Here is a 72,089-nt window from a genome sequence, read left to right as displayed (position 1 = left end):
TTTTCATGGGACAGAGTATTGATTTAGCCCCATTTAGAAATGTGTGATTTTTAAACCTCCAATAATCTGAGCCCAAATTTGGCCTGAGGATGTTCTGTGAGCATGTCCCAGCACCTCGCTACCCTCTTCTGCCAACTGCTGTTCTCTGGGAGATTTGTAACAAGGATTGATGGAGTTTGAATGAATGTGGGGTTCAAGGTCAAGCAATGCTCGCTCACAGTTCATGGAGCTGTTAAAAAAAAAAATGTCTAGGGTCTGAGCTAACCCGAGACTGAACCTCCGAAAGGTTCCATTAAAGGTGTTGAAGCAGGCTGGAGCGAGTAAAGCATGCAAAAGGGACTCTGACTGGGGAGAGAGCCAAATGTTTCCACACATGATGCACCAGGTCTTGTGTGAATACATGAGGGAAAATAAAGAGTTCTTCCAGCTGCTCCCTGCTAATCATCTAGAAAAGAAATGGAACTCATAAATGCACAGACAGGATGACGTAACACTGACATATGCTTGGTATTAAATGTTTTTCAAAACTGGAATTGCCATCAAAAGCTGTTGATGCACGGTGTAATCACCAGTGTTTGTGATCATACTGTTACACTATAATTGCACGTCTTTTGGCGGTAACTAGAAACGTAATTAATTACTTTTTCAAATCAAAAAAGCAATTATAATTATTGAAATCAAAATGGCCTGTTAACCCGTCGCTTTTCACCCTGAGAGCAAACCAAGTGTAAACCTACTGTGAAAAAGCCCAGGCTCAAACATTGCCTTATTTTATTTGCAGCAATAGCTCAAAAATGTTTTCTTTTAATCTTCTTATATTTTATAGATTCATATTTTAAATTTTGTGAACTATTTCAAAATTCACAAAAAAGGTGAAAAGCAGAAAAATAATCAAATATGAGTAAGTTCCTTTTATTTGTTCAGTACATAATTCAAAATGTAAAATACTTAATCTGCCTTCCCATGTGGTCATTTTGTATAAGCTGTTTATTGATTGAATCGAAGGAAAATGTGCTATATCGTAATATGTAGCCTGTCATCTGGATAAAAGGCTCCGTATCAGAATATAAGAATTTGGTCATATTGCCGTATTACCAATGGCAAATTTCAAACCAGACATTTGAAAAAGTAACAAAAATTACAATATAAGTACAAGGAAAGCCATTTTGCATACACCTTGTCCATGATCTGAGCAAACAGCAAACATTTTAACACATCATAGCAGGAAGAGCATGTGAATTACACAACACAAATAACGACTATAATCCAATGAGGTGTGTCTGTTCTGGTGGCCTGGTATTATGCATACTGGCACACTGGAATGGCTTACTGGGAAACTTGGATGGAGTTAAGTTATTGTTAGTGCTGTCAATCGATTAAAATATTTAGTCGCGATTAATCTCATGAATGTCATAGTTAACTCGCGATTAATCGCAAATTAATCACACATTCTATTCTAAATGTCTCAATTTTCATTTTAATACTGTTATCAACATGGAAAAGTGGATAGGCTTGCTTTGTGCAAATGTTTTTTATTGAAAACAACAACGTGTAGTGTTATATTTCACACTAACATTCTGACTTTAAGCAGTCATTCACATTTGAAGCAAAATCTCACACATTTTAACACTGTCAATAAACAGATGACAAACAAAATAAATACATTGTTACAAAAAACCCCTTCAGCGACCCTTTCTAAGGGATCAAAACAGGGTGATACAAGATAAAGTTACAAAGTGCACATCATTGTAAACTAGGAAACAGCCTATAGTGCAGTTAAACCATGGCTTAAACTTTCCTTTCTTAAGTTTCCTTTGAACATACAAGCAGTCAGACTATGATGCTCTTCTATTTATTCACCAGAGGCTAATCAACGCAGCCTCTTATTTCTCTCCAGAAAGAATGAATATTACTTGGCTATGGCTGCTGTAAGCTTGTTCTTAGTTGCGGTATCCATATGCCTCTGTCGAAAGCCATACATTGTCTCCTGGTTTTGACAAGGAGGCGGCAGAGAATTCGCATTCGCCGTGTGTTTGGCCATAAAGCGTTATTTCAGACTGGATGTGCTGCGGTGATAATTCACACCGACAATACACACAGATAACTTTGGTCTTGTCAGTCGACCCATCTGGCAACTTTTTGAAACTAAACTTTCCATTCAGAATTTTGTTTGCAACCATTTCAACGTTTCGCGCTTCACATCCACACAAACCTGTAGCCTACTCTTTTACAGCGAGTGAGCAGGCAAGACCAAACACGTGCGTGCCTATTGTTTTGTTTCTGGTTTACAATCGGATCCTGTAGTTTTTGTAACACTACTAGCAGTGGCCACAGCTTATAAAAAACTACAAGTTCACTAGGTCACAAAGAGCGTTAATCTGGCGATAAAAAAAATGACACTGGTAAAATTGATTTGTGGTAACGCGTGAGCTTGATGTTTTTGACAATTATTGTTAATGTTTATTAAATACTGCTGTGCTTTTCCTGCTGTAACACATTAAAATGCCTCTTGTGAAAGAGGTCTATGGACACACACGACAACCGATCAAACAATCAGCACAAAGATTTCGACTGCTTCAGGAAGTGAGTTGCGCACTCTGTGTTCACAGCAGTCAATGCAACATTTCGTTTTGGTTACACAAAAGCATTTTGCCATCTGTGATGTACGTAGTTTGGCCATGTTGTGCACAGACTTTGAAAGCATCTGCAGTAAGATTGTTTGCCCCTTCCACTATTGACTTTTAAAGTTTAACTGAATTCATCTGTCATTCCATTTTTGACCAAATAGATGCAGGAAGTGTGAGAGGGGAAAAATGAAAGATTTGCCTTGAGAAAACAACACTTTTGGATTGGCGTTGACTGCGAGCAGAAGCACCTGATGCCTACTGCTTCAACAGACACGAGACTGACATGTTTAGTTGCATCCTTTGCCCTGACCGTGGTTTCAAAACATTCCAGCTGTAGCCTGAGCTGCAAGTATAGCAGATGGCCCTGAGGTACGAAAATACAACAGTAGAAACTGTCTATAACCATCTTTCTCACAATATCAATCCTCACTGGCTGCACTGTGGTTGAAACACCTGCAGGTGCAGCTGATGAAGTCTAGCTCCTGTTGTGCATCATGGACAGCTTATCATGGACATTTTTTTTCTTTTTCCTTTTTTGTTGCTGTGACTTGAATTCTTTTTGATGGATGAGGAACCACAGAAAGGGACGACCCAGACAGCATTTGGCCATTCTGAAATTGGCATTCAGTAAAAATGACCTCCAGACCTTATGAAAGTGAGGTCGAGTATGAAACGGCACACTGTCGAAATGCAGCAATTACTTCTACCTGAAATGACACAGTCACACTTTCTCGCACTATGCATACTAACTGGCTCAATCATCCTAAATACATTGAAATGCTATGAACATCCCCTCATCGCATCATCTCTCATTACTTTTACTCACTGAAGCTTACCTGATAACGGCCCGTGAGCAGAAACATTTATTAAACTGAATCTGACCTCATATAGTCATAATGTAAAGGCATAATGTCATCTCAGCCATTTGAAACATAACCTGGTGTTGTGTGAATGATTAAATATTTTGAACAGTTGTACTATGTGTCCCAGAGGCTATAATAGTCCTTTTTTAGACACGCAGAAATGATTAATTTCCCCCCTTGCCATTCCGTTGTAAGTTAGGCTATTTCTTGTGAGAAAGATATGATAGTGGCTGACGTTTGACTATTTTTACAGTACATTTTCCTTAGCCATGATGCTACCAAAACCAGCTCTAAATTCACTGCAGAAAGGCGTAGAAATTTCACAGAGCAAAGATTACTACATATTATGGAGTAATATATCAGTTAATGCATGGACATTTAGGTAGGCAGGCAAAATTATTGGATCTTTTGAGAGAACAAGGCTTGTCATTTCTCTCTTTTTACACTCTTTATGCTGAAATAAGCCAACGATCTGTTTGCTGGTTACCTTAACAGATAGTGAACAAGCGTACGAGTGGTTTTGATCTTCTCTGTTGTGCTGTTGTCAGGGTGGACCTAAGCACAAGACAGACACAGGGGTAAGGGTGTTAATGGGGGAATGGAGGAAGAGGTGCATGGAGAAGTTGGCTGGCAGAAACAGTGGGCAGAGGGGTGATGGTGGAAGGCCAGGCTGGATGATATACATGAGAGTGATTGGCTTGGACGGGCTGGAATTACCTTAAGGGTTAGCAGGAAAGCAAGCAGACAAGCAGGGAGGCAGGCAAGCATGAGATGAGAGATGAAGCAAAACGGGAATACAGTGAGTGACAGGCTAGGAAAGAACATGAAATACAGTATAAATCACCAAAAAATGACACCTGAAGTGTATAACTGCAATGGGAATGAAACAATGTTCTGGCCACAAGTGGGAAAATAGCCAGGGTTGATCTACAGAAGAGGTGATGAATGGCAGGTGTGTGGGTACACAGAGATGTGATGAGTAGCAGCTGTGCAGGACTGTGCCGCTGAACAAAATCTCCTCACGTAAGCAAAGGACATAATGGCGCACACTACATACACAACACAGTCCAAGCCAAAAACACAATGCTGGGGCGCAGCTGTGGCCATGACAACTCACATCTAACTCTCAACAGGAATGTAAATAATCACATTTCCTAAAACAATTCCATGAACTCTCCCATCCAGGAGAATAAAAACAGCAGAAATTGAAGATATACTAAAATCAAATTTGGCCTATAAATGAGAACGCAGCCATTACTCCAAAAAAACTCTCTACAGATCAGGTATTACAATTGCAAATAAAAAAGAATAGTTTCACATTTTGGGAAATAATTTCACTTTCTGGCGCAGAAGTTTAGTGACAAAACCGATGTGGTACACTCATCTTTGTATGCTAAATATGTAGCTGGAGCCAGCAGCTGGTTAGCTCAGCTTAGAACAAAGGCACGAAACATTGAAGGATTTGTTTTACCTTTGGACAGAGCCATTTGGGGTCCTCTGTCTTTATGTTAATCTAAGCTGAATTAAGCTGGTTAAGCTGTGAGTATTCATTCATAAGTCACTTGTCTTGAAGTTACTGGTGTAATTGTAGGCTGCTGTTTTAACCGTAGAAATAACTGCTGTGTTTAAGCTGGTTGGCCTGTAATGACTGTTTGCATTTTGAAAGTCACTTTTCATTTTGTACCAGTAGCAATGTAATCATGCCTTGCCACAGGGGAAATGACTGGTGATTGCAAATTGGTAGATAAATACATCTACTTACAGATTTAATAGACTTTTTTTCTGCTGGGTAAAAAAGTGAAAAGAGTCACTGTTGAAAATGGGAGACTGGGAGTGACATCATACAATACCCAAATAAAAACATCTTATCTAGGCATCTAGAGGGCATGAATATTCCTGTCTCGTATTTTTGGGACATTTTAATAACCAACATATCTGGAATGTTCAATTTGTGACGCCAATTGGACAAAATGGCTAAACAAGATGGGGTTTTGTTTATTTTGGCCTGCAAGGGACCATGACCCAGCCCAGATCACAGGATGCAAGTCCTTTTGCCATCTGTGATGTAGTTGTTGATCCAGTTTTAGAACAAAGGACAATGTCCCACTTGTGTGGCATTCAGTGTAATGAATGAGGAGACAAACACTTGAGGAAGCTTCACATCTACAAACAGCCCATTGGCAGGAAAGCTGCCTCTGTCAGGTTGTGCGTCACTCACCTCCTTTATTCTTTCCATTGACTTTTCCTTGATCTCAATTGTTTATTTTTTCTCAGTCACTCCTCATAAAACACCCTCAGTCTCACTACTGCAGCATCAAAAATACCCACTTCACTTTGTTTTGCAGTATTACACTACATAGAATATCCTGTCATAATCACGATATGAGCTCTTATTTGTAGTCCCTTTTTGCTAAAACAAACAAAAAAACAACAACACAGAAATAGTCTTAAAAATAAAACATTTTTTTGTGGTGGAGTGCAGAGGATGGCTTACACTTCAGAACTGTCCTGTCCTGTCCTGTCCTGTCCTGTCCTGTCCTGTCCTGTCCTGTCCTGTCCTGTCCTGGGTTGTGTACAAATCATGTTTCCTTGCCTGCTTTCTATTGCTTCTCTGTTAAAGTTAACAAGAACTCTGTATGGGAATTTTGCCTTCTTAGGTTTCCTTAAGAAAAGCAGCTGTTTCTGAGCTTTCTTTACCACTGATATATGTGATGTCCTTGACTGGTTCTCTGTGATGTTGATTCCCAGCAACCAAAAACTGTTCGCCAGCTCCACCTCAGCTCCAATGATGTCGACAGGAGTGTGTGTCTTTGTCTCCTTTTTTCTTAAATAAAGAAGCAGGTCTTTGGTTTTGGTAACATTGAATAGTAGATTGTTCTGTGCATCCGCTTGACAGATTGTTGATTTCTCCTTGATATGAATTCTCATCATTGTTTGAAATCTGACTGATGATGGTGGGATTGTGGTCGTGAGTGTACAGTGTTAACAAGAGGGGGCTGAGCACACAGCGCTGGTGGGCTCAGAACTGTCAACTGGCTTCATCAGCACTACATGAGCCACAGAGGAAAAACAAACAGCTTATCAGGTTTGAAGATATATGGTACTTCACTGTGCCTTATGCGGTGGGGATGTCCTGATCAAGTGTTATTTGGCTACAATCCCAGTCCCACTTGAATATCTGATGATACCAAGGCTAATCTGGCATTATATTTACCTAAATGCTAGCTGTCGAGTGCAAATGTTTGTGCCAAAGATGTCAAGATCCTTATACCTAGCAAAAGGAACATACATGAAGCATAACATCTGCAATTTTAATTTCTGAAATTGACGTGACACGGATACTAACAGTTTTGTTTGCATTGGAATTGAGTGATTCTGTCTACTTTGCCTCTGTGGGTGTCAAAAGTGAAAATCACTGGCACCAGCCCACCAAGATCATTTTTTTCACTTATAAACAATTTTCAATTGCAGTGAACTGCTCGTACTGTAGAGCCAGGCTGTAATAAAGGACAGCAGCTTTGCAAGGATTAGGTGGACAAAACACAGCAGACTACATTCAGAAAGGTGGGTATTTGACTTGGTCTATACCAACTGATATCCATCCATTAAAATATGCTATATGTTATTTATCTACACTGGTGGTAACAAAGAGCTGCGTGCTTACAAGAGTCAAGACTCCAACTGGATCTTACATTTCAGAACGCAGATGGGACAAAATTAGGATGAAATAAATAAGTTGTAGCAGAGTGCAGTGGTCATGTTCTCTCACTTTTGAATGGGAAATTGCCAAAAGAAATGGAGTAGAACACACTTTTCACATTCTGATGTACAAGGGAAACTGTTATGTGTTCCCATGATACCAAATAATCTTGCAAAATAGTCAGATATTGCTTCCTTAATAGTTTCTGTCATGGAAATTTGTTAACCCTGCAATAGCTCAATTTTTGATCACTAATACACATTTTCAGTTATATGTTTTTACACTTGGCTAAGGTTGAAAAGTAGGTGTAAAATGTGATCAAAAGGCCACAAAGTGCAGTGGAAACAGATTTAGAGAATTATGAAGCATGTGACCTCACAACCAAGCTTCTGCTCCACTGAAGAGATGAACGATTGTGTCAGATTAAAACATCGGATCAGATCATCTGTGTGGAGTGATGAGGAGGCTGTTATCTTCTTCACATTAATACATTAAACAACATAAATGCCATCCATCCATCATTTTCATTCGACCTTTTTTTATTTACATAATCTCAACTAATATTCACATACATTAACAGTAGTGGATGAAAATGGACTTTAATTTTCATTTTAGATGGAAACTTGGGTTTAATGTTAAGTCCGTGCCAGAGCTTGAGTGATTGTTCACAACAATGTAAAGAAACTGAACCTCATTACGCAGGTTACGTGTGAGAGTCTCCCTAGAGGACATCTGGAGAAGTCACGAGCAACACCTCAAACCACACCACCACCTGTCCTTGAAATTATCTCCTTTCATAATCATAATTGCAGGACAGCCTGTCTGCCTATGCATTCCGGCACAATAGTGATTACGTTCATAAGCCAGAATTATATGATCCAGCCTGGTAACATGGATGTCTGGAGCATTTTCTCAGAGTCTGCATCTAATATCTGTCAGAATACAATAGAAGTTAGTTAAGTAGCATCGCAGATTCAAACTATTCTTTGAAGATTTACAGTTAGCAATAAAAATAGCAAGAAAAAACTCAAAATTTAACTCAACATAGTGGAACTCAAAAGCACTGGAACAAATGGTTAAAAAAACATAAGGCAACAAAAACATAAAGTACACCAAGTCCCTCAAAAACCCCGGGAATTTGGGCAAGTGTTCGATTACTTATATGTTTCCACCCACCAGTGCTGCCTATGAGAGAAGAAAGTGGGCATAGAAATGCAGGGAAGCAGATAAAATCTGTTAGCATAGCTTTCTGTCATCATTGGAGCATCAAATGGGATATTCTGATGGGCTGAGAAACATACGGTTCTTTCACACCTGCGTCTCACCTGCGATGTTTAACTGACATTCGGTCTTTTCGGTTGTTTTCCAAGAGGATGAGAGGGAGGGAAGGATTGAATTGAATTGACAACACATGTTGCAGATGTATGTGTCTACAAACCAATTAACTGCCACTATAGGGAGATGCAAGTGATAACATATACAGTAATTACAGTGTGAAACCAAAACTAAATAACAATAACAAAAAAGCAAACCTTGCCTCAGACCTTGGAGAGGCTGATTTACATGTGTGTATTATGTATCTGTCATGTTTCGGGTGTACGGTAAGTGAGACCAGGCATGGTTGTAACACCTCTCAAATTCTTTCCTGACTTCTTTGTTGTGTTTTCAGTTCATAAAATGTCAGGGAACTAATTGTAAGAACAAACACTTCTGTTTCATCTAAAGGTCCAACAGATGTAGCGTGATACCATTGAAGTGCTATTGTATGGTTTTGGTCATTTGACCGAACACTGACCCCAAGAAATTACATTAACTTAAATTTAGTTAAACTTTAGTGAATTGTAAAATGCTTGCTCTGTTACCAACACTACGGGTTATTATGACTATACTACTATGGCTATCAAGTCAGGTCATCTAGTTTATCTGTAACACACATTCAAAAAACCCACATTGACTAAAATGCTGTACAGACCAGAGCAGGTGGTTAAAGCCACAAATACAAGAAAATTGACATGAACATTATTGCAATAGCTCATGAACAATGCACAAATAAACAATACATAGGCACAAGTCAATAAAATCAGCCACATCAGTCTTAATGGTTGTTTGTTGAAGTGTTAATATCAGTTTGGTATCTCGATGTTCAGTTAACAGACTGGTGTGATTAATTTGGCACAGATGTAAGCGGAGGCAGTTAGCCTCTACCCAAAAAAAAGAAAAAAGAAAAAAAAAAAGGTCTCCCTGTAACTTAAAGCTTGTCCTATTCACATGCTGTGTCTTTTTTGTGTGTAAACTACCACTAAAAAATATTGGTTAGTAAGACTACATACTGGAGGTATGCCCTCCATACCTTCATGTTAAAGCTAACATTAAGCTTGCTGCTACAGTTAGATTGATTGGCTATGGACTGGGCCCAGGTGGAAGGAAAAAGAAGGGCAGCTTGGGACTTCCGTGGTACAGATGGAGCTGGACAGAGGTAACTGCAGCCTTGGCTTCCTTTTATGGGAACAAGGGAGGTTGGTAACCAAGAGCACAAAAAGGTAACAAAAGGTAACATATCCAAAGAAGTGTTGATGATGGTATTGTGGGTATACCACAGACTACACTGGTGAACATCCAGGGCTTGGACATGAGATCATGGGGGGTTAAAAATACTTGGGTGTTCACCTCAACAACAAACTGGACTGGACAAACAACACAGATGCCCTGTGCAGGAGGGCCCAAAGTCATCTGCACCTGCTAAGAAGACTGAGGTCCTTTGGAGTATGAAAGACACTGTTAAAAACATTTTACAACTCTGTGGTGGCATGTGAAGTTTTCTGTGCAGTGGTCTGCTGGGGCTGTGGGAGCTCAGAGAGGGACAGGAAAAGACTTAACAAACTGGTCAGGAGAGCTGGCTCTACTCTGAACTGCCCTCTGGACACCATCGAGGAGGCGGGTGAGAGGAGAATGTTAGCCAAGTCGACATCGATCATGGACAACCCATCCCACCCCCTGCATGAGACAGTAAGCTTAAGCTTAAGCAGCTCCTTCAGTAACAGACTGCTGCATCTAGTGTGCAAGAAAGAACGCTATTGCCGGTCCTTCATCCCAACAGCTGCCAGCATCATGTAATGTAGCACTGTATTGATGCTATCTTTCTCAATTCTACATCATAAAACCCACTTTGTTTGCACTACATTGATATCAAGGGAAGAACAGAACAATTTTTGTACTTGGGCTGTATAATGGGGTTAATCATAAGGACTGTGGTTTCCTTGGAGGATGGAGTTTAGGAAGAGTAAATAACAGAGCTGTTTTAGAAAACCTATCAATAATGGTGAAGATGACTATTACTGTTATATGGGGGATACTGATGATAAAGTCAGGAGCTATGTGTAACCGGTATTGGCTGGGTATGGGCAAAGGATGAACCAGACTGGAAGTGGGTTTAACTGAGATCTCTTTCCAGGTACAGACCGAGCAAGTTGAGAAAAACTCCCAGACATCTTCTCCATCCTGAGACACCAATTCATACTTAATGGATTCAGATCATTCTGGAAAGCTCCTTGAAGAGCTTCCTTATTTCAGCCACCGATAGTGTGAAATTCAATCTCTATTGCGACAACACTGTGGAACCCTTGATGGAGGGATAACAACCTTTTTGTAACATCCTTACCATGGATGAGGTGGTCAAAGGGCTTCCAAATTTCTTCCATGAAAAAGGCATATGAAAAACACGGGGCATACTGCTTTTCCCACACTGCCGAAACCCAGGAAAGCACAGTTCTACAGGGGCAGCCCATCAGGCAGGAGATTTTGACTCATTCACTGAGATGCATAAGGGGTAGCTGCTGGAAAACTAGCGAGTAAGGTTAGCATCATGAGGCACTGGTGTAGGGCTCATGGGGTAGAGGAGAGGGGATGCAAGATGGCAGTGGTGGGCTTGGTGCTGGTTGTGGCATCTGGAATGTGAGTTGGTTCTGCAGGTTTAACAGGGTCCATGACATTTCTGTTACCTGAACCAACAAGGTATGAAGGGCAAGCAACTACATCACACGCAGACACCCACACACACACAAAGAGAGAGAGACAGTGAGACAGGGCCGCTCCAACAGTGACATCAGGTCAATGAGATACTGAAGATGACATCCCAGGGGCAGATGTAACACACTTGATAATATGCCTATCCAATACAATCAAATTCTATATACTGTATGAAAACATTCAAGCATCCACCAGACCAACAAGGCAAGGTGACAGATAAGTAGGTCCTAAGTCAGTGCATGGCAGCTGATACATATTTTCGTGGGTGGGGCACAGCCACCGAGGGCTTCTGCTTGCACAGGAACAAAACTGTTGTCCAGCTTGGTTTGCTTTGCATCAGGAAAGCTTTGCTGCTTCATCTGTTTCTCTTGTCACCGAGCAGAAAGACCCTCTGCAAAACACAAGAAACGTTTGAGTTCATTACACGTAAACATTTCACAACGCTGTGTGTAGGTGCACATTCACTTCGTGAAACGCTAGGAATGAAGATAGAAAATACATTTCTGTAGTTAATTTCATAGTTTAGAACTTAAATATCAAAATGCTCATTGAAACTGTATTCATTTATTCACTGTAAATATTTAGCAATAGTCTTTTCAGCTTGCTGGCTCTGCCTTGTGGCTAGTGCGGCGCTGCTGAAGTCACCATGTGCAAGAACATGGACATGAATGTGAATATCAGCGAGTCAGCAGAGCAAGACAGTGTTGATACAGAGGAAATTGGTCTTCGAGAAAAATGAACAGGTAAAGCATGACGGATTCTGATGTTTTCCAGTCACAGGCCAGTGTTCAGGCTTTGTCCTCTCAATCGACATTAGACTGTCAGTTCTTTTCCAGCTCCACAACACCTGTGTGGAGGAGTGAAGGGCATTTCCTTGCATCGGCCATATTGAAATGGTTGTTTTTAGTTTATTTTCCTGATGGAGTCATCAAAACTACATCATTGTTGTCCACTGGGATTCATTCAGTCAGCCTCTGCTTTGCCACTGCAAAGCTTCAGCAGAAAGCAGCTGATCCTGCACCGACAGCTGGTGGTCAAGTCAGGTACACACAGACACAACCCCAACAGGAAACGGGAGAGTTTCCCTCCAAAGTAAAGTTTACCACAAGCCCATCTGGAACCAGGTAATATTCCAGCTCAGAAAAAAAAAAAAAAAAAAAAACTGCAGGGAGTGGGAGGAGCAGGTGGTTAAAAAGAGCCCAGGAACTCATTCTGGCTTTCAGGGCCCCTGGCAGGTTAATCCAGCCCTGCTGTGGACCAGTTGTAGATCTATAACATACATCACCGGTCGAAAAAATCTCTACCTACAGACTTAATGTCACAGCAATCGAAAACTGTTGAGCAATGAATATAGTTATGATTATCTTTATGTCCTTTTCTTTATCAATCAAAATGTCTATGATTGTTATGATAATCAGTGAATCATTTAGTCAGACAATAGTGAAAATGCCCATCACAAGGTCTCAGAGCCGAATGTGGCGTACTCTTAGAGCTTATTTTGTCCCACCAACCCTCTGAAACGTAAAGATATTCACCTTACGATGGTATAAAACATAGAAGAAGAAAAAAAGGTCCCACTGGAGAAGCTAGAGCTGAAAAATGGCTTGAAAAAAATGACAGAGATGATTCATTGATCATCAAAATAGTTGCCAGTTTATTTCATTTCATCTTTTGACTAATCGTCTAATTGTTTCATGTCTTTTTTCATCTTTGCAATGCAATGCTGAACTGCGCTGCTGAAGCTGTGGAGGGCTGGCAGTGTTTCATTTGTATTCATAATGGGCCTGAAATGTAGTTTGAAACCCCAAAAGACCTTTGATCAATAAAGCAACCAGCGTCTCTGTGTGCCGTGGGCTGCAAGCTTTGAGGTCGATGCATTCACGGACTTTGATTTGACCAAACCAAAGGTCACTTCTCCGAGGAGCAGCAGCGTCCTAGCGAGAGGTGAAAGGTTAAAAGATTGCGATGATTTTATTTTGAAAGGCGTCACCGGAAGTTGTGATTCTTTTTTACCACACAGTGTCTGCAGACTATAGCCCATATGCCAATATGATTACCAAAGTCGGGTTTGTTGACTTGTTACTGCACACAGGCGGAGGCTCAGAGGAGAAGTTGAAGCTGAAGCAAAGGAATAATCTCCAACCTGTTTCTGTCCAGCAGCAGGACCTCCACTCACCGCCATCGTATTTTTGGAACAGTTTCATGTGGGAATTAAACCCCGCTCGAGATGACTGATGCCCGATGATCAAAAGGTGGGTGATGAAGCAAACCTTCACTTTAGGATTGTTGTTGTTTTATTAAGATCATCCCGAAAAATGAATTTTCATTCAAATGTCAGTTCAAATGTTATGCAGAGATGGGAAAGATCCGATATGATTAAAAAAAAAAGAAAAAAAAGTTGATCCTCACAGCTGGGTCGCTTTCGTGTAGCAGCGGGCATTGCTCGGGCTTCTCTCCGGCCGGAGCGTCTTTTCACTGGGCGCGCAAAGCGAGATGAAGACCTGCAAACGCTTCAAAAACAACAAAGACTGAGAGCACCTTTTTTCGCGTATTTGTCAATGTGCAGAAAAGAATTGAAATACGTAGTTTCCCTTCTCTTTGCAGCACATTTAATGAAGAAATGACAATTATTAACGGGTTGTGTTTGGCTGTGGTATATGAGCTCTGTGTCAAACACAGTCCATTCAAATGAGGTCTAACTCCCTGTCAGACTTCTTATTAACAAACAGCTACAAACCCACATCAACTGTGAACCAGATGGAATTATTTTAGATTTTGGAGAAGGACTGCTGCGTTAAAAGTTCTGCCAACAGCATCTTATACTTAGGCTAATGTCACTTTCACATGGGTTAGAGCATAAATACAGAATTTTAGGCCAAATTTCAATTCTTTTCTTAGACTGCTACTAGTACTGCTATTATTGTTCTTAATAATAATAACGTTTAATTTTGTATTTGTGTTCGTACAGCACTTTTTTTTTTTAACCCATTACAAAGTGCTTTGCATGGCTGGACGGGGATGAAAATAAATAAAATCAGAAAATTAGAAATTCTGCAAAAATAAAATGTAATAAAATGCCCACCAATAGTATGGATGAAACAATGAAAATAATGATAATAAATCAGACAGGACATGTTAAAAATAAAACAGCATATTACTTTTAATAGAAAACTTAAAAAAAAAAAAAAAAAAAAGAGGGAGAGAATTATGGGTGGCTTGAGGGCCAATATTCAAATATGGACGGAAATGATTTGATGCAGGACATTTGTGCTCTGAACAATGCATCATGTTCTAGAAGTGGATCTGTAACTGCAGCAGAAATGCTCAAGTAAAGGACAACACCTCAAGATTTTACTGAAGCAGAGTACTTGAGTTACAGCAATTCAGTTCAGTTACAGCTTCGTTTCTGTGGAGCTCCTCCTGACCCAGCCCTGTCACTTAACCTCCCCAGGTGGATTTCCTTGCCTGTGTCAAATGCTGTATGTGGAGCAAGTTGGAATCTGAAATATCATGCGAATATGTGTGTGAACTCTAATCTCATCTAAAGTGATGATGAGCCTGTGCGGTTTTTATGGCGACAGCTGTAGCCAGAGGCATTATGTTCTCTGGTCGTGGAAGATGTGTGTGAAGCATTCTAGTTTTACTATTTGTAGCTTCTTTGCAGCAGCATCCATATTTGAAACGTTGTAGCTCATTGGTTCTGCTGATATTGATCTTCAGGTGATTGTTGTTTCTCCATGTGACGAAGCTCTCTATCAGTCCTCTGTGCTCCTCTGGAAAGATAGTTTCATGAGTGAAAACAGCATGTTTCTACCTGGAAATGATTCACCGGAATCATACATGTCAGTATAGCAAAAACATACCTTTTGTTAAATTCCCTCAAAGTCTTTGCTACGTGTTTTACGTGACTCTGGACTGACATGGATGTAAATGCAACTTGACTGGTTGGAGGAGGCAAACAACTGCAAGGCAGTAATTCTATTTTTTCACACCAGAAGACTGTCAAAGGTCGGCATTCATGTGAGTGGAAAGTAGTTTTGCTTTTGGCAGAGGTCCTAAAGGGTTATCATCAAAGATCACAATCAAACTCAGAGACGAAGTCACAATATCACCACATTATTTCCTATTACAGTTTTTATTGAATGGTAGTTTTCCTCGAAAGTTGATGAGAACTTTTGAGCATGAAAGCACGACATGTTCAATATCATCAAGATTTAGTTCCAGCAAGGACTGGAACTGTAAGCAGCAGATGTATTTGAACAGAGACAGTACAGAATTCTTAAATGTGGTTCAACAGCTTGTTCCATGTTTTCCTTTTATGGATAATCCACTTAATGGGATGCTTGCAGTATTTAATTAACTGAACTGAAGAAATATCAAGTTTCACCAGTTTCACTTACTGTCGTCTTTTGTGTGATTTGAACATGATATAATTGCTGTAGGTTCATTTGCATGATGCAACTTTAAATTTTATTCAGTTGTCCAAATGTTCAGGCAAGTATTTACCCACCAGATGCATATGGGGAACAGTGGAAAGTGTGAGTTTTTCATTTTTGAATGCTAAAATTTCAAGGTTCCCAGAAAACATATCGTTGACATGACCACAGTGTCCTCAAAGGTAGCCACGGCCCTGTGACAGCATTAGTATTGTTCACAGGGACAGATGTGACAGGAAAAATCTGATTAAATCAGTACTGCAAATAGTCTGAAACCATGTTTAATGTGCCTTTTTAAATTATTCATCACATTTCTCTATGTGGACAGGTGAAGCAGACTGATGATAAATTGGTTTAAAAAAGGTCATGGATTTGGTACAAGAAAATTAAAGTTTACTGATGGCCCCATAAATGCTATAGCAGGGATTAGATACAGTTGTGTCAAAGTATTACGTTAAAGACAGATAAAAATGGGCCACGGCTGCAGACTTAATAAGATCGTGACAATTTTATATTCAGGGGTGCACATCACTGGCATGCAGGTACCCATCGTTGACAAAAATCAGCACTGTGTAAGACCAGTTGTTTTAGAAAGCGCCTACTGTGCGTGCTTGAGATTATGTACATTGTGTTTTTATCCAACAACGGACAGTTTACCTCCGACTTCTTCGGATTGATTGAATTGGATGCTGACCGAACTGCACAGGCTACAACAGGCTTGGATGACTGGACGACAAGGTCAGTGGCCATGTGCACAGAATTGGCTGCGGTGAGCATCAGTATGTGCAACAGCAGCACACCAGCATTTTACCAAAACTACTGCAACATGCTGGCGATTCCCTAGTGCATGTTCTGTGCGCTGCAAAAACCCTCAAGAACTGTGCAGAATCAGCTGACTGCAAGGTTCCTTACTGTGAGACATTCAGTTTAATGTCGATGCTGACAGGGACAAGGGAAATTTGGTCAGGGGTTAAATTGAAGAGTTTGAAATCAAATATGACTCCCTGCAGTCATGAGATCAAATTCTTGTTGTTGTGCCCTCTTCTAGTTGGCCTCGGGAAATGCAAGAGTTTTGCCGTTTTGGCAGCACAACAATGGGCACTATTCTGCAGAAATATGAGGCCACCTTGCAACTTGACAGAGACTCCACTGTGAGGATGATGCTCTTAAAGCAAGCAGGAAAACACATGGCAGCGTCCTCTGTGTATGACTTACTCCACATCGGTGCAGCATGTGAGAGCGGACTCTCTAAAATCCAAGCACAGATCTGGTTTTTCACATCTCTCAGCCCTGATGCACACTGACCTGTCCAAGATGACCACAAAGACATTGTCTCCCAAAGCTCGCACCTGTGGATGGACACAGCTAATCAGAGGCTCGACCAGGGACTGAGAGGTGCAGCTTCATCATCTACCATGCAGGAAACTGAAGAGGAGGACAGAGTTTTGACCAAACATCACTCAAAACAGGAAGAAATAGTGCTTAGTGATTAATATCCATTCAGTATTTAAGAACAGCAGTGGAGCTCTCAGACACAGGAATAAGATATATAAAGCTTTGGATACACAGACAATACTTCAGAGTCAGTCACTGGTTGTTTTGGGTCTCTTCATTGGATTTATTGACAATAAGAAACATATGGCGTACATAAGAAACTTTCCTTTTTCTCACGTGTGAGCTTTCAGCTGAGAACGTCTCTTTTGTTGTTATTCTCCTCAACACATCTGCAAAAATGATCGATTTAGTATCACCTATCGGCTTTTCATCATCATATTTTATCACTTTTTTTAGTTGCTTTGTGAATTGTGGCTTTTTTCCATTGAATACTTAACATTCACAACAGCATCCACAATTTGACCGCTCTGCATGAAAGCACGGGGAGGCATTTTAATAATTAACAAATCTTTCATTTTAGATTTGGAAAGTAGTTTAGTCTTGTCCATATTCACTTATATTTGCTCAATGATTTTAATCATTCTAATTGCTAAATTATTGTCTTTTACTGGCTTCTGTTTTTAATTTTCCTTTGATTGTATTTTATTTTTATTTTTCTCTCTTTCTTTCTTTCTTTGAAATGTATGATTTTAATGTATTTTTATGCTTCTGTAAAGCACTTTGAACTGCCTAGTGAATGAATTGTGCTATACAAATAAATTTGCCTTGCCTTGCCTAATAACTGTCAACAGTATTGCTCCAATATGAAAAACAAGAATCAAAACAATGGAGCAAGATTCCTCAGAGGTATGAAGATGTTCTCATGAATTTATCCAGTTTTCTATCTTTATCTTCAGTGTTTTTTCTGTTCGCTTCTCTTTTCATTATGGTCATTGTGCTCTTTTTTCTGGTTTTAGTGCTGCTTCGTTCAGTTCGGCTCTCACCAGAAACTTCCCAGACATTCCAAACATATTAGATATATAATATGTATATAGTATACTCTTTGATGTAGGGACCATTTGATATTCCAGGTCACATCTGTATGCGTGGAAACCAGAGAAATCGTTCCCCTTTAGATGTTTGATGCAGGGCTGTAGGCAGTGTTGTTGGCTTGACCATGCGTTTTTGCACTGAGCTGGTTGGATGTTGCCCCTTATGGAAGGTTCAAGCAGTCATTTCCAACCACAAAGCATCTCGTTGTCCATTAGATTGTCATGGTATTGACTGGTCCTCCAAAACATACTAATTAAATCTGCTGTGGACAAGACACTTTCTCTTTGAAAGGCATTCTGACTCCAGAGCTGCACATGAACAAAACCTGGACTTTTCTTTGTTTGACTGTGTTTGGATAATCACATCTTTGGCCTGACTTCCTGATTTTTCATGGGCATTGTCATGTTTCTTCTCTGTTTAACAGACCTAAGTCACTCCTTCTGGAGCAGATTGAAAGCCTCTTGTCAGATAATGCACATTTGAAGGCTCATGGGATATGATCTACTAATCTTGCTTTACAACCTTCATGATCTGTGCTGGGTGTTTCAGTAGATTAAATGGCCCCTACTTCCTGGCAAATTAATCTGTTCAATATCCTGGAAACATAGCAATGAAATTAAGGGAGAAATTTCTTTAAAAATGATGAAAAACTGTATAATTGACTGCATCCCCTTTGCTATTGTCACTATGCCTGTCAATCTTGGCAGTCTCACGCAGCACATAAGGAGTTTCCAATGAAAGTATGGGAAATTGTAATTCATTTTAATTGGATTTCCAGGACCCATTGTTTCAAGGAAGACAAAACCAGGTTTTTTATGCCTGGCCAGTTGCAAGCAGATTTTATCAGCTGTAGCTAGCCAGCTAACTAAGCAAATATTCGTTTTATGAGGTGGTTTAAAACACTATCTCTGGCTAACTTTTTAATATTTTTATCTGACTTGTTTTCAAATGAGAACTATTCAACTATGTGTTTATTACTGTAGCCGTAGTTTGTGGTGGCGTTGTACTGGACAGCATTCATGATTGTAAATAGGGTGGGAAGAATTTTGGACACAGCTCAGTGTAATACAGTTCACTACAATACCATGTTAATGCAATTCATGTTTTGGCAAAACCCGGATTACATGAAGTGGCAGGAGGAGACATTGTTAGCGCACCTGATTAGCTAACCTAACCTGTCTTAAGTGCATTAAAATGCAAGCAGCGAGCAAAGTGGGCAAAACACTATATACATGACAGGGTTTTTTTTAATTTTGGTGTAGTATGTGTGTGTGCCACACAAACTGTGCTCTTTGGGTTCTGGAAAAAAATCTGATGTGTTTGGTATCATGTTTGTTTGGGCAGCTTGAGAACGCGTTGGCAACCCTGTATAATGTTAATCCAAAATGTGCATCCTCAATTCCAAAAAAAGATGTTCTTTAACACCTAAATAAAACAGAGATGTGATCATTTGCTAATCCTTTTTGACATATCCACAATTGAAAACACTTCAAAGAAAATATATGTTTTACCTCCTCAGCTTCATTGATTTTTGTAAATATGTGCTTATTCTGAATTTGAATAACGTGTTTCAAACATGTTGGGACAGGAGCAACAAAAGACAGTTGTGGAGTGCTCCAAAAACACCTGTTTGGAACATTCCACAGGTAAACAGATTGATTGGTAACAGGTGATAGTATCATGGTTGGGTATGAAAGGGGCTCAGTCGTTCACAAGCACGGATGGAGCGAGGTTCACCACTTTGTGAACACATGATTGTATAAAGGAGATTGCTACATGGGCTCAGGAACACTTGTTAAACTGTTTGTCTGCAAATGGTTGCATTCTGTTAAAACCTATTACTGGGAATGCAAGAAAGTGTTGACAGTGTTAAGAGAGAATGGGCTTTTAGGATGAGGATTATCCAATGTGTTTGCCAAACATAAACTATTTTGGGTATGTTGCTTGGGTTACTGGAGCGTAAACCTTCCCAACTCCATTAAAGAGGTAGACAGGTGCTACCCTAAACTCTGGTAGCATATCAAACTGGCTTCCACTCAGGAACTAATATCCCCCTGTGAATAGGGCTTTTTAAAATGAACCTCATTTACATCATTTGGTAATAAAGTCACTCTGTGGTTAGTCAGCGTGTTAGCTGTACTTCAGAGCAAATAAAACAGTTTTATCTATTTCTTGCACTTTTGCTCTTGTGTGTTTGGTTTGGGAAAAACACAAGAGCACCATCCTCCAACCTCTTGGACAACCGCAAATGTTCGCTTTAGTCAGATATCAGTTAATAAAATTTATAAAAAATATATGACTCACCTTGAGGAAGCCTTGAATGCCAATCCTGCCCTTGACAAGCTGTGAATATTAATATTGTTGCCCCACCCCTGAATTCCAAATAGTAAAACTTAAGAATTACTTCTGATGGAGTTGCCTGTCATAATTAAACCAGTTAGTCTATTCAAGTGAGCGCATAATTGGTTATTTGGGCACATTAACTAGCTGTGTTTTGGAGCAGCAGCTGCATTATTCAGTGCTGTAAACATAATTGGTGAGATTTATGAATCCAATGTATTACAGGCTGTGAAATTGTGAGTTTTTTCCTCTCCCATGACAATTTACAGGGATTAACACTTTTCTGTGCTCTCCTGACTGCAATAATGCACTTACTAGTATTTTTGTATCTAGAATTGATCAAATGATAATATTTAATGTGAAAGGGGTGGCTTGTAGAGATGAACCCGCAGAGAATTATCACCAGATAATGCAGTTAACCTCAGCTATACAAAGTGTTTTAGTCTCTTCTTGTTTTGGTTTGATAACTCTTATCTACTGTGATAGAAAGAGATGTGAAAATGTTTTATAGTGATTGCTTGTTGGATAAAGAAGAGGATGGAGTGAATATTTATTTAGACGGTGTATGCTAATCACTTGATTTAGGGAAGTTAAAACAGGAGAGATTGCTCTGATAAAAGAGGAAACTGGAGACGCGTACTGAACTGACATCGGCTGCACACGATTAAATGTAGCTGTGAGAATGATGTGTGTTGGTCTTGTGATCTCTCAGTTTAGTCCTGGATGCACATGATTTCATGGCTCATGGATTAAAAATGATGCTGGACAAATTCTTGATGGAGCTGTCCTTTGTTGTAAAGCGATAAAAGAATGCCTCCCCTGCAGGAAAGACAATGCGGTCAACCTTTGGAGATATGCTCGCCAAATTTGAGCTATTTTAGCTCCTATGCTGGCTAGTGGCCTAGCTGTGGTTTTTAAAGGCTCCTACTCATAGCTGTGGCTATTCCCATCCCTTAGTTTTTACCTTGAACAAGACTCTTAGCTTGCTAACATTGGATGATTTTATCTGTGACGATAAATGTATCATGTTATTTATTTTTTTTATAAACAGTCATTTTGACCCAGAGCACACTATAAAATTCCACCTCATTAACCATTAGTGTGCAGCCACATTTTCTTCTACTTTTCTTTGTTGGATCAAGGGGGATTGTTGAGGATTATGACCTCTGATGCTGATTTTAGCCTAATTGACCACTGCAGTGCTTCGGTCAGAAAGCACACGAGACTTGAGTGGAATTCATGCTGTTTACTATGCAACTGTGCAGCGATGCATGCTGATATAATGCAGTTTATCGTCAGTGACTGCCATACCACCGTAACATGTCAAACGCTGAACGTGAGGCAGGAAGAGGAACCACATGAACTATCTTCAAAATAAGATGCTCACTTCAAAATAAAGGCATGCATACAAAACATTTCTGGCTTGAAGAATTCTTAACAGGGATCATAACCTTCTCTCACTCATAACGTGATTTTAATGATATATATGTGACTGATCTAGCAGATACTGCCTCTCTCAAGACTAAATCAGTTTCTAAAGCCAATTAACCTCCCAGGAAAAATGATGACATCTGCTCTGTGAAAAGAGAATGTGGAAAAGCAGTGCATAGGTGGATATGTGACTTCATCAAAGACTTGATGATGTCGCTGAATAAAAAAAAAAAATAAGGATGGACAAACTGCTTCCTTCATCACCACAAACAGACACAGCCCTGGCTTTCTCTTTGAAGCCCTGACCACCTCTTTAAAAGCTGAACCTCCATCATGTCCTCACCCTTTGCGGAGGATTGGGAAAAATTGTTATCCTGTTTTGTGTAATAAACAGAATAAGAACATCTCTAGTGCCCCCCCAGTCCACTCTGAATGAGCCATCTCACGCCTGTTCCATCTTACTTGATCAATTTTCCCATCTCCATTAGAGATTTGATCAATATTGTTTCCTAGATTCATTCTTCTACGCTGATGATGACGTAACATAGGCAGTATTGGACCATCTCTTCTTGCTATAATGAAGCTGTCAGGCTACATTCCTGAAGCCAGTTCAACCCCTCCTAAAGAAACTGCCTGACTGACCTGTTTCTGTGCTACCTTTTGATAGATAGTTATTCAGTAGTGCTACTTTCACCTGAGGAATTTTCTGCTATCCTTCCAGCAGTTGGAAATGGTTAGCTATGCTTCTGTGTCCTCCCACTTGAGCAGTGCAGTGCTCTTTATTTTTGTCAAAGCCAAGATGCTGTTACGCAGTTACAGAGTCCAACGCTCTGCAGCAAGGCCGCTTAGTGAGAACTCATGTGTCCTTCACATCACACCAATATGTATATGTAACACTGAGCTTGATCCCATGCTCCTTTCACTTTATCACCACTGGGAGAGGCGGGGGTTGCTTTTGCTTTGAGATGATTTTCTGATTGGGCAAGCATTGCTTTGAACTAAGCTGTCATATCAAGGTCAGCTGTATGTATACGTTCAGGAGAATTCCATCTTTCTATTTGTGTTGAGTGCAGAGATGTTAGAGAGCAGACACACCGCAGACAGCACAGACATGCGGAGCACAGAAGAAATGAGATTCTGTGTCTTCTTGTGTGTTTTTTTTTTTCATTTGTTTATAAAGTATTTTTTAAATGTAGTAACATGGATGCAGTTTGTGTGTGTTCTGCTGCTGAGAATAGGCATGCATGTGACTCCTTTACTGTTAGACAAAAGTGTACTGTGTAACATTCTATCCTGATTTTGACACGATTTTGTCATGGCCCATGAATGTGATGAGGCAGATTGTGAATGACAGTCAGGCGCCTGTAGTGTGACTGGCTAAACAACCTGCTGTGCAGCGTCTGGGAAGCTCAAAAACACCCCAACTAAAAGTCTAGCAAGTCAGAATTTCTTTGTCTTGACACGTCTAGTGTGACATCTCCCACAACATGTTCCTGAGCGTTGAGCAATCAGGTGCTCTCTCCAGAGCGCAGTATGGGCAAACATAGCCAAGAGGAGGAAGAGGAGAGATGCTGAAGTTGCTGCTGTCAGGTGAGACAATGAAAGAGAGGAAAAGTCTGTTGAGCTGTGGCAACACCCCTTCCTATTTGGCGTTTCCTCAAGGGAGGAAGACCGAGTCAGAAAAGACAAATGTTGGCGAGAAAGAGTGGAAGCACCTCATCAGTCTGGCAAGTAGCTGACTGTGCTGTCAACATTATCCTCAGTCCTAACTGTGGGAATATGCTTATCATTCCACCAGTTGCATGTAATTGCTATGCATATGTAGCCACTAATTCCAGGTCATATTAAAGTAGTCTGATGCAGCCAACACAGCCAAGCCTGCTCACTGGAGAATAAATTACTGTGGAAATAAAATGACTGTATGTGAAACTCATTGTATCTGTTCTAATTGTGTATTATGTAATATATAGAAGCACTAGCCGTAGCTGTTTCTTAGTTTGGCTGCACCCACTCAGTGATCTTCCTCATTAGGTGAGTTTTTCTTCTTGTTTCCAAAGAAATGTGACCTCTAATAATTAAACCAAGCTCGCCAGACGCTGGCTGAAGTGAAGCATTATTAAAAAACACACAAAACTCTTGAGAGGTTGGCATCACGAACGGTGTTACACACAGCCTGAGGCTGTATCAATAATAAACTGAGCTTCACTGACTGAGTTTATGGTTTCAATTGCTAGTTTTGTGTTTTACAAGTAACTACCAAGGCATGTCCTCTGGTTCTGCGGATATGGGCTCATGAATAATTCTACACCTACATGCATTTGTTTACATTTCATTTACTGCACGTATAGGTACATTTGTGCAGGTATGTGTCCTGTTTACATGGTGCCTGCATATGAGAAAACTGCTTTCAATTTGAGGAAGCAGCTACATTGTTTCAGCCTTTTCCTCCTCTTCACAGGACATTCCTCGCTCATGGCAGTGATGGAGAATGAGACGTGGCTGTACCCTTCAAACGTCCCCCATTACCTCCTCCGCGGTGACCCTTTCGCCTCGAGACTCTCCAAAGAGGCAGATATTGTTGCAGCTTTTTACATCTGTATCATAGGTCAGTCTCTCATTGTGAAGAATGCCGTGTCTTCATCTCTTCAGAAATGTTGTTTATTTCATTATGCATTGAAAGTGATGTCAGGTGGAACTGAAATCAGGCTTAATACCAGTATTCTAGAACATCTTTTCAGCTCCATCTCACCACAAGGCAATGAGGTAATGAGAAAAAGATGATAGCAGTTTGCAGCCTTCAGTACATTCTTGCACTGATTTCTGTGCAAGAATTACAACATAAAATGAAGCAATGAAGCATTATCAATATCCCCAGCCCACAAATCATATTTTCCAGACGTAAGGGAACAAACTTAGTACTCACACATCATCATCGTTTTCATATTTACTTCATGCAAAAAATGAGCATTGCCACTAAAATCTGGATTCGCAACATCTGTCAAAATTATTGCAACAGGATTTTCTGTTGAATTTTCCAGATGTAAGCAGGCAGGACACACAGGAAGCTGTCTTTAAAGTGTGGATTTACTTTGGCTGACAGTGCACACAATGGTTCTTAGGAAAAAGAGGAAATTCCACACCACTATGACTGACCATGCGCTCTACCTGTGATGTACTTGTGATAAAAAAATAATATGCAGCACGTACTGTTCGGATGGAGACAATAAGTGAGAGTCAAGCATGAGTGGAATCAAGTTTTTTTTTTTTTTTATCCATGACACAGACTGGGCTCATACAGAAGAGAACATGGTAGAATTTACATTTAACTGCTTACAATTCACCAGGAACAAAGATAAGAGGAGTCTCCATATGTGCTAAATTAATGACAGGAACTTCAAGAGGAACTGAAGGAGCTGTTATCTCAGCCAGTCCTGCTGACGGGGAGAAGAGCACGCTGCTTTCTTTGTACCTGTGTTCTGTTTTATACATTGACAGAGCAAATCCAGGCCCACTGTCTTTGGCTTTTATGAAAAGAGTGGACATTCAGTATATTATGTGAACTTGATGCATTCTGGGAATGTATGAAGACTGATACATCAGTATGAAGTATGTGGTATTTGTTTGTAATATCTTATACCCCTTTTATAATTCCTAAACACTTTCTTAATGTGCACATGACTGATTGCAGTTCATACTGTTCAGCAGCAAATCAAATTACTGACCTCTGCTGGAAATAAAATCCTGTTGTAGACGGGCAGGCAGCAGTACAAAGAGAGGCATTATTGGAGATTTGTGGGAAACGGGGTCAATTCAGAGCAACAAAACAGAAAGAAAACGTAAACTTTGAGGCGAACTAAAGGTGCCTCAGACACAATGAGCTGCTGACCTTTTAACCTGTGATCATTGGTAGAGGAGATTGCAGCTGAAGGTACTTGGGGGGCCTGGACAGCATGAACCAAGGGTCAGTTACATTTTTAAGTGGCTAATGAGTTTCCAGACTGACCCTTGTGCAACACTTCAACCCAGCTAACAATATGAACATAAACATGATTGGTTGAGTTTGTTTGTGATTTAATGCTGCAGACAGATGATGATAAGCATTTGTCAACTATCTGATGCTTTTTTCATACTTTTTATGCCATGGTAGAACTTTAATGCCCAGTGGACCCCTGGACTAGAGCCTCTGTTTGAAGTGACTCCTGACATTTAACTGTGATTTACTTATTTCAGTGCAGTAAGACTTTACATCTCCCTGTCCAGGCAGACTGTTCTGACAGGCTTAAATTCAGTGATTCTAAACTTTATTTCAGTGACATGTCATTGGTTATATTGCCAACAGACAAAAGCTAAAATAACATTCCTCATCATTACAGTGTCAATATCGAGGTTTGCAAGTGAGACACCATGTGTAGGCATGACATCTTATTTACGTCAGCTTACAACCCAGATTCCTCTAAACTGAAGGCTACTGTTTCTCTATTTACGTAATTGAAAGGGTGAGAGCGGGGCTGAAACACACAGAATGCCTCTTTATAATGTAACAGTGTAGCAGCACAGTCTGGTGTCACATGGTCTGACAGCATTTACTAGAGGACAAAACAGGATGAGACGCAGGCCTTGTTGGATCTGATACCGATACTGTTACGGACTCTGGAAGTAGGACTCAGATGCAGAGACGGTAATCACAGTTTATTTAGAAAAAGTAACAACAAAAGAAGTAACAACTGAGGGAGCCGAAATAACGGGAACGGAGAAGTCAGTCTCTGCTGGAGGACACTCGACAGCTTCTAGTGAAAAAACACAAAACTCCGTTTAGGGAAAGCACACAGGCTAAAGTCCAAAAATAAACGCTGGAGAAAACTCGACAGCCACCACACAAAAACAAAAATCTCCACTCGGGGAAAAACTCACAGGTAGGATGAAACTCAGGTGCTGGAGAGAACTCGACAGTCACTGGTGGGAAACAAAAGCTCCGCTGAGGGAAAAAGCACACAGGCAAACAAAAGAACCAAAAGTGCTGGAGAACCACTCCACAGACACTTAGAACAAAAAACTCCGTAACGGGTTAGCACACAGGCAGGAAAACAAAACTCACGAAATCACAGCGTGCGCGAAGGCAAGACGGCTGGAGAACACAAGGCAGGAACCTGGAGATCAATGCTGAGGCGAGAAACACAAGCATGAGCAAAGTGACCATCTGGCATCAGAGTGTGGGAGAAGCATGCTTAAGAAGGAGAGTCCTGATTAGGGGAGATAGGTGACAGGTGTGTCAGGAGCTGCTCAACCCCTGCAAAGATCAGCCCTGCCCCTGCCTTGTTCCAGCCCTGAAAAAACACACAAAACAGAGTCAGAGCAGATCACCAAACCACGGCCACAACAGATACAGTGGTATAGGATGATTTGTAAAGCTGTTTGTTGATGTGTTTGGCCACACTCTTATAATACAGTTACCACTTACAGCTTTTTCTCACTCTTTAGCTGAGGATAACACATGCTCTCTTTCCTTTTTTTAACAGTTTTACAAGTCAGTCTTAACTCATTGTCCTATTACAAGCCCCTTTAATCTCAATTTTAAAACACTTTTTTATTGCACTGGAGCATCATCAGTTGTTCATTTTCTTACGCACATTCACACAAAGTGGATAATCCCAAAGAGGCCCCATTAAATCAAAAGCCTGTCAAGAACATTTTAATCTGTGTATTGGTGTGTGTAAACACAGTTCCCACAAAAACACACATACGGAGGAATTCTTCTAACTGTCAGTGGGCTGAGTGGAGGTCTACTGACACGCTCTAATCAGCAGCCATAGGCTTATTTTCTTTCTACTTTCATATAAACAGCCTGCTATCACCTTCAGTTTCTCCATCCTCTGTTTCTTTGCCAGCATGGCTGCTCAGCCAACACCATTCTTCCAACCACAGTGAAAGCAATGATGGACACCTGCATTGTGTGTACAGATTCATGTACACATGAAGCATGGTAAATGGTTCAGTAGCTGCAGTATATAGCCTTAGCAGCTTCGTGTGCCATGCATCTCTTAGAAACCCTGGTTGGTGCCTTCATGGAGCTAGTAAAAGTAAAAGCTAAAAGAGCAGCTACTTTTTCCTCTTTAATGTTTTGTGTAAAACTCTGTCCAAAACACACTAGATGGACCCTCAACTCCTCGAAAATGCACAAATGCTCATAGGTGGCATGTGCGCTTGAGCACATGTTGACTATGGCGCCCATCCCTTACTACTCTGTGTGTGTGTGTGTGTGTGTGTGTTCCATCTACACCCCCAAGCTTCCCTTGCCTATAATCAGTATTTCATTATTTGTTTAGTAATATTGATTAGACCACTGCATCCATCAATTAGAGCTTTAATCCTCTCTTTTCATTTGTCAGATCATGTTTACATGATGCATTTTTCATTCCATTGAGCTTTGTTCTAATGATGATTGGAAGACACTCAGTGACCATGGTTATATATGAAAAAATGATTCCACAATGACTTGTTAAGCCTCACAATCATATGTATCAATATTCCATTTACACAGTACACTTAAAGTACAGTAAACATTGAAAATTGGTAATGTTGCTTGAAAAATTAACGGCTGAATGAACTGATATCCATTATCCAAGTTGTTTTATGGTGCTGTATCTTGCATACATATGTATTGTGCACAATTGCACTCACAACAGACATGTTGTTGCACATGTCTCCATGGAGAGACAGGTGGTGTAATGTCACCCAGTGTTGGGAAATACACTGTCACAATATGAACAGATCTAGGGATGACTATGGGAAACATTTAATAAGAAACCTGAGTAGAAACATAAAGAAAAAATTGCAAAGAAGGTTTCATTGTTTGCTGTGGTTGGAAAGCTGGTGTATCAATGAAAGGCAAAAGAAACAAAGCTGGCAGTATAAATACAGGTGCTGGTCATAAAATTAGAATATCATGGAAAAGTTGATTTTTTTTCAGTAATTCCATTCAAAAAGTGAAACTTGTATAAAGTATACATTGATTTCACACAGACCGACATATTTCAAGTATTTACTTCTTTTAATATTGTTGATTATACCTGACAACTAATGAAAACCCCCAATTGAGTATCTCAGAAAATTAGAATATTGTGGAAAAGGTCAATATTGAAGATATCTGGTGCCACACTCTAATCAGATAATTAACTCCAAACACCTGCAAAGGCCTTTAAATGATCTCAGTCTAGTTCTGTAAGCTACACAATCATGGGGAAGACTGCTGACCTGACAGTCGTCCAAAAGACGATCATTGACACCTTGCACAAGGAGGGCAAGTCCCAAAAGGTCATTGCTAAAGAGGCTGGACGTTCACAGAGCTCTGTGTCCAAGCACATTAGTAGAAAGGCAAAGGGAAGGAAAAGATGTGGTAGAAAAAAGTGTACAAGCAATGGGGATAACCGCACCCTGGAGAGGATAGTGAGACAAAACCCATTCAAAACTGCGGGGGAGATTCACAAAGAGTAGACTGCAGCTGGAGTCAGTGCTTCAAGAACCACCACTCACAGACGTATGCAAGACAGGGGTTTCAGCTGTCGCATTCCTTGTGTCAGGCCACTCTTGAACAAGAGACAGCGTCAGAAGCGTCTCACCTGGGCTAAAGACAAAAAGGACTGGACTGCTGCTGAGTGGTCCAAAGTCATGTTCTCGGATGAAAGTACATTTTGCATGTCCTTTGGTAATCAAGGTCCCAGAGTCTGGAGGAAGAGAGGAGAGGCACAGAATCCACGTTGCCTGAGGTCGAGTGTCAAGTTTCCACAGTCAGTGATGGTTTGGGGTGCCATGTCATCTGCTGGTGTTGGTCCACTGTGTTTCCTTAGGTCCAAGGTCAATGCAGCTGTCTATCAGGAAGTTTTGGAGCACTTCATGCTTCCTGCTGCTGACCAACTTTATGGAGATGCACATTTAATTTTTCAACAGGACTTGGCACCTGCTCACAGTGCCAAAGCTACCAGTACCTGGTTTAAGGACCATGGTATCCCTGTTCTTGATTGGCCAGCAAACTCCCCTGACCTGAACCCCATAGAAAATCTATGGGGTATTGTGAAGAGGAAGATGCGAGATGCCAGACTCAACAACGCAGAAGAGCTGAAGGCCACCATCAAAGCAACCTGGGCTCTCATAACACCTGAGCAGTGCCACAGCCTGATCGACTCCATGCCACACCGCATTGCTGCAGTAATTCAGGCAAAAGGAGCCCCAACTAAGTATTGAGTGCTGTACATGCTCATACTTTTCATGTTTCTACTTTTCAGTTGGACAACATTTTTAGAAATCCTTTTTTTGTATCAGTCTTAAGTGATATTCTAGTTTTCTGAGATACTGAAATTTAGATTTTCATTAGTTGTTAGTTTAAAATCATCAAAATTAAAGAACTAAACATTTGAAATATATCAGTCTGTGTGTAATGAATGAATATAATATACAAGTTTCACTTTTTGAATGGAATTACTAAAATAAATCAACTTTTCCATGATATTCTAATTTTATGACCAGCACCTGTAAATCATTGACATGCATGAAGCATATGACAAGCACTGAAGAGAACCTCCCTCACATTAATACATGATACAAACAGAAATACCATATTTCCACCATGTTTCTTACATTGCTTTCCACAGCTGCTCAACTGCTGCATTGTATATTTCATACTATAATCTGTTTTGGAGGTGAGTTTATGATGCTGATGAAATAGATATTTATTTGACAGTAAGTTTCAACAATAGAGTTCAACAATAGAGTAACACAATAGATGTATTAGGTGGTACTATATCCTATATATACTAATAATAATATATACAGTAATTTCTATACTGTAAGGGAAATTCTCCCTGTCGATCGTTGAGAGTTGCTAATTCTCTGAAGAATTACAGACTCGGTGTGATGAATCAGGTCTCTTTAATACATGCAGCATGGAGGGAAGTCTCATGAGTGTGTGCGTGCAGATCTCCACAATGTCTTGACTTTTATACTGTCCAGCAACAACAGGACAAGCACATGCATCTGGTGTTGGTAAATCATTCCCCCAAAACATGACCGTGTGAGGAGCACACTAATCCTTTTTAGGCTTTTCCATAACCATACCATAAACTCCTCAGGCACAATGCATTACACCCTAAATTGCCTTAGGGTCCTGTTTCATCCTGTTTCCCTCATCGAATGTCCTTTTGTCCTCTCCTTCACCTTAGGAAGAAAGGGCCACAAAAACTTGTACAATTCATAGACTGATTCCTGGGATTAGTAACTCATCTAATTCCTACAACACATACCTATTACATGTAAGCACCCAGGAAATAATTCTGTAGTGCACTTTTTGGATTTGCATCCACAGGAATGAAAACAGTAACAACAAGACAGTGATGATTATATGGTCATCATCACATCATCTTAACAAACTCGACATCTAGGAAACATTGTCCACCAACTTTAAGTATGTTTGAGCAGCAAGCATCATTGATGTAAATACCTCCTGCCTCCTCATCCGGCTTGAGTCTTGCGTTCCGTCGGCTCGGAGCATGGTCCACTCCTCAAGTGCAATAGCTTGAGGAGGAAATAAACAATGTGGCATTTGAGCTTGAAATACCAAAGCTAAGTTGGAATCAGGCACATTTGCAGACACCGTAGACATGGGCCACAACTCATGTAGGCGTTCCACTTACAATGTGTACCTATATGCAGGCCTAGATATGGCTTATGTGGGAACCTTCCAGCAGCCCAACCTTGACTGAGAGCCTCTATTTGCAGTTTTTTTCCTGGTGCACTGAATCATATGAGTGCATGGATATGAGGAGATGTACAGTGCACTCATTGTATTATGCATTCATTTCATTTGGCATTTTATTTCAAGTGGCCAGTAAATATTTGGAATGAATCAGGTTTATTCAGATCAAAAAGCGTGAATGGTGAATGGGGAACAGCTGACAGGCCAGTAGGTTTACAGCTGGAAGGTTAATCTTTCTTAACCCCAGGCTAAGGTTTCTCGTCTTTATTTTCTTTTTTAGAAAACTGGGGAGGAACAAAATAAGATGGGACTTTTTCTTGTATCTGTTGCTGAGCTGGTCAGATGTCAGACTGTGGTAGTGATAGTGGGGCTGTACAGACTCTTGTCAGATAAGCGAGTGTACCTGCATTGATTTCTGTGTAGCTGTGCAGAGAAAGGCCACGCATGTGCAACATACAGTAGATCACTTAAAGACGTTGATGTGGATCTGTTCATGTCACAATAGTAACTGTAGGCTGTGCTGCTTTCTATTGCTGAATAATGTTGGTGTTTAAGACAGTGATTCTCTGCACCGTACACCTCAGGCTTAGTAAAAATTAGGAATCATCATATAGCGCATGCACATAATACACTCAGACAGCTGTGCACTGTCAACAAAAATGAACACATTCTACATGGCCAGAGCTGTTTCTGGACATTTTGGTTCCCGAGGCGAGAGGGGCCTGGTCTTTCCATGGTTAAATATTTCATGAAAATGAAAATAATTTCACAAATCAGTGATCAGCTGTCAGCGAGGGTCTTTACATGCACTTCGTCCCTGTAATGACTTCACTTGTCTTAACTGTGTTGTGATATGATATGGAATGTGAGGAAGTATAAATATCTCTGTATCTGTCATTTCTGTACGGAGGTGCAGTATTTGCAATATGATAGTTTCACTTTTGGCTGTCCTTAACACGTTTTATGATCCAGCCTTTATTTTGGTTCTTTGTTAGATTATTTTCCCACATATTATTAAAGTTGAGTAGCTGAATAGTTCTGCATTGTGAAAATATAATGTGCTGGCTTCCTATAATGTTTTCTATACAGAGTCACTATCACACTGCATTTTCTGTAATATCCTATCAGGGATCTGTTGATTTAGACAGATACTTTCTAACCTCAGCATGAGATGCTTCCAACAAACAGCTAAAAGAAGCCATAAACTATGGGTGACATTTCTCTGCTGTGGGTTTGTACATGCAAATGGTCCCTTTCACGTTACACATTTTATATATTAATTATTCCTATAGCATACACAGAGAAAATGCACCCTCTCATGCTGCTATCATATACGGTTGCATGTTGTATACAGAGTGCATGAATTTGGCTAACATATTTCAAAGTTTAATCTTGCACTTCAGTTGTTCAAGAATGAGGCAAACCATGTCAGAGTTCACTGCCAGTTGGATCAATGTAAACTGAGCATGTCATATATTAGTCTCCTCACGCTGCTGGTTTTTAATGCTGCAGCACAGTGAACACGCAATGTTCACGCAAAGCAGTGAAAACAAATGTTGTTTTGTTGGAGAGTGTGAGGCCACTGTGTGTTAAGAGTGTGGATGCATAATGGGGATGGAGTAGAGGGGCTGAATAACCATGATGTCATCTTGGTCTCCTTCTCAAAAATCATCATTATGGCCAAATGAGCCTCTAGGAAAGTCTCTGGAACAGAATGTTTTATATGCATTAATACATCCATCCATCCATTTTCTATGCCGCTTATCCCTTTCGGGGTCGCGGGGGGGCCGGAGCCTATCTCAGCTGTCAACGGGCGGGAGGCGGGGTACACCCTGTGCTGGTCGCCAGCCGGCCAGCCTGTGCAAACTTCACACAGAAAGGCCCGACCCGGGAATCGAACCTGCGACCTTCTTGCTTTGAGGCACGTGCACTACCTGCTGCGCCACTGTGCAGCCCGTGTTAATACATAATACAGTATATATAGTCCACTGTTTAGGGGTGATTTGATGGAGATCAATGTGTTGCTGCCAGTGGATGTTGACAGTTATAATGGTTCGTTTGCAGCAGACACAACAAGAACAGCTGCTGTGTCTCTAGACTTGTTTGCCTTTGAAAAGGCAATAAATCTGGAGGAATGAAATATTTTCCAGAAGCTCATGAGTTCCTTTTCATTGTGTTCATGTTGCTGGAGCTTCTTTCCTCCTATGGATTTAGGAACAGTCACGGCCAGTATCATTCGCAGTTGACTGTGTAGTGCACTATAATTACAGTCGTACTTTTGTGTCAGAAAGAGTTCATATAATGTACAATACTTTCTGCAACCAAATGTACCTGGGCTCATTTTTGTAGATGCACAAATTACTGTTGTGCAACCGCAGACCTGTCAGTGATTCATAAGTGTCAGGATAATTAATTTATTGCTTACTCTCGAGTGAACTAAGTGTCTATTAGCAAGCTTCCATCCACCTGTTTTAATGCACATTTTCAATTTGCACATAAAATGAGCGGAAATGCAGGAATTATGAAAAAAGTAAAAATATCACAAAAAACTAGTTGACCTTACACTTGGTGGAGGTGGAAAAGTTTGTGTATGAATTGAAAGAAAATGTGATTAAATGCAGTGAAAACAGATTTCATGAATAAATCATGCCATACATAAAGCATGTGTTGTTCACTGAAGCCTCCTGGTGTCAGATGAAAACATCTGATCTGTTTTGAGTGACGCAGAGACTGAAACCTTCCTCACACCGACACATGAAACCAACAGAAATTATGATTTTATGAAAATTTGCTTTCGTGGTTGCAGCACCAACATCACTTCCCACTGCCAAGTAAATGCTACATACTCTCATACAATTTTTCAGACACAAAGCAATCATTTCATTTAGCCCCAGAAATAATGCTGCATTCATGTTGCACAGGTCAAGCAGCAACAGATACTGACAGACAAGATTCGGTTAGTGATGAGGAAGATTTCCATGGTAGCAAATGGTAGGCTTTCAGGAATCAATAGGTTTTGTTACTGAAATCTTGGGAGCAGATGTAGAGCAACAGTTTTCCCACAAAATGCATACTTGTTATTGGATAAAAGGCAGAGTTGGAGGTGTGGGCGTAGAAACAGTGTCCATGATGAAAATAGCTTTAAATTGGGGTTTATTTACCCCTGTGATTTACTACCACATATGATCATAATAATTAAGAATAAATTGTATACATCACTTTCAGTGTTAGAATGCTGTGTATTATTAAAACTGTATAACTGTAATTGATGTTTAAATGAAGTGAAATGAGTAAAATGACCATGAAAAACAACATCAGCAATAAAATCTCAGAAGCATTTCTTAAATTGACAGGCAGTTATGTAGGTTCACCGTGGATCGTGGTAACACGATCATGTTTCTTCGAGTGTGTCGGACGCCTGGCAACAGTGTTCTGTACTTGCTGAGTACGGTTCCTATCTCTTTTGGAAAGGCCAACGTGTTACAGTAACAAAGCACAGAGGAGATAAAAGCATCACTGACTCTCCAAGTCTGTGTAAATCAAAGGTCAATCATGTTTTATTCAACTCAAAGACATTGAGTTGAATAAAACATGATTGCACCACTTTAGTTCTTATTTATTTATTTAGGATTCCAATTAGCTGATGCCACTGGCAGTCACTAGACTTCATGAGGTCTTAACTCCATTACATCATATTCATCATATACATACAACAATACACTCCATGTGTTATGTTCATCAATTGTGCACCTCTAATTATGTGCAAATCACCGGGAAACAAGATCATCATCATCATCATTCATGACCAACACCGGACTACTGATCAGTTGATGAAGTATGCATTCTGGGTGGTATTTGAATGAAGATTGATTATTATGTTGATGTAAGGATAGAGCTGGGCGCTGAAACGATAATGATATGTCTCGCGATAGACACGTAATCAATATCAATAAAAAAATGCGTTCGATAAAACATCGATAATTTTTTTTTCTTCCTCGGAAGAAACCAGAAGGTGCAAAGCGAGGTTGGTTGCATGAACAAAGTCACTCGCTCTCAGGTAACCAACGTAGGGAGTAATCACTGATCAATGAGAGAGACACGCTAACACGCCAATCATGTAACAGTATCCAGTTCGGTAGCGCCATCTCGTCTCGTGTTTGTTACTCCGCGAGGAGTGAGATGAGAAATAGAAAGTGAGCGCTGCAGCGAGCGAAGAAATTGTCGATAAAACAGGGAAAGTCAGTTCGCCAGTATGGCAGTTTTTTGGATTTTTTTAAGTTGGACCGTAGTCAGACCAATGTGGTCTGTAACTTATGCAAGACTTTCGTCCCCACAAAGACCGGTAACACCACAAACTTATTTAACCACCTTAGCCGTGCTCACTCCTTGGAGTGCAGCCGTATTCGCCAACGTCCGCCAACCGCAGCACCACCACACAAGCAGCTGACCACCATGCAGAGGTATCTGCTTCATTGCCTGATGACAAATCATCTAAAAGGCATGAAGACGTAACGGAGGCAGCGGCATATCATGTAGCTAAAGACATGCTTCACTGAGCACTGAGGAGAAGCCAGGTTACAAACATCTCTTACATGTGCTTTTTTTTTTTTTTTTTTAACACACTTGCAATAAAAATATAATTGAATAGTTCATGTATGTTTACAGTAAGAAGAGTGACTAAAGTTGTTCATATGTCTAGGCTGGTTTTATAGTTCAGTCAATCTTACTGTGCTGTCTATCATGTTTGTTTGTATGTTACAGATGTCAAGTCCACCTCAGTTTCTGCTATTTTTAACCAAAACACTTCACACATCTGAAAACATTTTATTCAGCAGAAGGTGAATCAGCTTGTGAACTTTCTGCACTAAACCTGCAGAAAAAAAGTTCTCAGGTTTCTCTCTGTTTACATTTTTACACTTTTATTTACATTTATTATTTGATTTTTTTTTCATGGTTGTGTTGACATTTCCTTTCCTTTCTGCCTTGACAGCTGAGGGGATTATAATCAGAGGAAGGTCAAATTTAAAATAAAAATGTTTAAATTGAATGTATTTTTCTCCTGGTCCTTATTTTAAATAGGTCCTAAAAAATATCAATAATTATCAATATCGACTGATATAAAACACTTATATCGTGATACAGTTTTCAGCCATATCGCCCAGCCCTATGTATGGAAAGGGGGCAGTTATCCCAGTGATGCTGGAAATGCTTTTCCTGAAGAATGTGACAAGCAAGCTTTTTCTCTTCTCCGTATAGGGCAGACGAGCCTAGCAGCTCTGTCCTGGGCTGTTTGTAGTTTCCTCAGTAAACTTTTTTATACAGAGGACCATACAGGTGAGCAGTAGTCCAGGTGGTTTAAAACTAAAGATCTAACCTGTTGCCCATTTTCATAACAGTGTTGTCAATGTGTTCTACCCATGACAGTTGAATAACTATTATGATTGGGTGGCACGGCGGAACAAGTGGTAACACTGTCGCCTCATAGCTAGAATGTCCCGGTTCGAATCCCGCTATATGTTAATGTAGATTCACCAGACAATTACAAACGCAGTGTAAGCCTGGATGACAGTTTGTGAAAAATGGATTTGGTCTCTGGGATATTTTGTTCCAACATATTTAGTTTTTTAAACCAAATCTAACTCAGAAAATCGTTGTATTTGTTGTGTAATGCAGTAAAGAATCCTTGGCGTACGTTTGTACGTTTGCTTTTCACACAACATATGGCAAGTCATTTGTAAAGATGTAATACAGACAGTTCAAGAGAGTCACCACAGTCTGGCCCAGGGGTTCTCAAACGTATTACACAAAGGTCTGCATCTGACTTTAAGTTGAGGTCCAGAACAATTAGAAATAACAGCATAATAATAATTAATTAACACCACATCTCTTGTGATTGGGTCATCGTGAAACTTGGGCAGACAGGGCTCAGTTAGTCCATATTTAATTCTGACTCAGACATTTTCTTACAACTACTTTTACACTAGTTGCATAAACTGTGTTCGAGAGAAAAGGAGAGACATTCTGTGTCTCTGATTTTGGAGCTGATAGCAACTGGTGTAATCTGATGTAACGGTGTCAACCAATGAAAGGCACACTCATCTAGGGAAAGGATCACTATTCAATATCAGTAACAGTAACAATTTGTTGATCAATAGTAAATTCATTTCAAAATAGAAATCATTCCATTTCAAAACACAAGGTGTGGCAGGGGTTCTCAACTGCATTTGTCCAATGGCCAGAATTTTTCTAAACAGACACTGTGAGGGCCAGACCCTATCTATCTATCTATCTATCTATCTATCTATCTATCTATCTATCTATCTATCTATCTATCTATCTATCTATCTATCTATCTATCTATCTAGATAGATATAGATAGATATATAGATAACAGTAATGTAGATAGCTTTCTTACGTAGTGTCTGTCTCTTTTTGTGTTAATGGGGGTTTTCTTATTTGAAGATTTGCCTTAGGGAAAGAATTCTGTACACTGTGAATGAAAGTAATAATGTATCAACTATCAAATGTGCATAAAAATAGACAGTTGTGTGTCCGGGACTGAGAATCCAATAAAAGTAAGACTGATTCAAAGGAACTTTTTTATGTACTGTATTTTGCTTAAACATCTGGCCACTGTTATTTTGGGAATGAACTTAATTAAATGAGAGCTGCGGATTAACACACATTTGGTGCTGTAGTGAGTATTTCCAAGTAGGTGGCATTGATTCAAAATAAACTACAGTGTGTGTGTTCATGGTAATGATTTCTGAACAGCAATGGAGCTCTATGGCACAGAGGAATCAGGCTTCAGCCTCTGGAAATACACACAATGCTTATTAGTAGGATCAAGTCATTGGTGGTTTTGTTGAAGAAGAAGAAGAAGAAGAAGAAGAAGAAGAAGAAGAAGATCTACCAGCCTTACTCTTTAATTTAACACACAAATGGCACAAAGTGTATGAGAGTGAAGAATGTTTCTTAAAATAAAGATTAAGATTAATCATCATATTGATTCATATGAATGACTATGCCTTTCAGGTTTCTCAGTCATCCAGGTAAATTATTCTATCTGGTTCCATATATGGAGTTATACTTGAACTGCGGAGGTGGCCTGCAGCTCCACTTATTTCCTTTTAAACTACACATAGGAGATTAAATCACTCTTAAATTTCTTGTGGTTTGACTACCAAATGTGAGACGCTATTTGTTCAAAGCCAGTGGTGTACACAATGAATACTGAAGTAGGTGTTAACACACACACACACACACACACACACACACACACACACACACACACACACACACACACACACACTGTTGTTTATAGGATTGAAATTTGCTGTTTTCACATGTTTTCTTGCCCAATAATGATTGCTGAATTACCATTCAATCATCATATGTATAGCTCTGCGTGGAAATAGACGGGCTGTGAAGAGCTGCCTTCTGGCTCAGAGGCTGAAATATGTATGTTGTTCTTTTTATCCCCCTCACATAGCTCTACCGATTTTCTAACATCCATTTTAAAGTAGACCATTCGTTGTGTTCGACAACAACAACCCAACCAACCAAGTTTTTCAGTTGGTGTGACAAAATTTCTGATTCGTGCCACTGATGGATTTGACCCACAGACAGACCAAAATTTAACACATTTTGTGTTGTTTTTAACACAGTTGTGAGAGTGTCAGCTTCGAAGCATATCCCCTCTAGGAGTGAAACACCTGCAGTTTATTCAAATGCATGTAGGAGCGGTTATGACTGGTGTCTTAAAAGTGCAAATGGTATTTATCTCAAACTCGCTCTCGCTCTCTTACAGGAATCATGTCTGCAACTGGGAATGGCTACGTCATTTATATGACCATCAAACGCAAAACCAAATTGAAGCCTCCTGAACTCATGACTGTAAATCTAGCCATCTTTGACTTCGGTATATCAGGTATGCTTTTACATGTAAAGTTACTGTTGTTGACAAGCACTGTTTGTAGTTTAGACATGTTCAAACATAAAAGAAAACACATGTTGGTATGTTCCCAGTAGGAACAGAAAAATAATGTATGTGACTGACAAAAGCACATGGCCATTTTACTAGTAGAACAGAAACTGTTTGCAGGGGACACACACATGATGGGGACAAGTTTGTAGTCCCACCAAAAGAAAAACATTTAGGGAAAAACATTTTTGATAAAACTTTTGCTTTTTGTTGGATTTAAGCTCTTTTTCCAACACCATAGTCAACTCCAGGTGTCACAAAGCATAGCAACAAAAGCCATCTTCATCACTGTCCTCTGAGTCCTCTGGAAACAGCAGTTTGCAGCATTTCTGTATATGGTCTGCTTTTCTCACTTTGCAACTTGTTTTTGCTGCATGTGAGTTGTGCAGGTGTTTTCTTGATTTTCTTGAGTTCTGTCTATTTGCATGTGTTTTCTTCAGCTGCAGTGTGTGGAGCTCTCAGGGCCTCTGCATTTCAAGCAACAACACATTATTTTTTTTTCCACTCTTGATAAGATATGCTCTCTATCTGCTGGTTGTGTTTTCATGAATATAACTCATTTTTCTATTTCCTCAAATTATTGACTTTATCCTTTATTAACTCTTAGATGCTTCTGTTTTTTGAAGACTGGATCTTTTTGATTGCTCACACTTTTGACCCCAGAGGGATGTGTTGACATTTAGATTTAGATTCTGTCTTTTCTCATTACTGGGCTCTGGCACAATATGGAGCATTAGTTAACACATTTTTCCTACATGCAAAGGTCACTTTAATTGTCATGTGGAATACTACTTAGACTGTGACAACAGCTGAATAATGTCTTTTGTGGCCTTGGAGGAGCTTCCTCAAACTCACCTTAGGCTTACATTGTGTGTTACAAAGTAGAGGCATGGAGTTTGAGAGATGTAAGCATTTACCAAACAGACAGGGCCTTATTGAAAGATGCTATCAAGTTGTCTTATTGGAAATAGGATTCTGGATTCTATTGTTGTGGCGATGCTACAACCTGCACAAGCAGTGCTGTAATATTTAGTTTTTTTTTCCTGTCATTAAAATTGCCTTTGTCTCTCTGTGTAGTATTTTGGTGTCTGGCTGAGGGTTCACAGTGTACAGGTGGGAGGAAGGGTGCTTGAAAATGCAAACACAGCCCAAGACCTACCCCTTTGTTGCCATCATGCAATTTAAATAGGTTTGTAGTTTTTATGAACTCAAATTAGGGACTACAATTAAGGATATCCCAGCGTCTATTACATGAGACGCCACGCAAGACGCCACACGTTGCGATGTGATCAGACGATTGTTGAAAGATACTAAAAGATATTGACAGATTGATACATTTTTGATATATAATTCCGGCTACAGAGGTACATGGAACAAGTTATCGTTTAAAACATTAAAATTTGGAGAAGGGAACGGAAAATGAGCTTGAGAAACAAGGCGACACAGAGAGCAGGTCAAACAAAGGACCCGGCGTGTGAGGAAGAATGTGGTGGACTCGCACAAGTTCTAAAAGAAATCAGAGAATTTTTACCTTTAAAGATCTCAGAACTTTAATATGGTAAAGAAGGACATAAGTAACATTAAGAAGAAAATATCAAAGAAATGGATGAAAGACTGGAGGAAACCGAGTTGAGGATTGCGACCAATGAGGAACAGATTGTCAGAGTTACTTATTAATAGCCTGCAAATTCAGAAGGATTTATAAACTAAATGTGAGGATTTTGAATGCCGATCACGCAGGAAGAACCTAAGAATTTACGCAGTGCCTGAAAAATCAGAGGGAAGCAACATGATTGGGTTTGTGGAGAAAGTGCTACGAAACACATTGAAAATTGAGTGAGACATCCTGATTCAAAGAGCACATCGCAGACAAAGTGCAGTAACAAACCCAGATCTATTCTGGTTCGACTCCAAAATTACAAGGTGAGGCAGACTGTGCTCAGTACCGCTTGGGCAATGAGGGAGGTTTGGCTGAAAGATAATACACGGATTTTTTTTGATGAAGATTTTACCTCAGAAGTGTTCCAGGAGAGAGCCAAATACAAACATGCCAGAAAGCAATTAAAGGAGAGAGGGATAAAGGCACATATACTTTTTCCTGCAAGGTTGAAAATAATAGAGGAGGGCTGAAAGGTGAGGGTGTTTCGCAACCCCCGACATGCAGCAGAGGGGTTACGCGATTCTGGAATTACCATGGAGATCATGACTAAGGAGCCAGACTTGGAGGCCACACTGAAAGCTGCCGGCTGGGAGAGCAAGAGAGGCCTTACTCCGGCGAAAGAGATGATGTCTGGGGTGAAAGCATTACTGGACAGCATCAACAAGTATGACAAGGAAGCGGAGGAAAAAGAAGAAAGTGTGAAGTAGACGAAGAATAGGTTACAGTTGATAAGACTGAGGATACTGAGGTAATCACATGACTTTCATCAATGAACCAGAGTCTTACCCAATTTTATTATACTGAGCATAAACTTTATGATTTTGAGTTTGATGTAGACCCAGAAATCCATGTATTTAATACCATTAGTGATACATGTGAATATTACACTAAAGAGCAATTAAATAATATGGTGAATTTCCATAAAACATTTTCGTTAATACATTTCAACTGTAGAAGTCTTGATACCAACTTTAGTCAGATTAATGAGTTCTTACAAAGAGTTAGAAGTAAGTTTAAAGTGATAGCTCTTTCAGAAACTTGGTTGAAACAAGAGAAAGGTTCTGATTTTCATATTGATGGTTATGATTTTTATTATGTTAATAGAACTAACAAGAGGGGAGAAGGAGTAGCTTTATTTTGTGAAAGCAATATGCAATGTAGGTTGATTGAAAGTATGACTACTGTGATTGATGGTTTGATGGAATGTATAACTATGGAATTTGGAATAAAGAAGAGGCATAATATTGTTGTTTCATGTGAATATAGAACACTAGGTTCAAGTATAGACATATTTATGAAAAAATTAGAAGAACTAATGAATAAATTACAGAAAACAAAACTTACATTCTCTGTGAAGATCACAATATATTCCACACATAGTGCAACATCTGATTTCTTGGGTACATTATATAGTAGAGGTCTACATCCATTGATTACTAAGCCTAGTAGGATCACTTCAACTGGTGCTTCATTACAGTTTTTCTCCATTGGTTTGGCTCATTTCTTGAAACAGCTTACATTCTCAAAATAACATGGACAAACCTCAAAACCACTCGGCAATTGTTCACAACATAATTGAATTTCTCATTTATTTCATCAAATTGCAAATGTCTTAGTACATGTCTCAATGTCTCAGTATATTTTTTGCAAATGATTAAGTACAGGTAGCCTACAGTTAGCTCTGTCAGTCTACATTTAGTACAATTTCCAAGTGAATATATCTTGTTGATCTAAACTGATTGTTGATTCTCAGTCTATTGGTTGTTCTCTCCAAAACATGTCAGCATCATTTCATTGTATAAGTCATCACATGCACAATAGTCTGTTCAAGTGTCAAAATTAGTCAATTAGTCAAGAACATAATACCATGAATACCATATATGAATCTCTTGGAACATTGATAAATTGATTACAGTAATTGACAGTCAGGTGAAACTAGACCTTGAATAACAAAAGAGTAGTTTCACACATCTGAGATGTGTGAAACTACTCACCAGATGCTGTCCATGATTGTGAATGCTGCCAAACATGTATATATAGAGCTTGACCAGGACCAGTACAATCCCCTACAAACAGTGTAGGGGATGGTTGCGACATGCACTCTGTTTCTTCCCTCGTTGCGTTGCAAGGGAGAATATGGACGAGAATCTGTGGCCCGATAGACAGCAGTGTGGCCAGAAAGGCGAGGAGGACGGCCAGGAGGGCGAGGATGGTAGCCAGGAGAGGGAGGATGAGGACAGCAACCAGTGAAGAAGTGTTAGTTGTGAAACTCCAGCTTTATTTACAGCGCTGTAGGCTACATATAATTTTCCGTGTTTCTTGTTTATGTGTTTATATTACAGTATATTATGCTGTATACATTTTCTTTTTACTCTGATGTATGGGAGTTACTTTATGTGTGTGAATAATAATGGTTACAATATCCTTGGCAGTATGAGTGCAATGTGTGATGTCAAACCTTGGAGGCTACTCTTACCGTAAAATCCTTTTTTTTTTTCCCCAGTTTTATACACAATTGTATTCTGTTAGCTAGACAAAAAAATAGTACAGTAACCATTATCAATGAAGGACTGGGCTAAGACTGAGAGATGGACATGAGGGATATTTCAATGGTCCTCTGCCATAGTGACAAAACATCTAAACATTTTGACTTGCAGTGCTTACACAATGCCAAAGGGACCATGCATTTTGGGGGCACTGACTATTTGTATGAGAAAGGAATTTAGTTTTGACACATGAGTGAATTGTTTTGGGAGAGATATGAGCTTTTGCAGGTGAACCATGGTGTTGTGCTGAACCATCCAGGTTATTTTGGCAAAAGCACCAAGAGTGTTGAGTATGTCCGGTCTGTTTCAAGAAATGAGCCAAAGCAATTGAGAAGGATCTTTGCATTTTGGTGGCACTGACTAATTATATGGGAAAGGAATTTAGTTTTGAAGTATCAGTGAACAGTTTTGGGAGAGATGTGAGCTTTTGCAAGTGAGCTACGGTTTCGCCAAATGATCTTAGAGTTTTGAGAATGTAATTTCTGTGTCAAGAAATGAGCCAAACCAATGGAGAAAAACTGTAATAGAAAATATATACATAAATGTACTGGAATACAGTGTCAAGAGTGGACTAGTCATCAATGACATAAGTGATCATTTACCTGTGTTTTTAATTTATGACTGTCATGTGTTATTAAAAAAGGTAGAGAAGGTGAAGAGAAAAATAAGACTGAGAAGTGATGAGGCAGTAGATAGGTTCAGGAATGACCTACTTAAAGAAAAATGGATTGGTGTCTATGTTGGAGATGTTAATGATGCTTATTAGGCTTTCCTGGATAATTACTTGAAATTATACGATAAAAACTATACGGAAATCCAGTATAAACCAAAAAACAGATTTGAGAAAAAGCCATAGATAACACAGGGTTTGCAGAAGGCATGTAGGAAGAAAAAGAATCTGTATAAAGATTTTCTGATATTAAAAACACAGGCTGCATAAAAGAAATGCAAAGTGTATAAAAATAAGTTAACATCTTTGAGATCATCTCTGAGACAAGCAAAGAAAGATTATTATAATGAAATGCTGAATGGAAATAAAAATAATATGAGGGGTACTTGGAAAATTTTAAATGACGTTATAGGGAATAATTCTATACATACAAGCCTGCCTCAGTACTTCACTAATGGTGAGGATAGGATAGAAGTTATCAATGAAGCAGCCAATGAATTTAACTCTTTTTTTTTTTTTTTTTGTGAATATTGGGCCGAACCTAGCAAATGACATAAAAAAAAAAAAACAGGATGGACTACCAGCAATAGTTGGAAGGGTGAAAGTAAGGTTTTACAATCCATGTTTCTTGATGAGGTGAGGGAAGAGGATATTAAGTTGGTAGTTGCAAAATGTAAAAACAAGACATCTGTTGACAGTGATGGAATTGATATGATCATAGTTAAGAAGACTATTAATTGTATACACTCACTCTTTAGCATTCTCAGTCTTATCTCATTCCTCCAAGGTGTTACAGATCACAGGTAATTTGACCAAGAACACAGATGAATTTATCCACTATGGCATCACATAATGCCAGGGTAGGATGTGCCATGGCAACATACTGACTGATAGACATACCTTTTGCATTTTCATAAAAAAAAAAGAGAAAAGACTTATTTATGGTTCTGACTGCCTTGCAAAATCATAAGCATGTGGCCTTTTTTGAGTAGGCCCAGTAAGAATTTGTGAGAATTCAAATGACTAACAAAATGTTTATATCTGTATCATTGGGTTTATGTGTGGATGTTTAAGTACCCTGAGGTGACAATGCAGTCAAATTCAGATGAAATTTTAAATAGTTATATTTGAATTTTGGAGGTTAATCACTCAAGACTTCACATGCTAATTGTGACTTAATTTTACACAAATGTCTCTTAAAATAAAAAAGTGATGATATTTTATATCCAAAAGGTCAAAGGTCAACTTCACTGTGACATTATAATGTTCTGCAAGAAGGGAATATTGTGACCATATTTCACATTTTGTCAGATACAGAATTGGTGATGCTGACACCACATATATTTGTCTGGACAAACATGGATGTAAACTGCAACTTGACTGGTTGGCGGAAGCATACATCTGCAAGGAGATAATTCCAGTTCCGACTGTTGGAATCAACATTCACAGCAACAGCTGAGAAAGATGGGTGCTGATGCAGCAGCTGCAGGGCAGAGGTGTTAACAAGGGCAGTCATTAGGATGGATGGTGGCACCTGTTGACCTAAACCTGAGGGACCATGGATGACCCAACAACGAGCATGGGGGGAAATGTTGCAGTGTTGTCCTCAGCAACTGCTGCAGTGGACATACCAGGGTGCACACTGACAGAGGAGACAAGGATAATTGTAGTTGTTTGCACAGAGGAGAGAACTCCTGCTCATCCAGCCCTGTGGCCTCCAGAGCTTGAAACTTGTTCTTCAGATGTGGAGCCTCTGGCATAAAGCAGCAGGGGGAACGCTGGCCCTAAGGCCTTCCGCCCTACACCAAAGTCCAGGACTCTGGGGAAAACAAGCTTGGGACATGGATCTTGCTCCGAGGCTCAACCGTGCATCCTTTTACACTACTAGCAGCATAGCAGTAGATAGAACGGAAAGCTATACATGGCTAAGATACATACATAATCTTTGTCTGAGGTACACAAAGGATGTTTCTGTGGTTTTGTCATGTGGTTTCTCTTATCCTCTTTGCATATGAGTTGGCTTTTATGTCGAACTTTAACAACTTAGACAGCAGAAACCACAGTGCATGAACAGTTTGTAGAGATGCTATATACTCCCTGAGAGCAAAATCAGTTACATTCAGCAGCTGCAGAAACCATGAGACACTGAGGACTAGAGATCTTTTCAAGGTCAAGGTCAAATGATTTCTCACATTGACTGGCTGCATGTTAAGACACAGTTCAGGCAGTATAAAAATCTAAGACAAGCTCTCGGGATCTAAAGAATTGGGACAAAGCAGTAAGTGCAAGTCAGTATCAGGGATGCTGATCTGTGTATGACCCACCATGCTGTGCAGACAGCCAAGTCGGCAGAAACCATTTGTGCCTTGAACTTGAAAAAAAGATTGCTTATTGGCCCATGTGTTTGCCCCGTAGCTACTTACACAGTAGTCCTGTCTCACAGTAAATTTTATCACATATGCCTTATGACTAGGGCTGGGCAATATGGCTGAAAACTGTATCACGATATAAGTGTTTTATATCGGTCAATATCGATAATTATTGATATTTTTTATGACCTATTTAAAATAAGGACCAGGAGAAAAATACATTAAATTTAAACATTTTTTGTATTTTTAATTTAACCTTCCTCTGATTATAATCCCCTCAGCTATCAAGGCAGAAAGGAAAGGAAATGTCAACACAACCATGGAAAACATTCAAATAATAAATGCATGTGTAAGAGATTTTTATAACCTGGCTTCTCCTCAGTGCTCAGTGAAGCATGTCTTTAGCTATATGATATGCTGCTGCCTCCGTTACGTCTTTGTGCCTTTTAGATGATTTGTCATCAGGCACTGAAGCAGATACCTCTGCATGGTGGTCAGCTGCTTGTGTGGTGGTGCTGCAGTTGCAGATGTTGTTGGACCTTGGCAAATACGGCTGTGCTCCAAAGGGTGAGCACGGCTAAGGTGGTAAAACAAGTTTGTGGTATTACCGGTCTTGGTGGGGACGACAGTCTTGCATAATCTACAGACCACATTGGTCTGACTAAGGTCCGACTTATAAAATCCGAAAAACTGCCATACTGGCGAACTGACTTTCCCTGTTTTATCGACAATTTCTTCGCTTGCTGCAGCGCTCACTTTCTATTTCTCATCTCACTCCTCGTGAAGACTCAAACACGAGACAATGAGATGGCGCAGCCGAACTTTATGCTGTTACATGATTGGCGTGTCAGTGTCACTCCCACTGATCAGTGATTACTCCCTCCATTGCTCGGTTACCTGAGAGCGAGTGCCTTTGTTCATGCAACGAACCTTGCTTTGCAACTTCTGGTTTCTTCCGACGAAGAAAAAAATTATTGAATGTTTTATCGAAGGCATTTTTTATTGATATTGATTACGTGTCTATTGCGAGACATATCATTATCATTTTATCGTCCAGCCCTACTTATAACATTGGCATACTGAGAGTAACTCAAGAGTGTTTATCCCAAAATGGGTCACCATTCGAGTACTTGAAGAATGGTCAAAACCATTGGTTGCTTGATTAAGTCATGCTGTGCTGTTTCATTTGGTAATAAGATATATGGTAATTATATTCCTTCAAAATGTTAGGCAGCTCCAAATTTAAACATACGTCAAGAAAGCAGGTTAATTGACTGTGTCCTTTCTTTGATTAATCGTTGTTTATTAATTAGATTATCAAATGGATTCTGTTGGCATCCAGACACCCTTACCATTTGAGCTTGATAGTTAGGTAGCTGGCTAACTGTACCTAACACACTGATCACACTGCAGTGATGCAGTGTTGTATTTAAAGGCCATCACCCTCACTTACATGTGCAGGTGTTTACGCCGCTTCCAATAATAATGAGAGAAAAAAAAGTCATCTGTAAGACATTTGATCAGTGATGTATCTTAATTGCTACTTTTCCATTTCAGCCATGTCTAATTATAGACACTGATTATCACTTTGGATGCTGGTAATTACAATGGACACAGTGGCATGATTAAAGAAGGGAAAAAAGATATCAGCATTCAAATACAAAGTCTTAAACCAAGAATAGTAACATTTTCTTTGATTTTGGGATGAACTGTCACTTTTCAAGAGGACTGGCCGAAATGAAATAATGACTAAGGACAGAATGAATGGACAGATTTGTTTGGTAATGCAGTTACTGTATTAGTAGAGTGTGATCCAACGTGTGTTCTGTGAGTCGTAACTATAGCAGCCATAACTCCTGATGGACATGAGGACAGGACCATGATGTAAACACACAGAATTATTTTATTTTTCAGAAATCTCACAAACATTAAAATAATTCAAATGGGGAAAATCCTAAAAACATTATTATTTTTCAAATTTTATTACGCAATTGAAATCATGTAATTACATATTTTGTTTTAGCTTGTGTAACACTTGATGTCATCTTCAGTGCGGTAATCCTCAGTAATCCTCCCATAGTTGACCTGTTCTCTCATTAAGCCTTTTTGCTGGCCTTACAAGGACATGGTGTGCTGTTTGTGATTGTCATGAAACTGATAATATACTAGAAGAAACTAGTCTTTTAAGCCATCCAAAACTGGCTAATGTCTCTCAAATCACATTGCATTTTTTAAAATTTAATTTAATTCCATTCTATTTTTTCCCATTTCAAGACAAAAACACTGACAAGAATAAATAACAGTAATAGTGATAGCTGTAGCTGCCAATAACCTTATCTGGAAGTGTACAGAATGATCCAGAACAGACACTCTCCGGATCAAGAGAGGCCAAATACATTAATATTATGAACATTCTCCATTACTGAAATGAGTTTTTGCCCTGTAGGACCGAAAGATGATGAGGTCATTTGGCTGATTGATTCACTCGGCCTGTCCAGCTAACACTTCGGTCTGGAACAAGTCATCAGCCCACCACCTCACTTGAGGGGTTCTATGAAACTGACATGAGAAACCATTGCTGATCCTTGTCCTCATAATTTTGTACATAATCAAGACCCACTCCTCAGTTCTACACATGAAGACAGGACCATTCATCTTTATGCGCATCAGGGACGTGGCTGAGGTTATGCCACAGCCCTTTTATTTGAACTATGTAGCTTTCTTTAGAAATACACCTACTGCTGTCATTGAAAATACTCCCTTAACCTTAAAAGGATAAGTCTGGTGTTATTTTTTATTTTTATCATTGTCAACAAATTCCTGCAATTTATGTCCAACAGACCCTCCACAATAGGGTGCTGTGTTTTAATCTTCAGTGCTCCACTTATAAATTTGCTTAGTCATTCTATACCTGCTCTTGCAACCCCATGCTGCTGTTGTAGCTCACATGGCAATTCATAAAGCCAATGTATAATTCCAGAATGTGACCATTTAGTTGCATTTGCAGTTGCATCAATTAGAAGCTAAAATGTGACTGGAAAATATGCCCCCCATTTCTTTGTTTCTTTAGAATGCTCATCGTATATCAAGTTAAATGCTACAAGCAGTGTTTATGCTGTTTTGCCATGGTGCACTACCACAGAAATAAAGCAAATCACAGAAGAAAGCAAAATATTCCATAATGAATTATGAGCCTGGATGCGGCAAGGAAGGTGACCCATGGTTTATAAAATGGTAGTGTTACTGGTGGAAAAGGCAAGTCTGAAACCTGAAGTAAAGTGTGGATGAAATACAGAGTACTTACAGGGATGGGGGAATCACACCCCATCCCTGTAAGTACTCTCCATTATTCAATAATCCTTTTTACATGAGTTTGTCACAGAGACAGCCTAGTATCATTGACATACCATTGAGGAGGTCATTGTGGGTTTATCTAGTAATTTCCAAAGATCTACTTTCAACCCCTTAAACACAAAACTAAAAAACACTGCCATTAAACAGAGTGGAAGAATGATCCATTCCCAGGAAAAGACCAGCTTTTAGCATTTCAGAGATTTACAACAAAGCCCTGGCGGGATTAAGAAGACTCAAAGGAAACAATGGCAAATGGCAATCAAAATCTACACAGAATGAAAGTTAGTTACATTGTCCAATGGAAGAGCAATCAGACCTCACCTCTGATTGATATTGATTGTTTGCTTGGCAAGAGAAAGTAACATCAGTTTTGAAAAGATTTTCCACAATTATCTTGGCAAAGTTAAAAACAGTAAAATAGTGAGTTATTTCGCTGTCAACTAGCACGAGATTGGCGCACAGACTGTATGTCTGCCTATAACTGCCTATACAAAATATGAAGCTGTGCAGCGTTTGAAAAGGACCACTGGCAGACTTCACTAAATGAACAGGTGAGAGAGCAAAATGGTCGAGCCTGTCGCCTGGCAACCACATGTTGCCTCAGGGAAAAAAACACCCAGGAGTCTGTCATGAAGAGGTTCCCTGCAGTCTCAGCCACTGCTGTGTGCTCCGACCAAGAAAGTCTCCAGCAACGGCTAGTGCAACTGACTATATCGGACACATCTATGGATATCTAAAGTAGCTCTATGATCAAATAAATACAGATTTCAATGGAGAAAAGTTTTATTCAAATTGCACCTGAACAAACAATGTGGCAATTCAACAGTGACAAATTTGAAATGACACATCAAGCTGAAGCATCCAAACAGTGTTGGAAAATATCTGCGAGTGAATGATGATCGAAAGGTATCATAAAAGACCATGAGCCAACCACCTCAGACTTGTCCCACCCAAGTCAAATCACAACATTTTTGAAAGGACCATTTAACTTTGTTTGCTTTATTGAAAGGGGCTCAGCAACCTTTGCAACCTTATGAAAAACAGGAGACATGAACACGAGCTAGTTCATTTTTTTAGGAACAAAAACTACTGTAGTTTGTTTTAATCTGTGTGAACTGAACTTTGAACAGGCTCTTGTGAAGTATGAACTTAAATAGCACTGGCTATTCAGCGTCCGAACATGTGAGCAATTGTGTGCAAGCATGTGTGCATGCCTGGCTGGGTTTTCAGTGATTCCAAGAAAACATTTAGCACATCATGTCTCATGCAATCTTGCCTCAAGAGGTTTTAATGTTTGTCCCTTTTATGCCACTTGGGCTTGGCCTGTCCAGCTCTCCAGGACAAGGGCCTACTGTATATCTGACACCACAATAATCAGTAAGTCACAGTGGTTTCCTGAAAAGAGTACACTTGAGCTGAGCTCATTAATCCCTGATGTTTGTGACTAAGTAAAGGATAAGGCTGGGGCAACTCTCATGAAAATATCACAGCTTCTGTAGTATTCACACTTTTATTCTTTGTGTTTCTCAACAATCAGCAGTCCTTCCACTCTCCTTTGTCACCTCCCTTTATGCTGCTCAGTAATGAGGCACTTCTCACAAGTTGTCACAAGAGCTATCACATGTATTCCTGCTATCCATTTTTTTGTTTTGGAAACACTGACTGGGAATTTTCTGCAGGCATTTTATGTGTGTGGCGTAAGTCAATAGACACTTGTGTTCAGCTGAAGTAATTTCTGTCTGTGTTTTCAGGATTAAGATGAACCTTAATTTAATGAGTTGATACTAATAATGGATTTCACTCTGTTCCAGCCACATTTCCACTCACTCCCATTCTCTTTTTTCCCCTGATCCCTCTCCATGTGTCTCATTCTTTCTCCTCCTGTCCATCTTTCCTCTTCTCTGTCCTTGCAGTGACAGGAAAGCCCTTTTTCATTGTATCTAGTTTCTCCCACCGCTGGTTGTTCGGATGGGAGGGTTGTCGTTTCTATGGCTGGGCGGGCTTCTTCTTTGGCTGTGGGAGCCTCATTACGATGACCATGGTCAGTCTGGACCGGTACCTCAAGATCTGCCATCTCAGATACGGTACGTCAGGATCTCCCAGGATCTCCTTTTTTTTTGTACAATTTGTCTGCACAGATGTCTATACAAGACTAATTGATCCCCAGAAGCTAACGAGTTCACTGAGTAGTTCAGATACAGACATGCAGCTGCAGAACAGCATTTAAGCAGCCTTTAAGGTTTCTTGTCTTTCTCACCACTAGTCCATCATACTTCACTCCTAGGCACATGGCTAAAACGCCACCACGCCTTCCTGTGCCTGGCCTTTGTGTGGGTCTATGCAGCCTTCTGGGCCACCATGCCCCTGATCGGCTGGGGAAGTTATGCTCCGGAGCCCTTCGGGACCTCTTGCACATTGGACTGGTGGCTGGCACAGGCCTCCGTGTCTGGCCAGAGCTTCGTCATGGCCATCCTGTTCTTCTGTCTTGTCCTCCCCACAGGCATTATTGTCTTCTCCTACGTCATGATCATCTTCAAGGTGAAGTCCTCTGCAAAGGAGATTTCCCATTTTGACGCCCGCATCAGAAACAGCCACAACCTTGAGATGAAACTTACAAAGGTAGGTGAGAGGTTGGAGGGAATGCATGGTAAAGAAAAAAGCAGGATAAAGCAAGAGTGCTAAACAAAGGAAATAGAGAGAAGACTTTTCAGTAGTGCTCATAGAGGAATCATATTAAGGACAAATCTCTGATCTGAATGTTGCTTTGGATCCTCTCTCAGGTGGCAATGCTGATCTGTGCAGGCTTCTTGATAGCCTGGATACCGTATGCAGTGGTGTCAGTGGTGTCAGCGTTTGGTGAACCAGACTCGGTGCCCATCCCTGTGTCTGTCATTCCAACGCTGCTGGCAAAGTCCTCAGCCATGTACAACCCCATCATCTACCAGGTCGTGGATCTGAAAAATTCCTGCGCCAAATCGTCCTGTTTTAAGGCCCGGAAGGAACGCAGGCATTTTAGAAAGTCAAGGTAAAACAGAGCATGTTAAGACAAGATAAGATGAGACCTAATTGATCCCACACTGGGAAAATGTAGTCGTTACAGCCAGCAAGTATTACAAAAAGCAAGCACAGTGGCATAAAGAGGTCAGAATTAAAAAAGTATACAGGGTACCGAATAGAAAAACAACTATGTATAAGTACATTTGTACAGATTATAAAAAAAAAAATAGAAATGAGAAAACTAACTAATGGCATGTATTGTATTGCACTTTAGAAATACTAGTTGTATGTACTGTATATGCACAATATACAATATATTGCCAAAAGTATTGGCTCACCTGCCTCTCAACTCTTCTGGGAAGGCTTTCCACAAGGTTTAGGAGTGTATGGGAATTTTTGACCATTCTTCCAGAAGCGCATTTGTGAGGTCAAACACTGATGTTGGACGAGAGGTCTGGCTCTCAGTCTCTGCTGTTATTCATCTCAAAGGTGTTCTATTGGGTTGAGGTCAGGACAGTCAAGTTCATCCACACCAAACTCTCTCATCCATATCTTTATGGACCTTGCTTTGTGCACTGGTGTACAGTCATGTTAGAAAGGAAGGGGTCATCCCCAAATGTTCCCACAAAGTTGGGAGCATGGAATTGTCTAAAAACCCTTGGTATCCTGAAGCATTCAGAGTTCCTTTCACCGGAACTAAGGGGCCAAGCCCAGCTCCTGAAAAACATCCCCACACCATAATCCCCCCTCCACAAAACTTTACACTTGGCACAATGCAGTCAGACAAGTACCGTTCGCCTGGCAACTGCCAAACCAAGACTTGTCCATCAGATCACCAATTCGTCACTTCAGAGAACGCATCTCCACTGCTCTAGAGTCCAGTGGTGGCGTGATTTACACCACTGCATCCAACGCTTTGCATTTCATTTGGTGATGTATGGTTTGGATGCAGCTGCTCGGCCATGGAAACCCATTCCATGAAGCTCTCTACACACTGTTCTTGAACTAATCTGAAGGCCACACGAAGTTTGGAGGTCTGTAGTGATTGACTCTTCAGAAAGTTGGCGACCTCTGTGCACTATGCCCCTCAGCATCCATTGACCCCGCTCCATCATTTTACGTGGCCTACCTCTTCGTGGCTGAGTTGCTGTCATTCACAATCGCTTCCACTTTGTTGTTCCGCTGTTTACTCCAGCGTCATGTAATGTAGCACTGTGTTGATGCTGTCTGTAAACAGTTTGCCAGATGAAGGACCTGCGATAGCGCAGGGGTTGGGATGGGTTCTCCATGATCAATGTCAGCTTGGCTAACATCCTCCTCTCACCCACCTCCTGGATGGTGTTCAGAGGGCAGTCCAGGACAGAGGCAGCTCTCCTGACCAGTTTGTTAAGTCTTGTTAAGCCCCAGCAGACCACTACATAGAAAACTGCAGATGCCACCATAGAACCATATGCTTTTAACAGCATCACATACTCCAATGGACAGGACCAGGTCCAGATTACTTTGGCCCCTCCTGTACAGGGCATCTATGTTATTTGTCCAGTCCAGTTTGTGGTTTGTGTGGTTTGTGGTTGAGGTGAACACCTAGGTATTTGTAATCCCACACGATCTCAATGTCCAAGTCCTGCATGTTTAACGGTGTAGTCTGTGGGCCCTTCCATCAGAAATCAATAACTTTCCAGTCTTTATTCCTCTGTTGATGAAGCATTGGATTTATACTTAATGATCATATGCTCATGCATCAACTTTACCAGCTGACCAGATATATCCAACATATTCATGCAGGTGTACAACCTGACACTTCTCATTGTTACTCTGCTAATGCACGGCTTACTGCCACAGCTCCCTCCACCCAACCCCCTCCATATATGTGCTGTTGTTTTATTAAAGGGGGGATTAGTTCTCTGCAGAATCTATGTTGCTGTTTTGATTATTTGAGAGCAAAGAACAACTCTATTGTATAACAGTTTGCTATAAATAGACAATTCTCAGTTGTTGTGTCTTTTAATTTTAATGGTGAGTTGATTTTGCTAACCTTTTGCACCCAGTTGACACATTCAACCTACAATTACAATTAGTCATTTGTCAGACGCTTTTATCCAAAGAAACATATATATGAATTCACACACTGATGGCACAGCATCGTGGGCAATTTTGGGGTTGGCCAAGGATACTTCGGCATGTGGACTGCCAAGGTTAGAGATCGAACCACCGACTTCCGGATTGGTGGACAACCACTCTACCTCCTGAGCCACAGCTGCCCTGCCCAAGCTGACAGTGTCTTACCACAGTGAAAGTGGGACACACTATAGCAACATGCAAAACTGCACTGACAACCAAGCTAAATGGGCAACTTTCCTGGGGTCCAGGTTCCTTTTGTGTCAATGACTTTCTTCTAATTGGACTGATTTGTTTCTGAATATGCATAACTAAAGTAAACAATAAGGACCTGCTCCTGTGTTTTATCTAATCTTGAGCCCCTATGTGGTAGAGCGCTCCTGTTTCAAAATCTAGTTTTTGATTGTTTGTTGTTGTTGATTGTAGATTGCTCCAGGATCTACTATTGTAGTTCTACAACTACTATTGTAGTTCCTGGGCCTGTTCAATGACCACGTCTGGCCCATGTATCTGAAACATAAGAACATCATGGAGGGGTCAGGTGCTGATGTCTTGCAGCTAGATGGAACCAAATCAAAGGAACAGCTGTTCAACTTTGTCTATGGCGACATCCTGAACAACATCCAGACGACTCTTTAATATATTTCACTTGATGTAGTAATGATAATAATAATACTTATAACAATAAGCAGAAGAAGTATCTTTATTTATATAGCACATTACAAAGTGCTTCACACAAAGCAACAGTTTAATAACAAGCCGATCATAAAAACAATTTCAGTAACAACAATTTTGGTAGATCAGAAATGATAAACTTTATTTATACAGCACTTTCCAAACAAATTAGCAATGTGCTTTATTCGTGGTTGAACCAGGACTAAAGCATTTCAAGACTGCAGTGAGGCCAGTCAAAAGTTTGGACAGACCTTCTCATTCAATGCTTTTTCTCAATTTTTTTTTAAATTTTCTTCATTGTAGATTAATACTGAAGACATCCAAACTATGAAGGAACACATATGGAATTATATAGTAAACAAAAAAGTGTTAAACAAACCACAATATGTTTTATATTTTAGATTCTTCAAAGTGGCCACCATTTGCTTTGATGACAGCTTTGCACACTCTTGGCATTCTCTCAATCATGTGTAGTCTGCTATGTACAATGCACCCAATTCCATGCTATCTTTGTGGGAACAGTTTTCGCCCCTTCCTGTTCCAACATGACTGTACACCAGTGCACAAAGCAAGGTCCATAAAGACATGGATGAGAGAGTTTGGTGTGGATGAACTTGACTGTCCGGACCTCAACCTGATAGAACACCTTTGGGATGAATTACAGCAGAGACTGAGAACCAGACCTCTCGCCCAACATCAGTGTTTGACCTCACAAATACGCTTCTGGAAGAATGGTCAAAAATACCCATAAACACACTCCTAAACCTTGTGGAAAGCCTTCCCAGAAGAGTTGAAGTTGTTGTAGCTGCAAAGGGTGGACCGACATATTAAACCCTATGGATTAAGAATGAGATGTCACTTAAATTCATATGTAAGTCAAGGCAGGTGAGCCAATACTTTTGGCAATATAGTGTTTGAAGAAAATTGGATACCATGTTCCATGGGTCCACATTAGAGTCCTTCACTGGCTGAGAAGGCTGCCTTCCTCCTTCACAAAATGAATGGATCAATTTTTTGTGTATTTATTGTCTTGGAGCAATGTCTATTGTAATGTTTTCATTCAGAAAACATTTGGGGCTAGTGTCCACTCTGCCAAATCTCCTCACAGTCCAGTACGCTTCCTGGCAGGACAACATTGTGCTTCCTGCTTCACCCAAAACTTGATGATTAAACGATATTCAGCAGAACTAATACTGACAAAAAACACAGAATTTTGTATTGCATTTTCCGTTTTTTTACGCAATAAATTGTGTGCATGTCCAACTGTGAAAACAAGACTCTTGAGACTGAATGGCACAAACAGGGTTATTTCAGATAAAGTGAGAAAATAATGAGTGAATAGAATTTCAGGAGATTTCCATTTAGGATTAATTGCAGCTTTCAGAGGCATTTATGGCAGAAATACCATGGCTGCTCCACATTTGATCCCTTTACAAATGTGTCAGAGGTTGTTCGTTGTATAGTGGGTCTATCTGTGCCTAGAGCAGAATTACCGCAGTTTAAGGAATTTCATTGAAATCTAAAGAATAGAGGTTGAGAGTTAAAAGGCCCCATGACCTTAATTCAGTCATCAGTCCCTGAAACTGTGAATGTCCCTGTTTCAATAAATACAATACAGTATCCTCAGTATGACTGTGGGTAATGACTAAATGGTTAACTGTATATAAAGCAGTTCAAACTGGCTCCACCTCAACCAGCTGCAGCAGTAAAGTGCTGCTTACACACTGTTGCATCAGTGTGTATGAGGAACTGCTGGCGGCTACAGATGTGGTTCAGGTTTGATGACAGCCAGAAAATCAACTTTTAATTTGAAATCAACAGTGGCTGCTCCTAAAAAGGTTGGTGTAGATGTTGCTATAGCAGTAGTATAGTATAGTATTTCTTGAGGGAAAGATAATGAAAGAACAGCACTGAAGGCTTTCCTCCATGGAAAACATGTTCCCAACTGGCTTCAGCAAGAGTCCTACTACATCAGTGTTTCTCAATTCTGGTCCTCGGGCCTCACTGTCCTGCATGTTTTAGATGCTTCCTGCTCCAACACACCTGGTTTGTTATCAGGCCACTGCAGAACTTGTTGATGAGCTGATCATTTGAATCAGGTGTGGTGGAGGAGGGAAACATCTAAAACAGGCATGTCCAAACTATTCCACAAAGGGCCGTGTGGCTACAGGTTTTTTCTACAACCAATCAAGAGGATGCAGTCTGACCAATCAGCTGTCTGAAGACTCAGATCAGCTGATGAAATGAGTCAAGTCTGGTGTGCTGCTGCTTGGTTGGAAAGAAACCTTCGGCCACTTGGCCCTTTGTGGAATACTTTTGACATGCCTGATCTAACACATGCAGGGCAGTGGGGCCCGAGGACCGGAATTGAGAAACACTGTACTACATCATCTGATTGGTTGAAGTGTGGCTGTGATAGACTGAGATAGACAGAAGGTCCATCCAATAACCTGCTAAGTTTTATGAGAGCATCTGCCCTTTTCCAAACAGTTTCCAAGGACGACTTCCCAGATGGTGCTGTGTACTTAACCATCTGGAGCATCAGGTTAACTGAATGTGAAGTGCACATAAAAGGAGTCTGCCCAGAGCATGTACTTGACCTTTGCAGCTCAGATGGCATAAATTGCACTGCAGACACAACCCTTGTTCATGATGATGACTGATAAGGACCTGTTTGACACTGTCATGAAGTGAATGAGTGAAGGAGGAAGTGATTTCAGACACAGCAAGTGTCACATCAGTGTGTGTGTGTGTGTGTGTGTGTGTGTGTGTGTGTGTGTGTGTGTGTGTGTGTGTGTGTGTGTGTGTGTAGCCATCATTTTCTGTGGGGGTGTTTTATATGTTCTGAAGGCATCTAAATTTAGATGGTTTTTAGTGTTAAAAACAAAGACATTCTTACTGATGTCCTTTTCTCCTGTTGCACTGCAGGTTCTACACCATTTCCGGGTCATTGCGTGGCACTCCACCAGCCAAAGAAGCTGACATCACGAAGTGACACAAGACACTTTAGACTGTGTGTTCCTCTTACCTCCTGTACTTTGGATGGTTTGCCTTGTTCCCTGCCCTCTGTGCCCTACACTTATCCAATCACACGCTGCCTGTCACCTGCTATGACATAAACTGCTCACCTTTGTTGCCGGTGGTACCGGAGTCTCGCTGCTTGTTTTTGCACCCACGCTGGATCACCACGTGCTTCCAGCAGCTCTCCACCTCCACTTCCTTGGAAACACATCTTCCCCTATGAGGTTTTCCTTAATCTGTGGAGTTGCGTTGTCTTTACAGTGGTTAAAACATACAAGTGACGTGTTCTGTGAGCTTCTTGACTTCACTTTTCAGTATTACAGTACAGGCACAATGTCTGTCAATGCTATGAAAGAGACAACACACGTGTTATTGACTGACCACAGTGTTGTTCTCATTGTACGGCTCGATTCAACTTTGAAAGCTTGAGTTTTCAAAGTTATGTAACATCTGGAGCTGTAACCTTTTGTGATTCCAAATCTTGCAAAATTGTGGAACTGCTACACTATTTTCAAGTACTAAATTTATTTTTGACAATGTTTCTAAAGCTCAACTGCATATTAGAACAGAAAATAATCAACCTCACGTGAGCCATGTCAAATCAGGTCTGGCTGGAAGCATCAAGCTCAAAGTTGTATTTTTACTGTTTCTTTGTACAGGCTGTTGTCTTTTGTACTCCTCTACCTGTGGCTTGTACAGTAGATATATTTCAGAAGGCACTGAATCAGAACAGCTTATGTTATCATCACCTGTTAAAGTGCACACAAGGAGGCGTTATGTCACTCTAAATTGTGAAGCTGAGGTGTAAACATTACATTTACATGATGTTGACATTTTACAGCATTGATCAAAAGCTTATTGAGCTAACAAAAATGCTCAAGGTTCAACCCTTCACAAGAAAACACAGACAGGACGGGTGCACTTTACTTCAGCACTTTACTTCACTTCAAGACATTCAGTATGCAGTAATAACAGTTTGGTGTATACATGTACACACACACATATACATATGTGTGTGGATGGAATGGGCACACAATGTTCATTGAAAACATTCATGTCATTCTTTCACTAGTTACCAAGCCAAACATAACCATGAGGTTAATTAAGGGTCGATTTTAGAATCTATTTATTGTTGATTTGTCGTCTGTTTTTTGTTTTTTCTTGCCATGGTCAAAGAGCATTGTCTTTACATTACATCATGTCGACATTTTGGGAATGCATGCTTATTCACTGTCTTGCCTAAGTGTTAGATAAGAAAATTGAAACCACTGTCTTGTCTCTGTGTAAAGCATGAAGCGAGAGCCAGGGTGCAATTAGCTTACCTTAGCAGAAAGACTGTAAGCAGGGGGAAACAGCTAGCCTGGCCATGTCAAAAGTAAAGAAATTGTGTCTACATCCCCAGTTGGATCTTGCTTTTTTAATAGGATTAAATCAACTCAAAACATAGTTTTATGGGGAGTTACGTGCTAACCATTAGCAGCTCTTAGAATCTCAGAACCAGGGTAGCCATTTCCCCTACTGCAGTCTTAATGCCAAGATAAATACCTCCTGCCTCCAGCTCAATGCTTAATGGAGATGCATGAGAGTGATAACTCTCGAGGGACTCCTAAAACCTGTAAACTGAGGGTCGCAGAACTGATGAGGGTAACTGAGCTAGCACTGCGGTTAGCAAGCTAATCTGATAGCATGTCTACTGCAAGCTGGCCACTTTAGGTCCAAGCTGTTACAGTGTTTTCCAAAAAAATCAACAACACTGACTGTGGGTTTGACATGTTTAGTTCAGTAAATCTGCTTGCTACTTTCTTATGTTTGTCACTGTTCCTACGTTAGTTACAGAAACATGGCCCACTGACACTGTGGGCTATCTCTGTCTATCACGTATCCGTTGCAGGTTGTAGCATGAGAATCTCCCATAGATCTTCTCCTGTAACTTGGCAAGAAAGTGAATAACCATGTTTCCCAAAACAATAATTAATAATTTGAAATGGACATGTACTTGGTTGAATGTTTTCCCTTTTGCACATACCTGGTGTCTCATTCATTAAAATGTTCTTAAAATTGATGTTTAATGTTTAATGTAAGCACATTTCTCGAATGCAGACGAGCAATATTCAAAAAAATAGGCCTCGCTTATTGAAAAATGTGCATGTCCGTCTCAGCTTCACTCCATTAATCATAAATGAGTGCTAATGTGAAGCTTTTCAAAATGTCCACCGCTGAGTAGAAGGAAGGAAGTTAACGATGGGCATTGATTCTCTGCTGACAGAGAGATGCTCAGAAAATTCAACAGCAGGGTTAGCTCAGAAGAAATAGGTTGAGTGGGAAGAGTTCTGCACGAAGTCAATAGAAAGAAGCAGCTTGCACATCAGGGTAAATCAAAGGTCACAGCTCACATGTCTGCAGTGGAGGCTGAAATGAGGTCACAGAACTTATGAAATGAGTTCAGTGTTGTGCATAAACCCCTCAGTTCGAACAAAGTGGCTCACAGAATAAACAATTTCCGTAACTTTCCTAAACCAACAATCTGACATTCATACCAACTGCATGCAGTGGTCTGCCTGATTGTGGTTATGGCTATAAAAACATATCATAAATGACAAATCATAAGATACAGAATTAGGTCTATGGCTACTAGGCTTGAAATCTGCTGATAAAACAAACATGATACTTTGAAATATGTTGACCATCAGAAATGTATCTGTATCTCTGGTTGTATGTCTCTCATTGTGGACAATGATGCATGTCCATGAGCAAGACAGTTTTATGCAGTATTGGACTTTTGAGAGTTTTTGCATGTGATGAAACACCTTAATCTTACCTAACCAAACAGAAATTTCCATCTGGTTATTTCCTCAAAAAGATTTTAACAGAAAATGTACTATGTTCTGGTATATATTGATATAGTGCTATAAAAAAATACCTATACCACAATAAAATATTTTATCTTCATTGCTAAGCCATACTTTGAAGCATACAGTATAAAAATAAGGCAAAGAGGAGTAAAGTAACATGCACATATGGTGTGTGCTATCAAATGAAAGCATCCAGTTTAAGTGTATGTGACTGGTATGTGATTATTGTCGTGAAATTGCCAGAAGAGAATTTACTCTATTTTCATCAGTACATTTGAATCTACCTCAAATTCTCTATAAGGCAATGCCCAAGCAATCAGTCAAAGTCACAGAGATACATGATGGCAAAGTCTCACTTTCAATTTGACGCATTTGAACAGTAAACCTTCCATTATAAGCTTTTCTTCCAGCTATGATTGACAGCAACAAACAGCACCAAAGTCTCCAATGACTGCACCATTTTCTGAATTTTCTTGTAACATGAGACTTTCTCTAGTGAGGCGATGCTCCCTTTCAAATTTTATGCCATTGTCTTGTTCAGCCTTTTGTAAACCTGCCACATTTAGCCTCTTGTATCCCTCTGCATGTCAGCACTCTGAAGCCTAAGTGTTTGGACATGTCCAACTGTCTTAAACAGCTGACGGGTCTCTGTTATCACTGCAACCACAAGTTAGACACTTTGTGGATTCTCCAGCAACTCTTTGGTTCCACCAATCCTTCAAGTTTAAATATATGCACTAGACTTCTGTTAGTAGTTTTTTCTCCACTCATAACACCATGCCTTGCAGGCCTGATGACCTACAAGTCCTCAAAAGTCGGTCACATTTTGCCCCCTGAAATGAGTTTAAAAATATTCCCAATGTCAATTTATTTTTGGTCAGATGGTATCACTTTAAGAAAAAACTCTTGCTAAACCATATTCCATTTCCACCTTGACATATTTAGAGCAATATTACAAAATATTCAAAGCTTGTTTTTGCCCATACAGGGAAAAAGTGGAGATTATATTGATTCTCAGAGTCAGTACCTGTTAAGTAAGGGCAATGTTGTACTTTCTGTGGTCACCAAAGGTCATCTGTGTACTTCAGGCTGTGTTTCTTCTTTAGAAAAATATATTTAAGATAGTATTTTCCAAACATGTTATAACCTTGTGATTAGGAAACACAGGTCTTTGCTGACTGCTGCGACACTTCATATGGAGTAACTACACAGATCAAATATGGTAAAAAAAAAAAAAAAAAAAAAAGAAAAGAAAAGAAAGAAGAAAAAAGTTTATATTGAATGCTGGCTTGCATTTTGTTGATTTGACATAATTCAACATAACATAGCATTTTACAATTTTTCCAAATGATCTTCACAAAAAAATTCAAAAATGAATATTCATTGCAGGGCTAATTGATTGGGTTACATCACATTATATTGTACAGGTGTGTTACTGTGGCCACGGACATCATGTCGTCGTCCCCATGTTCTCTGTACAAAATCCAAGTTCCACTAAATGTAAAACACTGCTGCACCAAACATATTGGACTGTCTGCAGTGTCCCAGTATTCCCAGATGTGTGATTCTGTGTGTGTGTGATTCTCTAGATGTGCTGATTGATACATTTTTCAATGCATGTTTTTTTTGCTTCCTATCAGGGTGGTTCAGATGATGTCATGTGATTTCAGTGAGGTCTCTATGAGCCCGATCTCAATGTAGAAGCAAAAATGAAACTGATGTGTAGTTTTCCAGTAAGCACATTGTACTGCGTACCTTGAATCAGGACTGATGCAACTGATCTTTATGCATATGGAAATATATAGCAGCACAGTCTGGAGTGTGTTTGTTCTCAGTTCATACGGAAAATCTTGAAAAAGTTCTGTTAAATATCATAAGCGTGAATTTAAGCCTTAAGATTTCAAAGAAGAAATATTTGAAATGCTGAACTGAGGATGAAGCAGCCTGTTGGCCTGTTGCTAGGTGTCTACAATGACATTCTTGTTTGGCGTCAAACTGAATCTCAGTCAGTTGTCAATTGCTTGGGTCTGTTTCTAGTCTGTTGGTCAATGTGGATGTGTGGGGTTATGTTGGACCAAAATTGTGTTGCACAGAAATAGCGTTTTCCAAATTTATAATGTAAATTACTGTTGTTTTTCATGGTTGTTAACACATTTAATTACTGTTGTACATTGTGCTTGTTTGATTCTGTCAATCACGCCTATCTATGAGGTCAATATTCTGCTCACAAACAGAAACAGGATCAAGTGCGTTTGATGATTATTATTAAAAGGCATGCCATTATTAATTTACCATAATCCATTCACAAATGGCCATGTGTTGATGACATGACTTACAGGTATAAATTTATGTGAAACTGCCTGAGAAGGCATTTTAGATAGCTAATGAGTGGAGCAGCGGGCCACCTTCTCAGTTCAAGTATACTGTAACTCCATACAGTATACGGAACCACATAGAATAAATTACCTGGATGACTGAGAATCCTGAAAGCCATATTTATTCATATGAATCAATATGATAATTAATCTTTATCAACCTTTATTTTGAGAAACATTCTTCACTCAAAAACACTTTGTGCCATTTGTGTACCAAATTAAAGAGTAAGGCTGGTAGATCTTCTTCTTCTTCTTCTTCTTCTTCTTCTTCTTCTTCAACAAAACCACCAATTACTTGATCCTACTAACAAGTACCGTGTTTATTTCCAGAGGCTGAAGCCTGATTCCTCTGTGCCATAGCTCTCCATTGTTGCCCAGAAACTATTAAAAACAAATCAGTGAGTCACACCATTACACTGGGTGACATGTTCCTTTGTTAGAATGAACACACACATTGTGGTTCATTTTAAATAAATCCCACATACTCTGAAATACTAGAGCTACGTTTATTAAAATTACTGTGCCCAGATGTTTTGTGTTTAGGGACAACAGCAGTAAGTTTCATTTTGACAGAAATCAGCAACAAAAATAATCAACATATCAGTTTATGTGACTTGTCAAATTAAAAAAAATCTGAAAACCACATGAAAACAATTGTTCTTTTATTCTCAGTCAGAAAATTCAGTTCAGAGTGGAGTCTTTTCATCAAAGATGGCCTGAATAATATTTACCCGTCACAGCATTTGCTGGGATCAAACATCAGTTTAGTGCTGTTTCAAAAGATAAAGAACAGCAGTGTTAATGGGAACGAACATTTCTCATTCACCATTCATTCACTGCTGTAATAATATAGTTTTTCTGTCATGCACTTTCCTGATGTGACTTTGGTATCTGTGGGCTTCATTAAAGAATGATGTTATCGTTATTTTTTTAAACTTACAACTTAATCTACCATTTTTACGTGTTTTGTCCAGAAACATCGCAGGTAGTGATGTGACTGACAAATGTTGACTGTTCTGTTTCATTCAGTGAGGTATTATTGTCAGTTTGAAGCACCACATGTTGCGCACTGAGTATATTGTCTGTATCACCTGTTTCATATCCAAAACATATGGCACTGCTTTCCAAATCTATTGTGTTGTGTTAAGTCTCAAATGAAATTCCAAATAAAGGTGCAACGATGCACATATATTTAGATGAAATGTCTTTTGCCCGTTTTTCTTTCATACTTTCTTCCCTGCATATCATGCAGCTGCTCCCACGACTCCAAAACAGCTACGACAAAAAAATCTGATTTCTTAACAAGCATCAGGAGTCAGTGGAGAACAAATGACATTACATCACTGCACAGCAACGACTGTATTCAACAGTGGGACCAAGCTCTTCTCAGGCAGCCTTGGCAACGAGTGATTGAATCTCCAGCTGACAAAGCAGCACACCAAAGAGCCTCTCTCCCATCATGGACTGGGAACTGGGCATACCTAGTTAGCATATCGTAACAGTATACACAGCTAAGCACAGGGTTGCTTAATGTTTGTCAGTATACATGTATTGATTTGTGTAATGTTATTCACTGAGCTTTGTTCTTGCGATATCTTTCCAGAGTTAGGTTAGTTTGATGCTGATGCAGGGTCCACATACTTCCATTTCGGCTTTAAACATAGACAAACATTCTGAGAGGAAACTCAAAGCTCCTGCTTGTTCCTCTTTATGCAGTTACTGCAGTATTTTAATGCCTTTTAAGCCACTGCACCTACAACTTTTAAACTAAATAAAAGATCCAAGCCAGAAAATAGTGAAAAATACCCATCGGAGATGATTCAAATGATGTGAACAATTACTGAAGATTATAGAAATGTCTTGAAAGACTGGCTTCATTCACAAAAATAAAGACTGATGTCTTTTAAGGCTTAGAGGTTAGCCGCCTTACCCACAGGCTAAACAAGAGCCATGTTTCCATGGTAACAATCAGTAACAGCAGCTGACCAGCAGCACCAAACAACGAAAAAGAGGAAAACATGACTCATAATTTGTGGTATATTAACAATGTTGCATGAGAAGGGAAATAGTTTGAACCTGTATTTAACATATTATCTAGCAGTGAGGAGGACACTGTCACTGTCGATAGCAGAAGCATAACAGATCAAAGCTGTTTGACACAGCCTCACAGTCTACCATGTTTTTCAGTCTGAAAATATCCTAATTTCCTCAAATTTGATTGCAAATTATTCTTACTAGCCAAGATTTATACAACTTTGAGCAACAGATAAATTTAGATGTCTGAAACTGACCTGAAGTCTGACATTAGGCTGTTAGGGAGGCTGATATAGCAGCAGATTGATACCCATGTTGTTGGAGTCACATGTTCTACAGTCATATGTGGGTGTAATATTCAGGAGTCCTCATACAGTTTTAATAGTGGGAAAGAAAACCAAATAGAAAACATTTAAAATAAATTCCTCAACAATCTGCTTTGCCTATGAATAAGCTGAAGAATCACCAGCAGCACTAATAGATAATAAACGCTTATTCTCCTGTTTTTCAGTTGCCAGAACCCTCAAGGGACTGCTCTCTGTAACGATTGGAAAGCTTCCCAGTTAAATGAGAAATCCTCCTCAAACCAGTGTTGCTTCTTGAGTAATTGGTCATGCAATACCTGATCAGTAGACCCCCAGGCCACTAGAGACTGGGCCTTTAAACATTCTAAAAAGCATTGAATGCCAGGCTATGGAAACAGAATTGTCCCATTAGCATCAGCCCCGTGACACTGATAACTGAAGCTGTTTAGGAACTGAAAATTCTGTTCCAGGAAATGGGTCAAGCTGTAAAATGTCCTGCGGTAACTCTGAACCGAGGAATGTGGAAAACAGACTAGGACAAGGCAGCACTGGATATCACTTGGGACTGAGAGCCTGGGGAGTTTCCTCATGTGGCCTCAAATGAACTGAGCTTCATGTCAGTGTGACTTCAGAGACTGGTCAGCCTCAGTCTTGACCTGCTGCAACACCTAGTGGAGGATTAGAAGGATTGCACTCAGAATGGCTTGATGATAATATATCACACTTTTCTGACTACTTTGAGACTAATTAGATTCTGCTGATAATACTTTGTGGTTTAACTTAACTAAGATTTTGAATGCAGGACTTTTACTGCAAGAGAGTATTTTGACATCAAATGGCTATGTCTACTTAAGTGAAGGATCTGAACACTTCTTCCACCACTGAGTAGAAGTGAGGAAATCAGAATACATTTATAGAACAGCAAGAGTTATAAAGGATATCTTTATCACAGAAATTGGTTCATTTGGCCACTTGATCCATCCATCCATCCACAGCCCAGATCTATCCCTTCATTCTCTCATCCCACTTCATCCCCAGCTCCTTCATCCCTCAAAATCACCTTCAATCACAAAAGCAAAAGACAACAAAGTAGTTTAAAAAGGCCTAAACAGACCCCAGCTTCTCACAATATCTGCTAAGTTGAGGTCTAAGTTAAGTCAAGAAAGGATCACAATGACCTTGGTGTGCAATTCCCCACCTGTCTAATGCTTTGTTCCAGAAAACTTGGAAACAGTTGTTTGACGGCGCAACACAATGGCAACACCCACGAATGTGCGTATTATAAATGATTAAACATCCACTTAGAGGCATTGTAAAGTATATTTGCGTCTGTTTGACGTGCTGAGCCTTGATATTATGTCTCTAAAGTTAATACTTTCGTCCTTTGTTTATTTTATGTTTTTACTTTGTCTTCAGTGTCACGTAATTCATTTCTGGAATATTTAGATACGTACCAAAGTATAAAAGTGCCGTGAAATAAAATGCTTAATGCATCTATGACTTCATGTATTGTTCTTCCTCCTCTGTTTCGGTTTTGTATGCAAGGAGGCTGCACTGCTGAGAGTTCAATAGTGTGTACACTTTGTCTATGTTCATTTTATTTATGATTCATCCCAATTCCAACTTCCAACTTTTACTGGAAGCCCCAAGGAAAGGGCATCATCACATGCTGACTGTCCGAGAGGGGAGTACCAACCAGCTCTCAGTTGTGATTCAGGAGCCGGTGTGTTTCCTTACCAATGTGTATGACAGCTTCTCTCTCCTGAGCCTCCACCTCAGTACAGGCCGGGTAACACTCCGTCACATTAACCACCTGTAGATCCTGTCCTTGAGCACAATCCTAAATCATCTGGTGAATGATTTAGGATTCTGATTCTGATGTCAGAGGAGGTTCACACTGTCTTATCATACAGACTAGAAGCCCTCAGGGTGTCTCAGTTTCTTTAGATGTACTTGTTGGAAAGTGGCTCTTAGTGGATTTTGTGGTTTAGGGAAGAAGACATGCTAGCCCCACTGTTAGTTCATGTGAGTGGACTATTATAAAGCAGACAGTCATCAATTTGATAATATTAAACTCATTGTTGTTTGCCTCCTGAGCAAACCTGAACCGTGGGTCCCTTCTGTTCCCCCCGCTGTCTGCGCAGTATTCACCTGTCAAGCATAAAGCAGACTTTGCAAATTTTCATTCAGTTTTGCCCAGAGCCCAGAAACCAGAACAGAACTGGTCTCAGGATTGTTGTGTGTCAATGAGTGTGTGGTAATTTAATTAAAAATAGGTTATTGAGGGAGATGTACAATGTAAACACAATATCAAGTTACATAATAAAGGTCTTCAAACCAGACTGTGGGGACAGGGTCTGTAGATTGTCCAAACACATTTCCAGTCGATTACATTTCCATAAATCAAATTACAGTCAGTGAACCTGGGGTCTCCTTGGCACAGCTGGTATTCCAGACTTGGATCACAGTTAAAGAGGTAAATGATAAAGTGAAGGACGGTCTGGGGAGGACGTGGCTGAGATGGAAAGACAAGATGGATGGATGGAGGGACCACTTGAGAGGGAAATATTGCCCTTTTGTTGCTTTTGCAACCTACACTCACACCTCACACACCAATGCCTTAACTGATTTCCACACTGTGACGGAGCGGCTCCGTCACTGACTGTGGGCAGCGTGCTCACACACATACGCACACACATACGGACACAAACGCAAATCTGTAAAAGTCGTTGAGTTATTGTAGAACCTGACACACACCCCATGTTGTAAACATTTAATTTAGTTCAATTTGGTTTAGTTTGATTTAATCAAATGTACTCGTTTAATTCCATGTGTCTTTCTTTTGTTGTGGCCACAAGATCATAACACTGTTCAAAGAGGTCATATGATCTCATTAAAACACCAAAGATTAGAGAAAAGTCCAAAAGATCCAAACAGATTTGGATTAAACTAGCTAAACTGTATAAAAAGTAGATAAAAAGAACCACTTCAACTAGCTTTAAGAGTAAAATGCTGCTGCCACATTGATGCCTCAGTATTAACAATCAGATAATGTCAGATAGAATAACGTGTTTCTACTCTGTTAAGTTGTTGAAAGCATGACTTGTGACAGTATCTTTACACTGCTAACAGCTGTGATGATCTGATGCTTTTCCCTTGATATTCTCAGAGCTGAAGTACATTACTCTGCAGTATATTGTATTCTACCTCATTCTGGATATTTAGAAAAATAATGAAAACAGTATTGCCAAACCACATGACATAAGCATTACTTTAGACTTCATCTACAAAATGATCATCATCAAACTATCAGGGGGAAAGTTGCACACTCATAACTCATAAATCAACCTTTTATTACAAATCTCAAATGGCAACATGTTCCAGTGTGCTGTCTTCTTTAGGGTCCTAAAGGACATTAGTCTCCAGTGATTCCTAGCCAAGAAAGACCAAAAGTCCAAATATCAACAAACCAGCAAGAACAAACTACAGAAAATTAAGGAATATATCAAGAAATTGCAAATCTACATCTGAGCTACACATACAATAAAGTTCGATATGATAAGAAAGGAAATAATAGGATTGTCCTCTATTAATCCCACAGGAGGAAAATTTGCAGTGTTACAGCAGCAAAGCAAGAAGCAAGTATTCAATTCATCATTCAAAAAGTAAAAAGTAAGAAAATGAAAATAAAAACCTTTGGTACAAATATAAATATAAAACATTTCGTCAGTCTTACAATACAATATACAATAATGGCATCAATCTCAATATCAATCAGTATCATAGTCAGGTAAGCAGAGTCAGATGCACTTCATCAGAGCTAATCAAGCACTGTCACAGAAACGGAACAGCGCAGATTAAAAGGAAACCACGTGGCACGATGCGGACTCAGGGATACAGGTGTACAAATAAAATAGAAAATTACAAATATATAAAAAGAATAGTAATATCTATCTATGTAAACAAATAAACACGCAATATTTTTGAATGTTTAATAAAACAATGACATAAGAGACAAAGTAATACAAAATCTAAAATCAATATAAACATACAAAACACTGAATATAAAATACAAACAAAATAAAATAATAATTCCAAAAGTGTCTCAAGCATACATTTCACAAGGTTCAGTGCAAAAAATAAAAATAAAAAATAAAAAATACCACAAAAAGTGTCATCTGTGACTATAATCACTTTTTCTACACAAAAAAGAACAATTATCTGCTGAGTGCAGAGAATCCTCTAGGGGGAGCAATAGCTCTTCTTTTGAAGTTCCAAAGCTGCTCAGACTCACAGTAGCATCACAAGCGTAAACGCCAGCAAATCTCTGAATTTATTTTTCATGCTCTGAAAATGGAATCAGTGCTTCTTTTTCCCCTTTATCGATCTGGAATAGTTTTCTATATTTGCTCTCGGGAAGAAAAAAAATAATAATCATGAAGCCCTGTGATTTCAGGAGATTTTGGGCCAATAAAAGATATCACAGGCATATAATGGTGCTCTTCCCAGTGCACCAGGCTGCACTGTATTTTCCCACCTCCATTCATGTCTCTCCACAGTTATTACTTCCTTATCTCCTCCCTCCCTCCTTCCCATTTCTGTGATATCTGCACCCCCTCTCCCTCATTTTACATTTCACCATTTTGCTCTTCTTCTTGGCTTCTTGTGTGGGTGGGAAGAAGAAAGGGAGGGTGACTGGAGCTGGAACTGGAGCTGGAGATAACTCTTACATATATGCAGGAGCTCCTCAAAACAGCCTAAAGAGCCTGAAGTTGCAGTAGGTGTCAGTGGTAATGGTGGTGATGCAGGCGGCAGCGGTGACCTTACTGCTGCTGTAGTAGCGATCACAGCTGAGAGAGGCTGGTGGGATGATAAGCAGCAGATAAAATCCAGGCCTTCCATGAATATTTCATTCCTGGAGAGATGCACGGAGGCAGGAGAAGGTGAGTTTGGGAAAAAAAAAAAAAAAAAAAGTGGCAGAGTGAGAAGAACTCACCGATTCAACTGCTTTCTCTGTCTCACCTCTTTCTCAGTCTACTCATCTGTCTGTTACTGCTGTTTTCACCTACCTCTCACAGTGTCAGATGGGCTATTTTCATTATATAGCTGTAGTAAATTTAGAAGCAGATGTGAGAGTGTCATTCCTTCCTCTGTCTCGTTTCCAATCAAAAATACCAAAACACACATGCAGATGGGTGGAAAATATGTGTGTGGGACAACTTCAGTCTTTGAAATCCTCCAAGTCTGTGGAACTCTGCTGGAGGGATGAACAGCTTTCTTCCAGAAGATATTCTGTCATTTGGTTCTGGTAATGGTGGTGTGGAGAGCAGTCTGACGTATAGCTCCCCAAGGTGTTCAGTTGATTTGATAAGTTGTGATCTGAGTACAGAATGCTATAACTTATGATTCACACCACTTTCATACTCATCAAACCATGCACTCAGCCCTCTTGACCTGTGTCTACATTTGTAATGTTTCGTGCAAAACTATTTGCAAGGGTAGAAACTAAGGTCACTGGTACTGAAACACTGCAC

At 39.9% G+C, this 72,089-nt stretch overlaps 1 protein-coding gene across 1 annotated transcript; it reads left to right on the top strand.

Annotated features, from left to right (window-relative positions):
* The first annotated feature begins 13,265 nt into the window (after nucleotides 1–13,265).
* On the top strand, nucleotides 13,266–61,042 carry opn5 (opsin 5). The gene is made up of 7 exons (XM_070987389.1): nucleotides 13,266–13,468; nucleotides 24,309–24,455; nucleotides 39,406–39,525; nucleotides 52,092–52,262; nucleotides 52,463–52,797; nucleotides 52,959–53,203; nucleotides 58,897–61,042. The coding sequence occupies exons 2-7, from the start codon at nucleotides 24,323–24,325 to the stop codon at nucleotides 58,961–58,963; spliced, it is 1,071 nt and encodes a 356-aa protein (XP_070843490.1). The 5' UTR covers nucleotides 13,266–13,468; nucleotides 24,309–24,322; the 3' UTR covers nucleotides 58,964–61,042.
* The last annotated feature ends 11,047 nt before the right edge of the window (nucleotides 61,043–72,089 follow it).

This window comes from Chaetodon trifascialis, chromosome 19 (genome assembly GCF_039877785.1).
Source record: "Chaetodon trifascialis isolate fChaTrf1 chromosome 19, fChaTrf1.hap1, whole genome shotgun sequence".
Taxonomy (NCBI): domain Eukaryota; kingdom Metazoa; phylum Chordata; class Actinopteri; order Chaetodontiformes; family Chaetodontidae; genus Chaetodon; species Chaetodon trifascialis.
The sequence above is the reverse complement of the archived record's forward strand: the minus strand, read 5'-3'. Positions and strand labels throughout refer to the sequence as shown.

What these genes read in the sequence shown, in the direction of transcription:
- opn5 (XM_070987389.1), top strand. Translation starts at nt 24,323, where the DNA reads ATGGCAGTGATGGAGAATGAGACGTGGCTGTACCCTTCAAACGTCCCC. An exon ending in TTTTTACATCTGTATCATAG is followed by an intron (nt 24,456 to 39,405) that starts GTCAGTCTCTCA and finishes GCTCTCTTACAG; the next exon opens with GAATCATGTCTGCAACTGGG. An exon ending in TTGAGATGAAACTTACAAAG is followed by an intron (nt 52,798 to 52,958) that starts GTAGGTGAGAGG and finishes ATCCTCTCTCAG; the next exon opens with GTGGCAATGCTGATCTGTGC.